This window comes from Scyliorhinus torazame, chromosome 7 (assembly GCF_047496885.1).
Source record: "Scyliorhinus torazame isolate Kashiwa2021f chromosome 7, sScyTor2.1, whole genome shotgun sequence".
Taxonomy (NCBI): Eukaryota; Metazoa; Chordata; class Chondrichthyes; order Carcharhiniformes; family Scyliorhinidae; genus Scyliorhinus; species Scyliorhinus torazame.
Window position 1 is genome coordinate 15,629,655 of NC_092713.1, and position 72,089 is coordinate 15,701,743.

The 72,089-nt window shown below is 48.7% G+C and overlaps 1 long non-coding RNA gene across 1 annotated transcript; it reads left to right on the top strand.

The window, feature by feature from the left end:
* The first annotated feature begins 377 nt into the window (after positions 1–377).
* Positions 378–14,058, top strand: LOC140426054 (uncharacterized). The gene is made up of 3 exons (XR_011948114.1): positions 378–510; positions 6,892–6,995; positions 8,696–14,058. It is a non-coding gene; the product is annotated as an uncharacterized lncRNA (long non-coding RNA).
* The last annotated feature ends 58,031 nt before the right edge of the window (positions 14,059–72,089 follow it).

Genomic DNA, 72,089 nt, shown 5'->3' on the forward strand with positions numbered 1-72,089 from the left:
CCCGGAGCCCAGCCTACTCTAACCACCCCCCCCCCCCCCCCGCTGCACACACACACACACAACCCGAGACACACCTCTCCTCACGCATTCAGACTGCGGCCACGCCATCGCCTGCCCAGAGCCAACCCCCCAGGCCGTCACTCACCTCCACGCTGGTCGGCGTGAGCCTAGAGCACCGGGTCACGCCGATGAAAAGGAGGTTTGATTCACGTCGACGTGAACGGTCATCACGTCGACGGGACTTCGGCCCATCCGGAAGGGAGAATATCGGCAGGCCGAAAATCGGCTGCCTTGCGCAGACCCGTGACATTCTCCGCGGCAGCGGCGCCATTAACGCCCCGCCGACTTTTCTCCCTTCGGAGACTTCGGCGGGGGCGGGATTCACGGCGGCCAACGGCCATTCTCCGACCCGGCGGGGGGTCGGAGAATGACGCCCCTGTTTGAAAGAGATAGCCCCCAGGGTCAGTAGGCCAAATGGCCTCCTCTGTTGCAACCTCCTATGATTTCCAGGTAAGTTCTTGCTAATTATAACCGGAGTAGCTGTTAGTTCAAATTTCCGGCATCTGCAATATTTTGTTTTTATTATATAACCGGAGTAGTTGTCATGCTATCGGTGTCTGTGCTCAACAACACATCCGTGCCTGAATTACAATATATCATTGGTCTAAATCCATATGCATAAGGCTGAGATGTCGTCTCAAAGGACCTGCACCTGATCCATTTTTTCAAATGTTAACGGACTTGCATTTTCTGCATTCTATTTGTGATTTTCAAAGTCACCTGGGATCTTTCAAACATGCAGTGCGTTCCCGACGCGCAACGATCCAAGTAATAGAACAAGAAAGCTCCTGTGCTTTACCTGCCACAGCCTCATGTTACACATTTCTCAGGGTATCCGGCAAGCAGATGCCTTCCCCCATGCTTAGTTTGAAGAACTTCCTGTTTAATACAAGTGCACATGGTTGAACGTGCGTGAGTATCCGGCTGCAATTTAATCGGAGTGTTTTCTTGTTGTAAACCAACCTTAGGGTGGCTTATAATTCACAGCAGATCCCTGGAATTAAAAGACAACTTCGCTACCACCTAGGATTTTTTTTTATATGCATCACTTAATGTTATACAGGCTTTCAATAAAATGAAATTTGAAGAAGCACTAAATTCACTGGAGACTCACAAAGTTAATATGCCATCATTGCAGCAGACAAGCAATCACTACATATTTTAATGCATTGTAAGATCTGTAACTCGCAGATTAGAGGGCAAAATGATTGATTATTGAGATTTATATGTGGACCCATCAGGCCACAACTCGACAGTCGGGTACTGCAGATACTTGTGGATTGTTGCGTGGAATCTGAAACTAGAAAATCTCGGTCGCTCCTCCAGCACTGTAAGGGGCAATCTGATTGAATCATGGAATTGTTACAGTACAGGAGGAGGCTTTTCGGCCCATTGTCTCTGCACCAGCCCTCCAAATTAGTAATTCATTTAGTGCGCCCCCTGCCGCCCCCCCCCCCCCCGCTTTCTTCCTGTGACCCTGCACATTCTTCCTTTACAAACAATAATCCATTTCCCTCTTAAATGGCTAAATTGACTTCTGCCTCCACCACGCTCTCAGGCCGTGCTTTCCAGACCCCACCCGCTCACTGGGTGAAAAGGAATTCCCACGTGTCCACTTTTGCTTCTTTTGCCAAATACTTTAAATCTGTGCCCTCTTGCTCTCTATCCTCTCCTGACTGCAAACATTTTGTCACTTTCAATCTGTCCAGACCCCTCATGATTTTTAACACCTCCATAAAATCTCCTCTCGGCCTCCAATTTGAATTGCCCCCATCATTGTCGGCTGTTCCTTCAGCTGCTTGGAGCATAAGCTCTGGTATTCCTTCCCTAAACTTATCCGCTCTCTCTCGCTGCCTTCCGCCCTTAAGGTCCTGCGTAAAGCCTTCCTCTTTGACCAATATAATCAGTCACCTCTCCTTATGTGACTCGATGATTCGCATCCTGGGATGTTTTGTTACATTGAAGGCTGCACGGAAAGGCAAATTGCTGCTGTTTAATCCAGTTGAAGACTTCACTGACTGTGTAAAATGCAATGGGAAACCGGTGTGCAATGTGCACCAGTGGATATCCTGCGATATTACTCATTTCAAGTGAGGCAGTGGTGCAGTGATTAGTTGCTGGAATAGTAATCCAGAGACCCAGGGTAATGCTCTGGGGTCCCAGGTTCGAATCCCACCACGGCAGATGGTGAAATGTGGGTTCAGTACAAATGTGGAAAGTAGAAGAGGGCTATTCGGCCCATCGAGTCTGCACCTACCCCCAGAAAGAGCACCCCACCCAATCCACCTAACCAGCACACCTTTGAACGTGGGAGGAAACCGGGGCACCTGGAGGAAACTCCAAGGAGAATGTGCAAACTCCATACAGGTGCAGTGAGGCAACACTGCTGGGAAGACAATGAAATCATTGTCAATTGATGCCCTTTCGGGAAGGAAATCCGCAATCTTCACCCGGTCTGGCCTACATGTGATTCCAGACCCACAGCAATGTGGTTGACTCTTAATTGCCCTGAGGGATGGGCAATAAATGCTGGTCCAGCCAGTGATGCCCCATGAACGAGTAAAAAACAAGGTTACGGGGATTTCCAACAACAACAGCCATATGGCCACTGGTTAACAACTCGAGGTGACCTAACAAGTCAAATTGGAAAAGAGAGAATTTTACAACCTGTTACTTAAACATGTCATGCACAGCACTTTTAACATACCTTTACATCATTCTTTTCAGACCACTGAATCAACAGCTTGTTGTTAGCACAGTGGGCTAAACAGCTGGCTTGTAATGCAGAACAATGCCAGCAGCGTGGGTTCAATTCCTGTCCCGGCCTCCCTGAACAGGCGCCTGAAAGTGGCGACTAGGGGCTTTTCACAGTAACTTCATTGAAGCCGACTTGTGACAATAAGTGATTATTATTATTAGCTTGCTATTTGCAGTTGGTCCACAGACACTGTACGGAATTCTCCCATCCCGCCTATGGCGGGTATGATGACGGGCCGCTTGGTGAAAAGGTTTTTCCTCAAATCCGTTCCAAATATCCTGTCCCTTACCTTAATCTAATGCTCCCTGGTGATTGACCCCTCCACTAAGGGGAAACGTTGCTTCCGACCTATCTGAGGAGTGGAGAATCCAGCAGGAACCGAAATGCTGGGGCTGGATTCTCTGATTCTGGGGATGTGCTTCATGGCGAGTATGCCGTTTTGGAGTGGGGTGGAGCATCGCGAAAGCGGTGCCGCCCCTGATTCTGTCATCAATTTGGATTCACCAGCCGGTCGCCGAACTCGCAGGCATCAAAACAGTTTGAGATTCCTGGGTTAAAGACGGATCCGTTCTCCCATGTTGCCCATGCCGTTGCATTGAACTTTACTGGAGCACACTGGTCTGTGTTATCATAGAATTTACAGTGCAGAAGGAGGCCATTCAGCCCATCGAGTCTGCACCGGCTCTTGGAATGAGCACCCTACCCAAGGTCAACACCTCCACCCTATCCCCATAACCCAGTAACCCCATCCAACACTAAGGGCAATTTTGGACACTAAGGGCAATTTATCACAGCCAATCCACCTAACCTGCACATCTTTGGACTGTGGGAGGAAAGCGGAGCACCCGGAGGAAACCCACGCAGACACGGGGAGAACGTGCAGACTCCGCATAGACAGTGAACCTGGGACGCTGGAGCTGTGAAGCTGGAGTTCTTCAGCTCTGTGCCAAGTTGGTCTATGTGGACAGCACTGTGCTGTGGGACTCACAGACCTTCCTTTGCAATAGATCTAAGTTCAACTGGGGGGGGGAGTGTGGGGTGCAAACTGAGGTGTAGTGTTGATGAAGATAGGGGGGGCAATGTGGAAAGGGGCTGTGCAAGGGCGGCGGGGAGTCTAAGGGTGAGGGGGCACGATGGCAGGCAGAGGTGCATAGACGTGGGTGAGGATGAGGAACAATGGAAGGCAGGAGGAAGATTGAGCGAAGGTAAGCTACACCCTGACAACAGTGCACAAAAACAAAAGAGGTTAAAGGGGCCCGCCTGTGCGCAGACTACAGACGAGCTGGGGAGTGGGTCAAGTGGGGTTTGGGCGCCTTTCAGGTGAAGGGCCCGGGGGGGGGGGGGGGGGGGGGGGGGGGAGGTGGGAATGTCCACCACAATAATAACTGGATCCCGAACGTCTGCAAGGATGTTACTTTTTAAATTCATTTCACGGGATGTGGGCATGACTGGCTGGATCAGGAATTATTTCCCCATCCCTAATTACCCTTGAAAAGCTGGTGATGAGCGGCTTTCTTGAACTGCTGCAGTCCCTGTGGTGTAGAGGGGTCATTTAAACTCGAAACGTTAACTCTGTTTCTCTCTCCTCAGATGCTGCTGGGTTTATCCAGCATTTTCTGGTTTTATTTCAGATTTGCAGCATCCGGCAGTATTTTGATTTAAATTGGATTCTGTCCAGGCCTTGCCGCATTTGGAGATGGACATCTTCGGTATCTGGGGAGCTGCGAATGGTGCTGAATATGGGGTTTTACAGCACAGAAAGGGGTTCTTCAGCCCATCATGCCTGTGCCAGCTTTCAAACACCTATCGGTTCTAGTGCCATTTCCCAGCACTTGGTCCGGTGTCTGCCACTGGCGTTTCAAATGCTCATCTAAATGCTTCTGAAATTTTGTGAGCGATCCCGCCTCTACCACTCTTTCAAGCAGTCAGTCCCAGATTCACAAATCTGTTCAAAATAAAGAACAAAGAAAAGTCCAGGCCCTTCGGCCCTCCAAGCCCGTGCCGACCATGCTGCAGGTCGAAACTAATATCTTCTACACTTCCTGGGTCCGTATCCCTCTATTCCCATCCTATTCATGTATTTGTCAAGATGCCCCTTAAATGTCACTATCGTCCCTGCTTCCACCACCTCCTCCGGCAGCGAGTTCCAAGCACCCACTACTCTGTGTAAAAACCTTGCCTCGTACATTTCCTCTAAACCTTACCCCTCGCACCTTAAACCATTGTCCCCTCGTAATTGACCCCTCTACCCTGGGGAAAAAGCCTCTGACTATCCACTCTGTCTATGCCCCTCATAATTTTGTAGACCTCTATCATGTCGCCCCTCAACCTCCGTCGTTCCAGTGAGAACAAACCGAGTTTATTCAACCGCTCCACATAGCTAATGCCCTCCATACCAGGCAACATGCTGGTAAATCTCTTCTGCACCCTCTCTAAAGCCTCCACATCCTTCTGGTAGTGTGGCGACCAGAATTGAACACTATACCCCAAGTGTGGCCTAACTAAGGTTCTATACAGCTGCAACATGACTTGCCAATTCTTATACTCAATGCCTCGGCCAATGAAGGCAAGCACGCCGTATGCCTTCTTGACTACCTTCTCCACCTGTGTTGCCCCTTTCAGTGATCTGTGGACTGTACACCAAGATCTCTCTGACTGTCAATACTCTTGAGGGTTCTACAATTCACTGTATATTCCCTACCTGTATTAGACCTTTCAAAATGCATGATGTCACAGTTGTCCGGATTAAACTCTATCTGCCATCTCTCCGCCCAAGTCTCCAAACGATCCAAATCCTGCTGTATCCTCTGACAGTCCTCATCGCTATCCACAATTCCACCAACCGAATCGCCTGCCCCTTCCCTTAAATTTATGCCTCCTGCTTATTGACCCCTCTACTAAGGGGAAACATTTTATCCTATCTATCCTATCCATGTCCTTCAGAATTTGTACATCTTCATCAGGTCCCTCCTCTGCCTTCTCTGCTCTAAGGAAAACAACCCCAGCGTAACCAGCCTCTCTCACAGCTGAAACGCCCCAGCCTCGGCACCATCCTGGTGCATCTCCTTGTGCCCTGAGGTTCCAGACATCCTTCATGGTCGACAGTGCAGAGGGAGGCCATTTAACCCATCTCGCCTGCACTGACCCTCCGAAACAGCATCCGACCTGGGTCCAATCCACCCCCGATTCCCGTAACCCCACAGAACCTTTGGACACTAAGAGGCAACTTAGCAAGGCCAGCCTACCTAACTTGCGCATCTTTCTTTGGACTGTGGGAGGAAACCCACGCAGACGCAGGCAGAATGTGCAAACAAGGACAGTCACCCGAGGCCGGAATCGAGCCTTGGATCCCTGGCGCTGTGAGGCAGCAGTGCTAACCACCGTGCCACCGTGCCGAACCTGCCAGCTGATTCGGAGAGATTCTCGCTCATTCATAATATATGAGGCTCCAGGCACGGTATTGGGCCCAAGGCCGCAGCAGTCAGGCCAGCGGGAACGGCGCTGTCAAAACCGCCCGTCAGTGCATTTAGAAACAAAAATGGAGGACTCCACCCTTCATTCATGTTCAGCGGGATAAGTGGCGTCTCGGCAGGAGGAGGCTGCAAAGGTTAAATGTTATTGACCCTTATCTTCCCCCTCTAAAGGCCTAACAAGCTACTCAGTTCAAAGGTAATTAGCGATGGGCAACAAACATCTTCCCAGCGATGCTCACAGACCATGAAAGAGTGAAAAATATGTATGAAATCGAATTAGGATCATGAGGTAAACATCAATGACTACTGATGCCCCTGAATAGCAGGGGTACTCTTTCCTGTCTAATTCATGAATCAAAATGCTTTCACTTTAAGTTAACTGAGTTCCAAAATGCACATCAAAGCCACACATTAGGTAACACATGCCTTGTCGAGCAGCAGGTTTGCATAAATACATTTTGTCGACCAAAGTAGCTGCTGACTTGAGAGAGCAATCGCCTGATTATGCAGGTGTTGCTGTGCCAAGCTAATTACAATTTGATGTTCGTCGAGTTTTAAATTGTGTCTTGCACTGACTGCTATTTTGGGTTCATGGTTTAGATTCAAAGTTGTGGTGCCAAAACGGAGGATGGGTTACAAGATGATTCGCCACGAGTGGGAAAAGAGTGCGTTTTGATTCTACAAACCGAACGCAGGCTCCGCAGGTGGGGAGCCTCATTTTCCTCGCTTTGTGCAGCCCAAAGGCTGACTGTCCACTTTTAACCCAGCTTCTGGATGGAGGAAATACCTGCGGTTTAGCTGATCGGCAAAGCTGCGTGCCATCAGAAGAATGTTTGAAGTGGTAGATTGGAACTCCTTGCAACGTGGAGCCATTAGGTGAATAACGGGGGGAACTTTAAGGGCCAGGTTAGTGAGGCAGATGAGCAAGAAAGGGACAGAAAGATATTCCAATAGGCTGAGATGTAGAGGAGAGGGTACTGGCTTGTGTGGAACAAAAACTCCAACGTGAACAAAGAACAATACAGCTCGGGAACAGGCCCTTCGGCCCTCCAAGCCTGTACCGGTCATGATACCACCTTTGCCAAAACCCTAAAGAATAAAGTACAACACAAAAAACTAAGAGCACTACAAGAGTCGCGCTGAATGTCCTCTGTAAGTCGATTATCACTCCAGTTTTTTTTTACCTTAAAGGAAGGAAAACAAAGAAGAGGATGAGAAAGAGGGGAGAGAAAATCTAGAAATGTGGCATAGTTGTTAATTATTTAGATATCCATACCAGAAATGCAGACTTTTTAAAGTGACGGTTCATGGAATGAGGCACAGCCAATTTACCCATCAACCACTCTCACTTCAGAGGATATAAGCTCAAGGCAAGCAAACAGAAAGTAAATATCTCAGGATGTTAAAGTGTACATCAAATCTCTCCCCCAGTAACCGAGATAGTGGGCAGAATCTTCCCAGAGTTTTCCCAAGTGTCGGAAAGCCGGGGAGAATCCGATCAGTACCGGCTGGAAAACCCGTCGTATATTCAGCCACTTTGACAATTTTATTTTCCCGTGTGATTCAGGGCGTGCTCGTGACAGCTTGTCTATGATTCGCTCACCCCGGGAAAACCGGATCTCTGTAGTTATTGGGGCGTTCATTCTAAACGCCTCCCAAGTGCAGTCGGGGTGGGGGTGGGGAATAGCTGCGAGGGAGACAGCGCCCCACGTTTCACGGAGGGAGCCCCTCATCAAACTCTGGATGGTGTCGAGCAGAGGCATGACATCCTGTACCCGCAATGGGCCTGATGTTCTTCAAGCGAGGTCACCAACCCTGCCTAGGAGGCAGTGGCCACGGCAGTGAGCACCAGCTCACTCCATAAGACGATGGGGCTATAGTGCCGGAAGAAGACGAATGGCCTTCTTTGTGCAGCCAGGGTAAGTCTGCCCGATCATGTCTCCAGTTGCACCCCTTCGCACACCCATCACAGCTCCATGGTGATCTCTCTCCCAGCCACCTCACAGCGTCCCAACACTTAACCTGGCACCCCCCCCCCCCCCCCCCCCACTCCCCATGGTTTTCCCCCACAGTCGATAATCTGCTGCTCGCATCCCTGCTCACTCTCACCCCAGACTTCATCACCATCTGGCCTGGCAGGACTCCCACCTGCACTCTTCCCAGGTTAAACAAGCACCATGGGTGTGAGCGGGCACAGCCTGCCAGAGTCATGGCTGAGCTGACAAACCTAACACTCTTTCAGGGGAGAGCCCTTGAGCTGACCGGCAAGGAGCAGGAGTTCACCTCTGCAGAGGGCAAGGCGGGGGAATACACGCAGCCATAGTGCAAGCCTCACACGAGTTAACGTTCTCCCATTATTAGGCTACCCCTCTGATGCGCTAATGCCATCTCACTTCCCTTGCAGGTCAATCAGTCGGACAGCCCGGACCATCCTTAAACCCACTGGGGACCACAGACCCGAGCAGCTACAAGGGAGCCAACCCGGAGACCAGCATTGAGGAGGCGTCACAGCTGTCACCTGCACCCTCCTCCAGTGCAGACACTCACACCTCGATAGGCAGACTTCTGGGTCACTGACCGGTGAGCATCTTACAGCAGGCAGAGGAAGTGATGTCCCAGGGATCCGACATTCGGAGCGATGCCCAGGACTCTGCCAAACCAAAGCTGGTGATGTGCCCCTGGATACGGTCTTCCAGAGCTGCTGGAGCTACAAAGACAGAGGCATGGCCATGAGGGAGTGATGACAGCATCCCACACTGGATAGTTGCACTAGACGTAGCTCCAGGAGAATTTGCTGAATTCATTTATTCGTTACCATTTGTATCATAGTCCGTTAGTTATCTTTCCATGTGTTCGGTTCGTTAATAAGCTATCCTACCAGTCAAAGAACTAGATGTTCAGTGCGCATCTATACTATGGCCACAGCACAGAACATAACAGATATGATTAGTTAAAAAAAGAGCTTTAATAAAAGTAAATGCCCCTCACTGCACCAAGGACCCGGGTTCAATCCCAGCTCTGGATCATAGTCCATGTGGAGTTTGCACATTCTCCCTGTGTCTGTGTGGGTCTAAATCCACAACCCCAAAGATGTGCAGGGTAGGTGGATTGGCCATGCTAAATTGCCCCTTAATTGGAAAAAAATAATTGGGTACTCTCAATAAAATAAAACAGGAATTCATTAATAACTTTCCATGTTCTTAAACAAAACTCCTTCCGCTGTCGTCCAGTAGAAATGCAATCATCCTTTAAAGTATTGATAGCTAAAACTGCAAGTACTTGGAAAATCTTTATCATTTATAAATAAACAGTGTTGCAATTGACAGAATGGATAAGTGAGCAAGGGCTGTCAATCAAGCAATGTTTTTCCTGGGGCTTAGCTGTTTCAACAGCCTAATGGATACTTGGGCCCTCAGCCATTAATGCAGGTTGAGGCTTGGCTGAGTACCTAATCATTCATTAAAATATTGAAACTGATGCACTCCTGGGAAAACATTACTTGACTGACAGCTCTGGGTCATTGATCTGTTCAATCATTTGTACAATGGTTACTTACATTTTGTTGTGCAATAACGAAAGGAGCATTCTCATGAAGTGAAAAGTTATGAATGAATGATTGTATTTTTTAATTGTTTTTAATACAACCTATTGTCAGTACAGGGTTCATTGGTTTTATACAGAGTGTATAGTGGGTGAATGCGTGTGTTACAATACAGCCATAGCTTGGCATGGAGGTATGAGGAGCCATGGGAGAGTTGTTGAAGGGACATAGCCTGTCAGAGAACATAAGAGCATAAGAACTAGGAGCAGGAGTAGGCCATCTGGCCCCTCGAGCCTGCTCTGCCATTCATTGCTGATCTTTTGTGGACTCAGCTCCACTTTCTGGCCCGAACACCATAACCCTTAATCCCTTTATTCTTCAAAAAACTATCTATCTTTATCTTAAATACATTTAATGAAGGAGCCTCAACTGCTTCACTGGGCAAGAAACTCCATAGATTCACAACCCTTTGGGTGAAGAAGTTCCTCTTAAACTCAATTCTAAATCTACTTCCCATTATTTTGAGGCGATGCCCCCTAGTTCTGCTTCACCCGCCAGTGGAAACAATCTGCCCGCATCTATCCTATCTATTCCCTTCATAATTTTATATGTTTCTACAAGATCCCCCCCGCATCCTTCTAAATTCCAACGAGTACAGTCCCAGTCTACTCAACCTCTCCTCGTAATCCAACCCCTTCAATTCTGGGGTTAACCTCGTGAATCTCCTCTGCATACTCCCCAGCGCAGTACATCCTTTCTCAGGTAAGGAGACCAAAACTGAACACAATACTCCAGGTGTGGCCTCACTAACACCTTATACAATTGCAGCATAACCTCCCTAGTCTAAAACTCCAGCCCTCTAGCAATGGAGGACAAAATTCCATTTGCCTTCTTAATCACCTGTTGCACCTGTAAACCAACTTTTTGCAACTCATGCACTAGCACACCCAGGTCTCTCTGCACAGCAGCATGTTTTAATATTTTATCATTTAAATAATAATTCCTTTTCTGTTATTCCTACCAAAATGGATAACCTCACATTTGTCAACATTGTATTCCACCTGCCAGACCCTAGCCCATTCACTTAACCTATCCAAATCCCTCTGCAGACTTCCAGTATCCTCTGCACTTTTTGCTTTACCACTCATCTTAGTGTCGTCTGCAAACTTGGACACATTGCCCTTGGTCCCCAACTCCAAATTGTGAACAATTGTGGGCCCAACACTGATCCCTGAGGGACACCACTAACTACTGATTGCCAACCAGAGGATCACCCATTAATCACTACTCTTTGCTTTCTATTAATTAACCAATCCTCTATCCATGCTACTACTTTCCCCTTAACGCCATGCATCTTTATCTTATGCAGCAACCTTTTGTGTGGCACCTTGTCAAAGGCTTTCTGGAAATCCAGATATACCACATCCATTGGCTCCTCATTATCTCCCGCACTGGTAATGTCCTCAAAAAATTCTACTAAATTAGTTAGGCACGACCTGCCCTTTATGAACCCATGCTGCGTCTGCCCAATGGGGCAATTTCCATCCAGATGCCTCGCTATTTCTTCCTTGATGATAGATTCCAGCATCTTCCCTACTACCGAAGTTAAGCTCACTGGCCTATAATTACCCGCTTTCTGCCTATCTCCTTTTTTAAACAGTGGTGTCATGTTTGCTAATTTCCAATCCACCGGGACCACCCCAGAGTCTAGTGAATTTTAGTAAATTATCATTAGTGCATTTCCCTAGCCATCTCTTTTAGCACTCTGGGATGCATTCCATCAGGACCAGGAGACTTGTCTACCTTTAGCCCCATTAGCTTGCCCATCACTACCTCCTTGGTGATAACAATCATCTCAAGGTCCTCACCTATCATAGCCTCATTTCCATCAGTCACTGGCATGTTATTTGTGTCTTCCACTGTGAAGACCGACCCAAAAAACCTGCTCAGTTCCTCAACCATTTCCTCATCTCCCATTATTAAATCTCCCTTCTCAGCCTCTAAAGGACCAATATTTACCTTGGCCACTCTTTTTTGTTTTATATATTTGTAGGAACTTTTACTATTTGTTTTTATATTCTGAAAAAGTTTACTTTCATAATCTATCTACTCTTCTTTATAGCTTTTTTAGCAGCTTTCTGTTGCCCCCTAAAGATTTCCCAGTCCTCTTGTCTCCCACTGATCTTTGGCACTTTGTATGCTTTTTCCTTAAATTTGATACTCTCCCTTATTTCCTTAGATATCCACGGTCTATTTTCCCTCTTTCTACCGTCCTTCCTTTTTGTTGGTATAAACCTTTGCTGAGCACTGAAAAAAGTCGCAGAGTCGGGTGGGCAGGGTTAAGACTTTTAGAAGTTAACTTTCAAAAGGTCTCTCATCCAGTTTCAGGGCATCTCTGAGGGTGGTGAATCATGAGTCCTTTAAAAGTGGTCCAACTCCATGGCAACTGTGTAGGATTAAAGGAGTCATATATGGGGCTGGTTTAGCACAGTGGGCTAAACAGCTGACTTGTAATGCAGAAAAAGGCCAGCTCAGTATCTCCAGGACTTTAGTTATTATTTTCACTTTTATCTAGGCTTGTTCTTCGAACCTTCGACCTCTTTCTGAGCCATCAGTCAATTTTTTAAAAGAGGGGGCAGCACGGTGGTGCAGTGGGTTAGCCCTGCTGCCTCACGGCACCGAGGTCCCAGGTTCGATCCCGGCTCAGGGTCACTGTCCGTGTGGAGTTTGCACATTCTCCCCGTGTTTGCGTGGGTCTCGCCCTCACAACCCAAAAGATGTGCAAGTTAGGTGGATTGAACACGCTAAATTGCCCCTTAATTGGAAAAGAAAATGAATTGGGTACTCTGAATTTTTTTTTTAAATAAAAATCTTTTAAAAGAGGTTATCTGATCCACCTTGGCATTGGCCAATGGTACTGCAGATGCGATGTTTAGCTGTTTATGTGGCCTGTCCCTTTAAGGTCACTCATGTCATTCGCCATGGAGAAGCAGCACAAATAGCTCCCAGGGTCAGTTAGAGAATAATTGTCGAGGTTGGAATGTTTTCCAGTTTGCCGGATGCTTACCCTTCTCCTCGAGGAGAGACCAGGCTCGGGGAAAAGCAGCACGATAGCTCGTGTTATTTCACTGTAAGATTGCTCATTTGTGGATGACATCTGGAGTCTGGCACTTGGAAGATGATGAATGCTCTCCAAACCTTCATATAATTGGATTACCCTCTGAGAGGAATACCCTCACTCGTATCTTGTAAATGCTCTGAAGAGCAGACAAGTGCTGTGGAACTCCACTAATTACTACACCGCATAGCCTTTTCCTTTTCATCCTTAACTTCTCTATTCCACTGTGAAGCCAATTTTCAGACAGCTAATTTGCCATTAATTCCATTAGACTGGTTCTTTGTTAAGAGGCGGACATGCAGAACTTTCTCAAACTGTTGGAGATTATATCCTCTAGATGATCCTTGTCTACTAATTCAGTGACATTGTCAAAAGACTCTTGTGGTTTTGTGAGGCGTGACATATTGCTTCTTAAACCAGGCTGCCTAATCCTTATAGCTTCTATACACTTTAGATCAAAATTGATTACACCTTGTAAAATGGTCTCAAGCATTTCCTGCTCGATCAATGTTAAACTAACCGCTCTATAATTCCACAATTTATGGCTGAATCTGTTTTCTTGAATATCGGAATCTCATTCCCAGTCCTCAGTTAAGGCTCCTGGAATTTAAGTAGTTGCACAAAATACCAAGCAGGGCTTTCGTACTTTTCCAGGTTATGCTGAATGACCAATCCCTGTTCAGAGATATCCCATGGAAAACAGGCAGTTAAAGATTCTGAGATCAGTGAGGGACCAATAGGTCTCGTCGTGGCTATTGGGAGCTTCTGGTTGAGGAGATACCCAATTATTTGATTTAAATTGGTTTAAGACAGCCACTTGTCTGAGATCTCGGGGCTCCTGCATCCAATTGGTTCGATCGTGAACTTCTACAGTTTTCAATTTTGAATGCTAACACGGGAAAATCATCTCTCGGTTTTGCTAAATTGTTACCGACCCTGTTTCACTTTTCTGTTCTTTAATACATCAACTATATCTTATTTGGATAATAAATTCTTGTGACTCCTGCTGCTGTTGCCCACAATCAGTTGTTCTATTGTTTAACACGATCATTATTATCTTCAACAGCAACTTATAAGCAAGCTATAAATATGATGCAATTATATTAAACTTTGTTTAAAGTTTCAGAATCAAGACGTCGCTTGATTGGGAGGCCAATGTAGGCCAGTGATGGGGGAAATGAGACTTGGTGAGAGTTAAGACGCGGGCAGCAGAGTTACGGATGACCTTAAGTTTATGGAAGATAGAATGTGGGCGACCAACCTAGAGTATATTGGAATGTTCAAGTGTAAATCTAACAAAGGCATGAATTCCTGTTTCATCAGCGCAGGTGCAAAGTGGGGCAATTGTATGAAATAGATTTTTTTTAAATTTAATGTGTTCACGGGATGTGGATGTCCCTGGCTAGCAGAATACTTACTGCCCATCCCTATTTGCCTTTGACAAGGTGATGGAGAACCACTTTCTTGGACGACTGCAGTTCATGATGGTGCGAATAGATGATTGGAAACCCTTCTTGGGGTCAAATGTGACATGGGATGAGATGGTGCCTTTTCCTGTTGGAGATTGTTACTGTCTGACACTTCATGTGGTCGATCACTTGTTAACTGGCACTTGTCAACTCAAGTCGAGATATTATCCAAATCCACATGTAGACTGGCATGTGGGAGTCGTGAATGCGGTTGGGGACCATGGAATGGTCATGGAATAGCCACACTCATGACCAATTGGTATGCATCTGCTGCAGAATCCTGCTTCATATGTTCTGTCAAGCTGAACAATGGTGAGACAAGAGACATCAGTGATCTGGGGTCAGATCCAACCCAGGAATATTGAGGAAATCCCCCCTTTGATTATGAATAGACTTTAAACAACAGAAAATCCAGCTCCTAATGTCAACGCACCCAGATCACAAAATGGCTCTGACATTAAACACACAGTTGACAGTCACGAGTAGAGAAGCCACAAGGTACCAGATACAGATAATATATGTGCATATAACCTGCGCATTTTTGGACTGTGGGAGGAAACCGGGCACACGGAGGAAACCCACACAGACACAGGGGGAACGTGCAAACTCCATATGGACAGTCACCCATGTTGTGTTTGGTCCTTTACACCTTTGAAGGAATCTGCCAAACACTTCAACTTGTCCAAACCAGAATCTTTTATTGAGTCTTGTGTGGTAAGATTGCAATCTGATAGGGAGCACATCATCATGGAGTCTGCTAACTGGTCTTCTGGAATCGGCACCGAGCACTGACCATTCATTTGTACATCTTATTACCCTCTCAAATTTCTTCTGAAGATGGCTGAAGATGTCCCTCCCCCCCCCCCTTATATGGAAGTCACTGGTCACATGACCTTGGTCTAGAGACGGCATGGTGTGTCTGCACCTCCACCTGCTGGTTGGAGGTCGCACACCATCCATCTATGATATAGCCCATAGGCATATCACCACAACCCAAGGCCGGAATCAAACCCACACCTCTGGCGCTGTGAGGCAGCTGTGCTACCCACTGTGCCACCATTCCACCCTGGATTCCACGGACTAACGATCCCCTAGGAGGAAAAACTCCCCTCATCCCCACCTTAGAAGGGAAACCTTTTTTTCTCAAACTGTATGCCCTAGTTCTGGTCTCCCCCAAACTCTACCTGAAACAATGGGTTGGATTCTATGGTGGCGGCAGAGTTTCTTTGTCAGGACCAACGGTTGGGGTGGGGGAGGGGCTTTGGTGGCAAGGATGAATCCTCTTCAGTAGTCACCACAGAAACTTTGGCAGCACAGTGGGCTAAACAGTTGGCTTGTAATGCAGAACAACGCCAGCAGCGTGGGTTGAATCCCTGTACCGGCCTCCCCGAACAGGCGCCGGAGTGTGGTGACTAGGGGCTTTTCACAGTAACTTCATTGAAGCCTACTTGTGACAATAAGTGATTATTATTATATTGTCAGACAGCACCTTCCATGAGCTAAAGAGTTCCTAAAAGGGAGCTCACACTCACCAGAAATATCATAGTCAATCATGACTAACAGGTCAGAATTCCTGATAAGGCCTCTTGCTTCATCAGCTTACAGTCCACTTATTCACTTGAACTAAAGATCAACAGAGGTTCTTTACTATTACCTTCCTTTCTTTATCACAAGAATTTACCTATATTCACTTCTTTGCAACTGGTGGCAAGAGAAAAGGGGAAGTCTCATAGAGGTCTTTGAAATTATGAAGTGGTTCGATAGGATTCAACTACCAAAGATATTTCCACTTGTGCGTATGTGTACAAAATCTAGAGGGATCATATTCTGATAGTCACTAATAGATACAGTGGGGAGTTGAGGAGAAACATGCTCAATGGAGTTCAGAAAAATGAGAGATGATCCTTTTGAAACATATACAGTTCTGACAGGATCTAACAGGATAGGGACTGAGAGGAGCTTTGCCCTCGTGGGGCAATGTCGAACCAGGGGCACAGTGTAAAATTTTTTACATTGAATTGGAAATGCTGAAATTTGAGACTGAAATAAAAAGGAATTCTCTTTAACAGAGGGAAGTGGAGATTGGATAATTTAATATGTTCAAGGTGAAGTTAGATTTCTGATCCAGAGGAGAATCAAGGGCTGTTGGGAAATGGGGGGTTTGGAAACATCTCGATCAGATCCGATCAGCCATGATCTTATTGAATGGTGGTGCCGACCCAAGTGGCTTGAATATCCTACGCTCCTAATTCTTATCCTTATGAGGAACCTCTTCACCCAAGGAATAGAGAGAAATGTGGAACTTGCCACCACATGGACAGGTCAAGGCCATTGAACGGAAACTACTTGAGGGAGAAATGTATTGATAAAAACAAGGATGGGGGTAGGATAAAGTACAGTATGGAGGCTTGTGTGTAACAAAAGCACCAGATGGGCTGAATGGGCTATTTCTGTGCTGTTCATTCAGTCTAATTCTATGCAATTCCAAGAGGAAAGTTAGATGGGCATCTTATCCCATTCTATCCTGAATAAATCTATTGCCCATTCACCTCCCCTCCCCGCCTCGCCCTTCCCCCATTTCCACGTTAATTATTGTGTGAAAACTCCGCATCTAATTTGGTCTTTTACTTTGCTCGTGCTGCCTTTTCCTAGTCTGTTCCAGTGCACGCTTGTTAGATGATTTTTCGATCATTCTGCGCCAATTGTGCCTGTCCATCTCAGTTTTATTAGATCTTTTCTTCCAAATCACTCAACCCATTCGTAGCCACGTTTCTTACCTCCCGAGTCCATAATTCCTTTGATACAGTTCTTTAATGCTGTCAAATAAATAGTCTACAAACACAGATTACAAAGTATTAATAAATCATACATTGCTCAGACACAGCCTATAAAAATTTCAGCATTTGCAGTTCAATGTAAACTCTGATATTATGCATTTGGGTTATTAATTTTATATCATGCACAAAGAGGTATGATACTAAATGCAATCTTGATACATAAAGGACATTCATTAATTTAGACGTAACAAATGATACGTATAACACTTTGCATAGAAGTGGAAAATAAATAGCAGGAACCCTAAAACAAATCTGTGAAATAGCATAATTGAAAAGATTTAAATCCGTTGAGTTTTACTCCAATTTATCTTCTGCATGCTGTTTAAATCCAGTTGGTTCTTTAGGTGCCTCATGCTCTTTTAATTAAAGTGGTTCATTTACCACCCCATTCGTCACAGATTTTGGCGCCTTGGAAAATTCCAATTTCACAGAAACATTTTGTGCTCACCCAATGAGAAGTACATTATTATGCCTCGAAGCTAGGCAGCGATTCTGCGCTCATCCAAGATTAGAAATGTTGATGCTGATTGCATAAGTCCCAACCAACGCAACTGAAGCAGGCCTAAGGTACACTGCAGGCCTGATCACAGTAATTTATGCTAGTTCGTGGCGCCTTGCTGAAAAAATAAGTTTTTCTTCTTGCACCCGGCAGGACACTCTGCAAGAACACCCAGTGTCAGAGGAAAAACAACAACTTATGCTGTGTGAATGCTGATTGGTTGGCAAGTAGACTCTGATTGGCAGAGTTATTGCCATGGAAAATGCGCCAGTTGATGGCGACTGACAGAAGGAGGTCATTTGGTCTATCAAGCTTGCACCTCCGAAAGAGCACCAACTTCTCTGCCCTAACCCTCTAACCCGGTAACCCCAGCTAACCGGTGGACACTAAAGGGCAATTTAGCATGGCCAATCCACCTAACCTGCACATCTTTAGACACTGAGGGGTAATTTATTATGGCCAATCCATCTAACCTGCAGCTTTGGACTGTGGGAGCAAACCCACGCAGACCCATGGAGGACGTGCAAACTCCACGCAGTCATCTAAAGTTGGAATTGAAACTGGGTCCCTGGTGCTGTGAGGCAGCAGTGCTAACCACTGTGCCACCATGCCACCCATGATATTTCCTTTATTTTGCCTTTGTAATTTTCCACTGAAATTACCCTTCAGATATATGCCCAAGGGGAGACAGTGGCGTAGTGGTATCGTCACTTGACTAGTAATCCAGAGACCCAGAGTCATGCTCTGGGGACCTGAGTTCGAATCCCGCCAAGGCAGATGGTGAAATTTGAATTCAATAAAAATCTGGAATTAAAAATCTAAAAAAGGTGACCATGAACTCATTGTTGATTGTTGTGAAAACAGATCTGGTTCATTAATATCCTTTAGGGAAGGAAATCTGTCGTCCTTACCTGGTCTGGCCTACATGTGACTCCACATCCGTAGCAATGCCCTCGACAAATGGTGGCCCAAGCAGCGATGCCCACACCCATGGACGAATAAAAGAAGACTCTCTGTCGGAGCTCTGATGAAGAGTCTTCCAGGCTGTAAGATATGATTCAGTGCCGAAGACCAAGTCAGACTGTTGCTTGACTAGTCTGTGGAATAGCTACCCCAATTGCGGCACGAGTGTGCAGATGCTCGTGAGGAGGGTCTTTGTGGGGTCCTCTGGGCGTGGTGTGATTTTGTTGCTTTAGGTGTCGAAATCAATGCCTGATGGTCCATCCAATTCTCTTATTTGAATTTTCTGAAGTAGTTTTATCTGACTGTGTGGCATGCCAGGACATTTACGAGGGCAGTGAAGAGTCAACCACATTGCTGTGGGCCTGAAGGCACATCTAGGCCAGGTAAGAAGGGCAGATTTAATTCCTGAAAGGCTACAGTGAACCAGATGGGATTTAACCTGGTAGTTTCATGCTCAACTTAGACTAGCTCTTTATTCCAGACGTATTAATTAATTGAATTTAAATCATCAATCCCATCATCTCATGTCTGCACCAGTCATCTTTTCTGCCACGCCATTGCATACTCTCTGCCTGTGGAGACATTTGCTCGCTGTCTAACCATTCTCAAAGAAACCACTCTGTGGGGTTGTAATTTCTCATGCCTAGAGCAAAGATAGCTGTGCACGACAACCTGCATTTCTACTAACTGACCATTAACTGCATCCCCTGTAATTCTCTCAAGCATTTCCCCGCATTGAAGTCAAGCTTATTGACATTGCTGGCAAGGTCAAGCTTTGGGCTTTATTAAAAATAAATTATTCACCTTCAGGCATTGATACCTAACACGCCAAACACCACTGACAAGCCCAAATGAGGGGGGGGGGGGGGGGGGGGGGGGGACTGGAATGCCAGAAAACAATTCCCTGATCCTCCCGTCTGGGGTTGTGGAGGAGTGTCTCCCAGGTGGCTCGAGGTGGAATTTTTAACCCAAGGCAAATTTAAGTTCAGAAAGAAACATTAACTTGAAGAAATAACAAGTGCAGAATATGTGGTTTTAGTGAAGGATTTATCAGTATTTTGAAGAATATTCATAGAATCATATAATTTACAGTGCAGAAGGAGGCCATTCAGCCCATTGAGTCTGCACCGACCCACTTAAGCCCTCACTTCCACCCTATCCCCCTAACCCAATAACACCTCCAAACCTCTTTGGTCACTAAGTGCAATTTATCACGGCCAATCCGCCTAACCTGCACGTCTTTGGACTGTGGGAGGAAACCGGAGCACCCGGAGGAAACCCACGCAGACACGGGGAGAACGTGCAGACTCCGCACAGACAGTGACCCAGCGGGCAATCGAACCTGGGACCCTGGCGCTGTGAAGCCACAGTGCTATCCACTTGTGCTACTGTGCTGCCCTTTAACACTGCAATGAAGTTACTGTGAAAATCCCTTAGTCGCCACATTCCGGCGCCTGTTCGGGTACACAGAGGGAGAATTCAGAATTCTGTGGCTCTGTTGCACCTGACACCTTCCTATGTATATAGTTTAGCCTCATGTACATGTTGTAAATATTGCACACACATACTCAGATGCACTCAGTACACACCAATATTTATTACCATGTAGGCACATATCCTTGTGAAAAGGGGGGATGTCATGATATCCACATTAACATATCATGATGCAAACACCCACACACACTGATGGACAGGTAGTTGGGCCAACCAACACACACACAACATCGCAGCCAATCACCAGTGAGAGCACACGCACTATAAAACAGGGAACACCATAGTTCCCGCTCATTCCACCAGGAAATAGCTCAGAGCACAGAGCTCACAGCGTGCCACTCAGACATACACCATGTGCTGAGTGCCTCACTAAGATAGTGCTAGGGCCGGGTCCACAGGTTAGCTGGTAAAGTACGAACCACAGCCAGAAGTTAATAGTTATTATTGTACAGAATAATAAAACAGAGTTGTACCATCTACAACCGTGTTGGTTCGTTTGTGTATCGGAACACCCAACACGACACGGTTCACCCCACTCCAGCTGCTGGTCCTGTCGTGAACTGGGAGCCGAGGGATCCGCGCATGCGCAGTGGCTCCCTTCAATGCGTCGGCCCCAACGCAACATGGCGCCGGGTACAGGGGCCGGCGTGGAAGAAAGGAGGCCCCCAGCCAGAGGGGCCAGCCCGCCGATCGGTGGGCACCGATCGCGGGCCAGGCCATATCGGAGGCACCCCCCGGGGTGGGACCCCCAGGAGGCCCCCCCCAGAGGCCCCACCCTGGGGTGGGAGGCCCCCTCCCCCCCTCCCACCTTCATCCCCCCACAGGCCACCCCCGGACCCTTCAACGCCGAGGTCCCGCCAGCTGAGAACAGGTGTAAACGGCATCGATGGGACTCGGGTTTTTTACGACGGCCGCTCGGCCCATCCCGACCGACGCCATGCCAACCGCGCCGGCGGCAATTGCGGAGAATCGAGTCCCAGCGTCGGGGCGGGGTGGCGCGATTTGCACCGGTCGCGGGGATTCTCCGGCCCAGCCCTGGGCTGGGTGAATCCCGCCCCTTATCTTCTTCAGCTCCAGTCTGATCTCCAGTGCAAATTATAGTATTGACCCTTAGCTCCCTCTAGTGGCTCGGCTTAACATAACATTAACTCTTCACATGCTGTACATTTATATAATGTCACCGGGGCCTATGCCATAGGCTGGATGATTGATGTGCTGTGCCACCTGTTGGTGCTGGTGCTAGTCCGGTACCTGTAGGAGGTGACAGTGATGTCGTACTTAGTGGGCATCATCTGAAGCTACCACATAACTGCTCAGTTTCAGGACATGGCAGTGTTGCACCTCTAACTGGTTATGGCCATATGCACACTGAATCCTGACCATTTGACCAAGTGTTAGACCATAGACCATAAGACAGAGCAGCAGAAGTAGGCCATTCGGCCCATCGAGTCTGCTCCGCCATTCAATGAGATCATGACTGATCCGATGTGACAATTCTCAACTCCACTTTTCCACCCGATCCCCATAACCTTTGGCTCCCTTACAGATTAAAAATCTGTCTGTCTCAGCCTTGAACATGCTTATTGATCCAAGCTCTAGAACCCTCTGTGGCAAGGAATTCCACAGATTTACTACCCACTGATAGAAGAAATACCTCCTCATCTCTGTCTTAAATGGGCGACTCCTTACTTTGAGATTATGCCCTCTGGTCCTAGACTCCCATGATAGGAAACAACCTCTCAGCATCGACCCTGCCAAGCCCCCTGAGAATCTTATACATCTTAATAAGGTCACCTCTCATTTTTCTAAACTCCAATGAGTACAGGCCCAATCTACTCAACCTCGCCTCATAAGAAAATTCTCCCATACCCAGGGTCAACCTAGTGGACCTTCTCTGGACTGCCTCCAATGCCAGTATATCTTTCCTTTGATAAGGAGACAAACACGGTCCTGTTAAAGAACCGGGGTCTGTGGGCACTTCAATCATAGCGTGTTTTGTTTCCCAATCTGCCTTGCAGGAGGGAATCATCCATGGTGTTTTCAGGTTCGGGATGCAGCAGCGCCTTAGCAATAGGAATCTGGTCCCGGTAAACCTGGAAAAGAGTCGTCGTGCTGATGAGGGCAGGCCCTGTCGTGGTAGATTTAGCTGGCTGAGGAATGCAGCACAGTAATCCGAATGATTCCCGGCACATTTGTCCAGAAGGTGATAGGTTGATCAAACTGCCTGTTCAATCAAAACCGTTTCAGTGTGGATTTAGGGGGCTGGTTGTGATCTGCTCAGAGTCCCAACTGTGCGCAAAGTTGCTGAATTGATTGGAGACGAATTGGCGAGCGTTGTCAGTGATGAATCTCTGAGGATTCCGTGTGTGGCGAAGCGTCTGTTGAGCTTGATGATGACTGTGTTCCTCGTCATGTGTGGCAGGTTGTCAAGGTCAAACCACCCGTAATACTAATCAACTGAGACTAAGGGCGGAATTTACCAGCTGTTTGCGCCAGCGGGAAATTCTGGTCCCGGCGACGAGGGATGCACTCAATGGAAAATCCCCTTGACAAAGGCTGGATTATGAAGATCCTGCTGGTGAAGAAAACGCAGCGGGTTCCACAGAAAATCCCATCCTAAATGTTGTTGACCAATCCATTCAAAGCTACCAGCTGCTGTGAGTGGCCATGAAGGTTCGGCATTTCATGTAAATGCAATGATTCTTTTGATGGGTGTAGCTTGAGTGCATTACATGGCACACATCTGGAAACGTCCCTTTCCATGATGCTGTAGGTGGAGGGCCAGGACAGGGATTCCTTGGCTTTTTGTCTGGTTGCTGCCATTGTGTGTCCCTGGTGAAGTTGATGGGTGCAGTACCTCTGAAGGGCAGTAGGGGTAATGAATCACTGGCCATGCTGTATCAGTCCTTCCTGTGCGGTTAGGCCATCTTTGATGCTGAAGTATGTGTAGACCCTGGGGAAGCTCACTTGAGGACTCTGGCCAGCCCCTTGTGATGACCTAGTCTACATATCTGCCTGTAAGGCATCTTTGAGCTCCTGAATTAGACGGGAGGACAGCATCTCTATTGTCATGGTGTCTTTGTCTTCCTCACAACCTGCCTGGTCTGTGGTGAGTAGGAAAACTCTCGAAAGGGCATCAGCCAAGTACAGCTCCTTACCACGTCTGTAGACGATGCTGCGATTGTTGCAGCTTCAGCATCAGGTGCTGCAGTCGTGCAGACGCGGTGTGGAGAGGCTCCTTTAAGATAGTTATGAGTGGCTGATGATCCGCTTTAACAGTTGCAAGATGACCCTATGTGAAGTGACGCGAAGGCGAGGAGTTCCTTTTCGATTTGTGCATAGTGAGTTTCAGTGTCAGTGAGGGCCCTTGAAGCAAAGTCTACCGGCCTGCTACCCTGGATGCGGAATGCGCCAAACCCTCAATGGGAGGCGCGGCTGATACGAGTACGGATGCTCAAACGTCAAAACATTGCAACATCAGTGGGGCTGCAAGTGATTGCTTGAGTCTGTTGAAGATCATTGTGTGGTGCTCTTGCCAGCACCATTCAATGTTCTGGTGAAGAAGTTGACAAAGAGACCCACGGTCCTCACTATAACACGGAATGAGGTTAGCAAGATAATTGTCATGCCAAGAATGCCCTGTAGAGTGTGCTTGCCCACAGGAATGACCATCAGTCATATAGCCATTGTCTTGTCTGGATCAGGCTTCACACCCATTGACTCTAAGTAAGTGACCCATGTCGCGAACCCGGTTGATCTTGAATCTGCATTTCACACTGTTGGCGGTACTGAATTATCCAGTCTCGTGTGGTGTACGGCTGGTAGCTTAACAATGATGCCGCCCTTGAAGGGGTCTCGCCTCTGGGGTTTGGTGTAAAGCATGCACTTCTGGGCCAAGTTAAACGGGCCGCAATGTAATGCTGTCCCAAAGGCCTAATAGTGGCCTTACATTCTGGTCAACTCTGTGAAAGTTGAAACTGCTCTGTGTACAGTGGAGAGTAGCTGCAGCTTTGGTGCAGATGGTTTGTCCGCCACAAACCATGAGGTCCGCCTGGGTGCGGGGGTCTGGTGCTACATAGGGGTCCAGTTCGTGGGGCATTCAGCTGGACAATATGTTACACTTTGCTCCGGTGTCAATCTTTACCTTCAGTCTTGCCTTGCTGGAAATCATGTTGAGGACGGTAAAGGTCTCACCCTTTTCTGTGACACTCCCGTAATTTTTATGGAAGCTCTGTAGCTTCACTGCTTTGGCTGAGCTCCAGTACATTCACCTTGACTGGCTCTCCTACCTGTGATGGACTGACCAGCTGCCATGTTGCTGATGGCAGAGGAAAGCTGCTGTGGTTCGAACTGCAACACTGAGCAAAGTGATTCCATTCCCCACACTTGTTGCGTCTTTTACCAAATGCAAAACATAACGGGTGGGATTCTCCGACCCACCACCAGGTCGGAGAATCCCTTGGGGGGGGGGGGGGGCGCGAATTCCGCCCCGCCGCCGGCTGCCATATTCTCCGGCGCCGTTTCTTGGGCAGGGGCGGGATACACGCCGCGCCGGTCGGGGGCCGTTGACAGTGGCCCCTCCGGCAATTCTCCGGGCCCCGATGGGCCGAGCGACCATCCGATTTTGGCCAGCCCCGCCGCGTGGGTTACACATGGTCCCACATGGCGGGACCTGGCAGGTAATTCGGCGGGGGCGGTCCTCTGGGGGGGGGCGCGGGGGGATCCAACCCCAGGAGGGTCCCCCACGGAGGCCTGGCCCGTGATCGGGGCCCACCGATCTGCGAGCGGGCCTGTTCCGTGGGGGCACTTCTTCCTTCTGCGTCAGCCCCTGTAGGACTCCGCCATGGCCAGCGCGGAGAAGAGAACCCCCCGCGCATACACCAAAATACGCCGGCCGGTCTGCGCATGCGCGGAATCACGGCGGCGGTTCCGCATATGCACGAGATCACGCCGGCCCTTCGGCGCATGCGCAAACTCGCGCAGTCCCTTCGGTGCTGGCTGGAGCGGCGCCAACCCCTCCGGCGTCCACCTAGCCCCCGAAAGTGCGGAAAAGTCAGCACCTTTGGGGGCTGTTGACGCCAGAGTGGTTGTCGCTGGTTCTCTTGCCGAGTGGGGACTTAGTCCCCCAAAAGGGAGAATCCGCTGAATGTTTTGTTCTGAGGATTCTGACCACTGCAGTTGGAGCAGTGTGCATGGTGCATTGAGAATACTTCTATTTCCCACCAAAAAATCTCTGTTTTATTTTCTGATTGTTTGTTTAACATATGGATACCAATGGCTGTTTGTAACAATCGTTCGTTCACTCGCAGCAACTGCTCTCAGACTAAATCACTATGAATCCCACAAACTATTCGATCTCTGATTAGTTCATCAGTGAGAGTCCCAAACGCCCACTCATTTGCCAATATTTTCAGGGTGACCGTGTAAGATTGTATTCATTCATTTGCTCTTTGGTTTGTCGAATTAAATGCATTTCAGTCGAGGATTGTATCTTTTTACAGGAAGACAGATACTCTCAAACTATTTTAGAATGATTTCAGGGTCCTCGTTTTCCTCCTCCATCTGGAAAACAAATGATTCAAAATCTTTGATGGCCTCAGGTGCCGCTAAGTTTAGTAATGTATACGCCTGTACATTTTTTGAATTGTCGTGTAATGCAGTGCCGCAGTCAATATGCCATTTCTTCTCAAGCTTTTCCCAACAGTCTGCAATGTTTTTATCCTAACCCCGTGTAAATGTGTTGGGTTCTTGAATTACAAACAACAAGGACAAATAATGAAGAATTGTTTGTTCATGAGCTCAGAGCCAGTTTGTGCTTGTACTCTGCCCATGCTCCCTTATGTAGGGTCATCACGTGATCACTAGGTCTGCAATGTCTATGACCCCATTTACCCTATTGAATTTCTCCCTAATTTTAAAGACCTCTATTACATCTCCCCACAGCCCATAGGGTAATTTACAGTACAGAAGGAGGCCATTCGACCTGCAGAGTCAATGCTAGCTCACTAAGGAGTAATTCCGCCAGTCCCATTGCCCCGCTCGATCCCTTTAGCCCTGCAAGTAATAATAATCTTTATTAGTGTCACCAGTAGGCTTACATTAACACTGCAATGAAGTTACTCTGAAAAGCCCCGAGTCGCCAAATTCCGGCGAGAATTCAGAATGTCCAATTCACCTAACAAGCATGTCTTTCGGAACTTGTGGGAGGAAACCGGAGCACCCGGAGGAAACCCACGCAGACACGGGGAGAACGTGCAGACTCCGCACTGACAGTGACCCTAGCGGGAATTGAACCTTGGACCCTGGCGCTGTGAAGCAACAGTGCTAACCACTGTGCTACCCTGCCGCCCAAGTTTACTCCCTTCAAGTGCACTTCCAATTTCCTTTGGAAATCATTTACTCTCTCCCCTTCCACCGCCCCTGTGGCAACAAGCTCCAGGCCACTACCACTCACTGCCTTGTGGCCCTCCTGCATCTTTTGCCCAAAACCTTGTCCTGTGCAATCGACTAATGGGAGCAGTTGCCCAAGGATGTCATAGGATCCTGATAACATATAATTCATGTGCCAGATTGGGTCTAGCTGTTCTGGCAGACTCCTGATGAAGTCACAGTGTGAGCAAACCAGAACAACAAACAGCCCATATCAAAGTTTGAACAAACTGCTGAGCACCAAGTAACGGAATGAGACGGTGGGTTAGACGCCGACCCTTTCTTTCATGACTGTTTTTTGGGGGATCTTGCTGTTCACAAATTGATTTTTGTGTTTCCAACTTTCTAATTGTGACTGTACTTCAGATTGTTGTACAGAGATCGGAATGTCCTGAGATGATGCTATATAAATACAATGGGGTGAATTCTCTTCCTCCCCAGCCGCGAGTTCCTCAGTGGCCCGCTGTCGCCGGCAGCGGGATTCTCCATTCCCGCCGTCAACCAATGGGATTTCCCATTGTGGCCACCCCAAACTGCTGGGAAACCCGTGGATGATGGGTTTGCAGCTGGTGAAACGGAGAATCCCACCAGCGGAGAATTCACCCCAATGTCTTTCATCGACGTGCGTTATTCCTGAATCACCAACAGCCGAGGCCAGTTGATCAGAAATGGTGGCTTTGTGGTAATGTCGGTGGACTAGAAACCCAGAGGCCCGGGCACATGGCTGGGCGAAGAGAGTTCGAATCCCAGCCTGGCAGCTGGTGGAGAATTTCAATTCAATTAATAAACCTGGAATATAAAGCCGGTCTCAGTAATCGTGACCGTGAGACTATCCTGGAGTCCTGTGCAACAAAAAAAAAAACACCTGCTTCACTGATGTCCTTCAGGGAAGGAAATCTGTCGTCCTTACCTGGTCTGGCCTACACGCAGCTCCAGAGCTGCAGAAATGACCTGGCCAGTTTCTCGGTTCAAGGGTAGCAAATACTGATCCTGCCAGCGAAACCTGCATCCCAGAAAACAGTGGAAAAGAAATACAGGTGCGTTCAAGTGGAGGATATTCCAATCCTGTTACCTTGATGAGCATAAAATGTGCAATTAAGACAAGGGTTCAGAAAGCAACTGCTGAGCGATAAAATAGGAGCCTTATAGCTCCGAGCGATAATCTCCCAGTAATGGCTCCCCAAGAAAAAGCAATCAGCGCTGATTCACTATCCCAGTGGTGCAAGATCACTAACAAGGAGGCCATGAAATTGCTTCTCGCAGCTGTTCCAGTCTCAGAGATCCGCACCTGTGTTGCCTTTTTTCCAAACTTGTGCGCAGAATAGCTGCAAGTAAGATTATAACTGCACCTCCCGTGAATTCCGGGCAAACATTTTCTTGCGGGCACTTCCTCACATCTTTCCCATTACATTTTCAGTTGTCCTGCATAGGGTTCCTGTTGGTCTGCATAATCAATCGCCTACAGCATTGCACTTGGTGAGCTGTTTAGTGTGGGAGATTATCACTGAGCGTTTATGGGACTTGGGGCTTTCATTCTTGGCAGTTTCATTTGCAATTTCTTTATTTCATCTGTGGGTGTTTTGATGCACGGTGGAGCTGGCTTTTCCAACTGTTTTAATGTCTTTTCTTTTGTTCATTCATGGAATGTGAGCGTCACTATGAAGGCCCTTATTTGTCCCTGAGAAGGTGGTGGTGAGGTGGTCACTTAAACACTGTATGTGTTCCATGTGGTGTCAGTACATCTACGGTCATGTTAGGGAGTTTGTTAACCAGCGGCAGTGAAGGAACGGTGCTATTTATTCCAATTTAGGAGGGTACGTGACTTCAAGGGGATGATGTTCCCATGTGTCTTCTGCCCTTGTCCTTCTAGGTGGACTTGTGAGGTTCTGTTGGTGAGTTGCTCCCTTGTACCTTGTAGATGATGCCCATGAATTCTGGAATTGGTGAATGGGGTACCAATCAAGCTGACTGCTATTTCTTGAATGATATTGAGTTTCTTGTGCACTAAGGTTGGACTCATTCATGCCAAGCTGGGGGAATGCCATCACATTCTTGACGTGTATCTTGTAGATAGTAGGCAGCTTTTGTGGAGTCAGGAGAGGAGTTCATCACAGCTGAATATCCAGCCTCTGGCTTGCCCTCACAGCCAAAGTAATTACGTGGCTGCCCCAGGTAAGCTTCTGGTCAATGGTAATGTCCAGGATGTTGATTGTGGGGATACAGCAATAGAAATTGCATTGAATGTTATGGGGAGATGGGTTGTTGCCTGGCACTTGTGTGGTGCGAATACTACTGTTAGGCTTGCTGCCTCTTTAAGGCTTCGGCTTAGGGAACTCAGTGAGAGAACGTGAGCTAAATAAAGCTTATCATTTCACTAGACTGGCAGCTATATCATTCCACTCCTAGTTATTTCAAAATTCCCTCCAGAATATTTGAAGATTACATACAAGAGTAGAAATTTACTATGCTGGGTTCGTTTCTATGTATTTCTTCAAAATATTGCTGAAGTGTGGTTTGTCAGAGTAAAGTGTAAGATCTGAAGTATACGCCTGACTCCAAAATGCTTTTCATAAATAATTTATTTTAAGTTTCCTTGTGATCCAGCATCCAAAGACTTTGAATTGATGCATATGCCAGATAACAAAGTCCACCTTGCAGATTGACTTGTCTCACCATTTTTCAAAGGCATCATTTGGTCCCGAATCAACCCGCTTCTCTGAACAACTCTTCCACAATGGGGGAAACAAGTTTTATTCTATTCTAAACTGGGAATGTTGTCCTCTCAGCTCGGCCGGTCCCTTGTGCTCGGCTGCCAAGGAAAACCCTGGTGTTGTTGAGTTTGGTGGTCACAAATGCAGAAGAGGCGACCTGATGGAAGTCTACAAGATTATGAGAGGCATGGATAGAGTGGGTGGGCAGGCACTCTTTCCCAGAGTGGAGGGGTCGGTCACTAGGAGGCATAGGTTTAAGGTCCGTGGGGCAAAGTTTAGAGGAGGTGTGCGAGGCAGGTTTTTTACACAAAGGGTGGTGAGTGCCTGGAATGCGTTGCCAGGGGAGGTTGTGGAAGCAGATACATTAATGGCGTTCAAAAGGCATCTTGACAAATACATGGATAGGATGAGGATAGCGGGATATGGCACTAGGAAGTGCTGAGGGTTTTGGCCAAGGGTGGTTACATGACCGGTACAGGCTTGGAGGGCCGAAGGGCCTGTTCCTGTGCTGTATTGTTCTTTGTTCTTTGTACTTAAGGGCAGGAGTAGGTCATTTGGTCCCTCACACCAGCTCCACTTTGATAAGCTTATGGTTGCTCAGATTATGGTATCAACTCTATTCCCCCCCCCCCCCGCTCCCCCCCCCCCCCGCTCCCCCCCCCCCCCCCCCCCCCCCCCACCATAATCATTGACTCCTTTGTTTATCACAAATCTATCTTGCTCAGCCTTGAATAAATTTAATGATGGGTGGAATGGTAGCACAGTGGTTAGCACTGTTGCTGCACAGCGCCAGGGACCCCGGGTTTGATTCCCAGCTTGGGTCGCTGTCTGTGCGGAGTCTGCACGTTCGCCCCGTGTCTGCGTGGGTTTCCTCCGGGTTCTCCGGTAATTTAGACATTCTGAATTCTCCCTCAGTGTACCCGAACAGGCACCCGAGTGTGACGGCGAGAGGATTTTCACAGTAACTTCATTGCAGTGTTAATGTAAGCCTACTTGTGACACTAATAAAGATTATTATTATGGCCCAGTCTCCTGAGACAGCGGTAATGGAGGTTAATTAAGCCAGCGTTCCCATATCAGGAACTGATTCTAGTGTTTGGCTGGGGGATGTTAAGACTGGATATTCAAACAGAAAGACAATGGAGAGGATTTTTCTTTTAGCACACCTTTACAACTTTTGTTTGTCATTTGAGGTGGGGATGTGTTTGCAGGATTCCATGTTGAGTATCAGCTCTTTGAACTATTTCACGTTACACCTTCCATGTCTCTTCGCAGCCTTCAACACATCATCGATGAAGATGAACATCTTGCCAAGGTCATCCCCACACCCCCATTACTTGCCTTCAAACAACCGCGCAACCTCAAACAAACCATTGTTTGCAGCAAACTACCCAACCTTCAGAACAGTGACCACGACACCACACAACCCTGCCATGGCAATCTCTGCAAGACGTGCCAGATCATTGACATGGGACCACCATTACACGTGAGAATACCACCCACCAGATACGTGGTATATACTCGTGCAACTCGGCCAATGTTGACTACCTCATACGCTGCAGGAAAGGATGTCCCGAAGCGTGGTACATTGGTGAGACCATGGAGATGCTGCGACAACGGATGAACGGACATCGCGTGACAATCGCCAGGCAGGAATGTTCCCTTCCAGTCAGGGAACACTTCAGCAGTCAAGGGCATTCAGCCTTTGATTTTCGGGTAAGCGTTCTCCAAGGCGGCCTTCAGGACGTGTGACAACGCAGAATCGCCGAGCAGAAACCTATAGCCAAGTTCTGCACATACAGGATCTTGGATTCATGTAGCATTACATTCACCCCACACCATCTGTCCTGGGCTTGTGAAATCCTACCAACTGTCCTGGCTTGAGACAATTCACACCTCTTTCACCTGTGATTATCCCTCTCTCCAGTTACTCCGTCTGGACCTGTAAAGACTTAATTACCTGCAAAGACTCGCATTCAAAGTATCGTCTTGCATCTTTGACTTTGTCTATATATATGTTTCTGGAACCCACCTCTTAATTCACCTGATGAAGGAGCTGTGCTCCGAAAGATCGTGATTCGAAACAAACCTGTTGGACTTTAACCTGGTGTTGTAAGACTTCTTACTGTATCTTATCAAGCATTGCATCCCACTTAACTATTATCTGCCTTTGTTACAAAGGATTAGTAAAGAATTACCAAATAATGACAGCACAGAATGAGGCTATTTGGCCCAACAGTTGGCCTGATGTTGGAATGTATGTTCATTCTGAGCATTTATTGACATGTATTCGTCATACCTTTATATCTGCCAGATCATGGCACACCTGGAACCGTGGGGGTATGGGGGAGAAAACACACTCCCGGTGGCTTTCAAAGTGACGGTTGCCCTGAACGTTTATGCCACGGGGTCCTTCCAAGCGCAGAGTGGGGACCTGTCCGGAATCCCACAGACCTCGGTGCACAGGTGCATCCACGGTGTCACGTAGGCTTTGTACACCCACTTGGCACAATTTATCAAATTCAATGTGGACCGAGCCTACCAGGATGCCCGGGCAGCGGGGTTCGCCGTCATCGCCGGGTTGCTCCAGATCCAGGCGCCGATCGACGGGACGCATGTCCCCCTATGAGTACTGGTGCATGAGAGGCCGGTCTTCACAAACCGAAAGGTGCTCTACTCGATGAACGCAGAGCTAGTGTGCGACCACGAGATGCACATCGTGCATGCCTGCATCTGATACCCAGGCAGTATGCACAATGCCTTCATTCTGGCATATTCGACGGTTCGCCGCCACCTTCTAGGGCACCCAAGGGTGAGGGGTTGGCTCCTGGGCAACAGGGGTTATCTGCTGCGGTCCACAGATGTTCCATCTCGGTCATCCAGCATTTTCCACCGTCCACCAGATAATCTTTGCCTGTGAGCTGGTCATTCCATCACACAGGTCCCAACAAACCCTTGGGGGTAGTGGAGGTGCAAGGAGCAGGGGGCCGCATTGAGGTGGAGAGGGATGGGGTGGAGATGGGTACTGGGGCCCGTACCAATGTCCAATGTCTGCCCATCACCCTTCCCCATGCCAACCCCCCTATCCCACCCCCAACGTCCCCTCTGCAGCCAGCCCAGCCAAGCCCAGCCCTCACATCCTTCTGACAGAACACTGAGGAAGATTGAAATGTTTGTGCACAGGTGTTTATTGTAAAAAGGTGAACATTTTTGTACAAGCATTTGCTCTACCCCTAACTGGTGTCTAACTTTCTGGCTTTACGGGTGGCAATTGCCTCACCAGTGGCAATCCGGACCCGAGCAAATTGGATACCGTTTGTCAGATCCGTGCAGAAGGGTGCGGGGATCAGGGGGAATGGGGAGAAGGCGGGAGAATGGGGATTTGAAAAATATCAGCCATGATTGAATGGCGGAGCAAACTCGATAGGGCCGAGTGGCCTAATTCTGCTCCGATGTCTTATGGTCTTATAGCACAGTGGGTGGGCAGCTGGTGGCCTTTATGACAGGGCAGCCGGCCATGGCGGACAGTATGGGTCATGGCATGTGGTGCAAGGTGGGGTGGGAGCAGCCAGCCAGCGGGTGGGGTTCGGTCGCCCTCCGGGTTGGGGGGGGGGGGCAGGGTTATGGGTGTGTGGGACGGGGATTGGTGCCTACTCGCCCTGGCCACCCTGAGAAGGTCGTGCAGCTTCTTGCGACACTGCTGACCCGTCCTGGCGGTGGGGCCCACAGCGCCCATGACCTCTGTCACCTGCGCCCAAGGCCCGGTGTACGGCGGCGGGTGGCAGCCTCTTTCTTACCCCGGAAAACAGGGTGGGCCGCCTCTCCTCCACGGCGTCTCCAGCTCCGCGCCTGCGAACTGGGGTGCTGATCTTTGTGCTGCCATCTTGTTGGCTGAGGTGAACATGTGTGGGGAAATGGAGCGCGCATTTGCGACTGAAGCTTGTCAGCCTCTCTAGTGGCAAACCCGACCCTGGCGAATCGGACACCATTTGTCAATGAAATCGATCGTGTTCCACAAGACGCCGGTGCCAGCCCGTTAACAGATCCTGAATTGCTCGGGACCTGCACTGATTCCGTGGTTGTAGAAGTCCATCGAATCAGTCCCCGCGTCAACAATGAAACGGAGAATCCGTACCAAGGATCAGAGGAGGCATACGGCCGTTCTCACAGACCTGGGGCGATATTCTCCGGTATCGGCGCGGTGTCCGCCGACCGGCGCCCAAAACGGCGCAAATCAGTCGGGCATCGCGCCGCCCCAAAGGTGCGTAATCCTCCGCATCTTGGGGGGCCGAGCCCCAACCTTAAGGGGCTAGGCCCGTGCCGGACTAATTTCCGCCCCGCCAGCTGGCGGAAAAGGCCTTTGATACCCCGCCAGCTGGCACGGAAATTACATCTCTGGGCGGCGCATGCGTGGGAGTGGTAGCGGCCGCTCACGGCATCCCCGCGCATGCGCTGTGGGGGGAGTCTCTTCCACCTCCACCATGGTGGAGACCGTGGCGAAGGTGGAAGGAAAAGAGTGCCTCCGCGGCACTGACCCGCCCGCGGATCGGCGGGCCCCGAACGCGAGCCAGGCCACCTTGGGGGCAACCCCCGGGGCCAGATCGCCCAGCCCCCCCCCCCCCCCCCACCCCAGGACCCCGGAGCCCGCCCGCGCCGCCTTGTCCCACCGGTAAGGTAGGTGGTTTAATCTACGCCGGGACAGGTATTCTAGCAGCGGGACTTCGGCCCATCCGGGCCGGAGAATCGCGGTGGGGGGGCCGCCAACCGGCGCGGCGCGATTCCCGCCCCCGCCAAATATCCGGTGCCGGAGAATTCGGCAACCGGCGGGGGGGGGGAATCTCGCCCACGTTCTGACGGAAATGGAGCAGCTCTCGACTGAATTTCTCATTTCTGGCATGAAAACAATAATGAGAAATTGCAGAGGTACAAAGGAACAGGAAAGGTAGACAGTCAGCTTCAATTTCTCTGGGCTTGAAGCAACATATCTTCAATGTTACAATCCAAGCCTTTTTGCCAATTGTTTTGTACAGCTGCATATACTTTGCAGATGCAGCACAGCACAAATTGAGACAAATCATTAACAGCTTGCAACAGATATATTTCCAAAAACAATCACAATGCTTCTTATTGATGTGAACGGGCTGCCTCCCTCGGAGGAAGCATCATTAAGCTGAAACGCAACGGCTGACGGATTTTTTGCTTGACTCCTCGTCCGAGGAGAATTCACCGGCTTTAGTAGTCTCAGTAATGGTGACCATGAACCTACCGTCGAAGTTGTCTCAAAAAACTCACCTGGTTCATTGTAATAATAATAATCTTTATTGTCACAAGTAGGCTTACAGTAACACTGCAATGAAGTTACTGTGAAAATCCCCTCGTCGCCACATTCCGGCGCCTGTTCAGAATGTCCAAATGACCTCACAGCAGGTCTTTCAGGACTGTGGGAGGAAACCCGAGCTCCCGGAGGAAGCCCACGCATACACGGGGAGAACGTGCAGACTCCGCACAGACAGTGACCCAAGCCAGGAATCGAACCTGGGACCCTGGAACTGTGAAGCACCAGTGCTAGCCACTGTGCTACTGTGCCGCCCTAATGTCCTTCAGGGAAGTAGATTTGCCATCCTTATCCGGTCTGGCCTACATGTGACTCCAGACCCACAGCAACCTCGTTGACCTTAAACTGGCCCTCTGAAACGACCTGGTAAGCCACTCAATTCAAGGGCAATTGGGAGCAGGCAACAAATAAATGGCCTTAATTACCAGTGACACCCACATCCCACGAAATAATAACATCAATGCAAGTCATTCTTGTGAAGACAAGATGGGTGGTGGAAGCAGCAGTAAATTGCCAAAATAGCTGCGGACCTCTTGTAAATAAAATGATTTTTGCTCCTGCGGCCAGAACTGCCCCACCAATTTGTTAAAGTCGCTGTTTAATTGGTGTTTTTGGCTTGCCGATGCAGCACCTCTAGATTTTCAGGTGCGTCACACACAAACGCACATCTATTTTTGACAAGCGACCATAAAAAAGGGATGAGGCGCACTTTTTACTCTGTTTACTCACTTACTCCACCAAGTCCAGTGGTAGCACTTTGATTTCTGTGGAGAATAAGCTCATTGATACAGCTGGATAGTTAGACCTCATAAAATAATCATGTTTGCCTTCAGCCAAACCACATCAGCGCCTATAAAATATGCAGCCGTTCTTGTAAGTGAGCACCTGGGAAGCCAGCAATACTGTTATTTTTTTTTTTAGAGAATGTTTCCACCAACATTTTTAATTACCAGCTTGCCGAAATCTCAGACTGCATTGACGTGGAGCTTTTATTTTAAACATTCTTACAAAGGGATCTGATTTTTAGTTTTTAAAGCCTTTAAACTTGAAAGCTGTCACATTAAAGCCTGATTGGTTTGAATCATATAGAACGGAAGGAGGCCGTTCTGTTCTTCGGAACCTGTGCTGGCTCTTTGGAGGAAGAATCATCCATTTTGGTCGGAGAAATGGGAAGGCCACTTATTATCTCAATGGGGAGAGACTTTAGGGTGCTCTGAGGCAGAGGGATCTGGGTGTCCTCTTGCGTGAGTCAAATAAAGCTAGCATGCAGGTAGAGCAGGTAATAAAGAAAGGGGTTGAAATGTTTGTAGCGCACAAAGACTCCGTGAGACGAATACAGTGAAGTCGATGAGGCTTTATTAAGCGTGTCTGTTCCCCCGCAGCTCAATAGTAGACTGGCCTGCGGGGGAGGACTCCGGCTTCTTATACTCCGCCTTCAGGGCGGAGCTAGAGGTCAACGGCCAACCAGGACCCGGGATCTGTCAGCCAATGACATTAGGGCTTCCAGTCCCACATGACCCCCAATACATACTACCACATTCACCCCTTGTCAAAAATGAACCCGGCGGGGTGATGCTTCGTATGGTGGTAAGGGTTTACAGGGCTGGTCCTGGGAGGAGAAAAAAACATTCACATGGCAATACAGTATTGAACAATTTTGTCCTGTTTCAACTATTTACAGAGGGTATAGGGAGAAAAGCAAAATGTTCTTGTGAAAAAGTCCATATTTTGATTTACATCGACGCCACGAGTCGGTCGGGCGGTCTGGTTGTCCGTGTCGATCGCCTCGGCCCCGGTGGTGGTGGTGGTGCTTGTACCGGTGTTGTCGTCTCCGGGAGCCTTACGGTTTCAGCTTGGGCTTTAATCTTGGTCGGGCCTGAGGGGAGGGGAACCGATCCTCCTGTGAAGGGGGCGGTCGCGGGATGCGGCGGTGGCAGGAAGGGTGAATGGTGTCGGGGGGGTGTGTGTGTTGCCGGCGGGCGCCAGATCCCGCAGGGAGACCGTGTCCTGTCGGCCGTCGGGGTACTCTACGTAAGCGTACTGCGGGTTCGCGTGGAGGAGGTGAACCCTTTCGACCAACGGGTCCGCCTTATGTGCCCGCACATGCTTTCGGAGCAAGGTGGGTCCTGGGGCCGCCAGCCAGGTCGGCAGCGACGTTCCAGAGGAGGACCTCCTAGGGAAGTACATAATAACGACCGGATGGAGTGGAGAGCGTCCGGGAGTACCTCCTGCCACCGTGAAACTGGGAGGTCCCTGGACCGTAGGGCCAGTAGGACGGCCTTCCAGACCGTGCCGTTCTCCCTCTCTACTTGCCCGTTCCCCCGGGGGTTGTAGCTGGTCGTCCTGCTTGAGGCTATGCCCTTACTGAGCAGGAACTGGCGCAGCTCGTCACTCATGAAAGAGGACCCCCTGTCGCTGTGGACGTATGCGGGGTTACCGAACAGTGTGAAGATGCTGTTCAGGGCTTTAATGACTGTGGCCGCGGTCATGTCAGAGCAGGGAATGGCAAAAGGGAAGCGGGAGTATTCGTCCACCACATTAAGAAAATATGCGTTGCGGTCGGTGGAGGGGAGGGGCCCTTTGAAATCGAGACTGAGGCGTTCAAATCAGGTGCGCTCCATCCGGCCTGAAAAAATGCGGTTTGCATTCCGCGCAGATGTGGCAGTCCCTTGTGACTGTACGGACCTCCTCTAAAGAGTATGGGAGATTGCGGGACTTGATGAAGTGGAAAAACCGAGTGACCCCCGGGTGGCAGAGGTCCTCGTGGAGGGTTTGGAGGCGTTTAATTTGTGCGTTGGCACATGTGCCGCGGGATAGGGCATCGGACGGCTCGTTCAGCTTTCCGGGACGATACAAAATCTCATAGTTGAAGGTGGAGAGCTCGATCTTGTCGTTTTTGATTTTACCCCGCTGTGCATTATCGAACATGAAGGCTACCGACCGTTGGTCCGTGAGGAGAGTGAATCTCCTGCCGGCCAGGTAATGCGTCCAATGTAGCACAGCTTCCACTATGGCTTGGGCTTCCTTTTCCACTGATGAGTGGCGGATTTCTGAGGCGTGGAGGGTCCGGGAGAAAAAGGCCACGGGTCTGCCTGCTTGGTTAAGGGTGGCCGCTAGAGCTACGTCGGAGGCGTCGCTCTCGACCTGGAAGGGGAGGGACTCGTCGATGGCGCGCATCGTGGCCTTTGCGATATCCGCTTTGATGCGGCTGAAGGCCTGGCAAGCCTCTGTCGACAGAGGGAAGGTCGTGGTCTGTATTAGGGGGCGGGCCTTGTCTGCGTACTGGGGGACCCACTGGGCGTAGTATGAAAAGAACCCCAGGCAGCGTTTCAGGGCTTTTGGGCAGTGCGGGAGGGGAAATTCCATGAGGGCGCGCATACGTTCGGGGTCGGGGCCTATTATCCCATTGCGCACTACATAGCCCAGAATGGCTAGCCGATTGGTGCTAAAAACGCACTTGTCCTCGTTGTACGTGAGGTTCAAGGCTTTGGCGGTCTGGAGGAATTTTTGGAGGTTGGCGTCGTGGTCCTGCTGGTCGTGGCCACAGATGGTTACATTGTCGAGATACGGGAACGTGGCCCACAACCCATGTTGATCAACCATTCGGTCCATCTCCCGGTGGAAGACCGAGACCCCGTTTGTGACGCCAAAAGGGACCCTTAGGAAATGGTATAATCGCCCGTCTGCCTCGAAGGCTGTGTACTTGCGGTCACTTGGGCGGATGGGGAGCTGATGGTAGGCGGACTTGAGGTCCACGGTGGAGAAGACTTTATATTGGGCAATCCGATTGACCATGTCGGATATGCGGGGGAGAGGGTACGCGCCTAGATGTGTGTACCTGTTGATGGTCTGGCTATAGTCTATGACCATCCTTTGTTTCTCCCCTGTCTTCACTACTACCACCTGCGCTCTCCAGGGACTATTGCTGGCCTGGATTATGCCCTCCTTTAGTAGCCGCTGGACTTCAGACCGAATGAAGGTCCGGTCCTGGGCGCTGTACCGTCTGCTCCTAGTGGCGACGGGTTTGCAATCCGGGGTGAGGTTCGCAAACAAGGACGGGGGTTGCACCTTGAGGGTTGCGAGGCCGCAGATAGTGAGTGGGGGTATTGGGCCGCCGAATTTGAACGTAAGGCTCTGTAGATTGCATTGGAAATCTAATCCCAGCAAGGTGGGGGTACAGAGTTGGGGAAGGACGTTTAGTTTGTAGTTTTTGAACTCCCTCCCCTGCACCGTTAGGGTAACTATGCAGAATCCTTGGATCTGTACGGAGTGGGATCCTGCAGCTAGGGAAATCTTTTGTGCGCTGGGATAGGTGGTCAAGGAACAGCGTCTTACCGTGTCGGGGTGGATAAAGCTCTCCGTGCTCCCGGAGTCGACTAGGCATGGCGTCTCGTGGCCGTTTATTAGCACCGTTGTCGTCGTCGTCTGGAGTGTCCGGGGCCGAGCGTAATTGAAGCGAGACGTGGTTGTAGTAGTGGGGTGGGGTCCGTTGTTGCCGTCCAAGATGGCGTCGGGGATGGACAAAATGGCCGCCCCCTTACATCGCACGTGGCTGGGGGGGTCACAAGATGGCGGCGGGGTGGACAAAATGGCCGCCCCCACGCGTCGTACAGGTCTGGGGCGGTCCAAGATGGCGGCGCCCTTCCTCCCCTCGTGGTGGCCGGGACCCAAAATGGCGGCGTCTGCGGGTCGCACATGGGGAGCTGGGGGGGCTGGGGAGCGCTAGGACCGCGCGGAGCTCCCTCACCGGGGACAGCGGTGGTCAGGACCCAAGTTGGTGGCGCCGGCGGGTCAGACGTGGGGCGCGGGGTGGGGGTTAGGGGGGCGTTAGGGACGCGCAAAACTCCCTCTTCTCCGTGGAGAGTGGTGGCCGGGACCCAAAGCAGTAGCGCCGGCGGGTCGTACATGGCGTGCTGGGGGGGTTGGGGCGCGTAAACGCCTTTCAGGGCTCCCTGTTCTCCCGGGACAGCGGCGACCTCGCGGGACCGGCAGCGCAATGGCCCTTTTTCCCGCAGCTCTTGCAGATAGCTGCGCGGGCCGGGCAGCGCTGCCGAGGGTGTTTCGTCTGGCCGCAGAAATAACAGCGGGCGCCCCCGGTGCGACTCGGCGTTTGGACCGCGCAAGCCTATGGGGTGTCCGGGGGGGGGGGGGGGGTTTGTCGCGACGGGTACGTACGGAGCCCAATGGGCTGCCGCGCGGTCGGGGCCGTAGGCGCGGGTATTACGCGCGGCCACGTCTAGGGAGGCTGCTAGGGCCCGGGCCTCTGAGAGTCCTAGCGACTCTCTTTCTAGAAGTCTTTGGCGGATTTGGGAGGAATTCATACCTGCCACAAAAGCATCGCGCATTAACATGTCCGTGTGTTCATTTGCGTTCACCGAAGGGCAGCTGCAGGCTCGTCCCAAAAACAGCAGCGCGGTGTAGAATTCGTCCATCGATTATCCGGGACCTTGCCGTCTCGTCGCGAGCAGGTAGCGAGCGTAGATTTGGTTAACTGGGCGGACATAGAGACTTTTCAGTGCTGCGAACGCCGTCTGGAAATCGTCCGAGTCTTCGATGAGGGAGAAGATTTCCGTGCTCACCCTCGAGTGCAGGACCTGTAGTTTTTGGTCTTCTGTGACCCGGCCGGTGGTCGTTCTGAGGTAGGCCTCGAAGCAAGTCTGCCAGTGCTTGAAGGCTGCTGCCGCGTTCACTGCGTGGGGGCTGATCCTCAGGCATTCCGGAATGATCCTGAGCTCCATAGTCCTTTTTAGGCACGCTTAATAAATTGTAGCGCACAAAGACTCCGTGAGACGAATAGAGTGAAGTCGATGAGGCTTTATTAAGCGTGTCTGTTCCCCCGCAGCTCAATAGTAGAATGGCCTGCGGGGGAGGACTCCGGCTTCTTATACTCCGCCTTCAGGGCGGAGCTAGAGGTCAACGGCCAACCAGGACCCGGGATCTGTCAGCCAATGACATTAGGGCTTCCAGTCCCACATGACCCCCAATACATACTACCACAATGTTGACATTTATCGCTAAAGGAATAGAGTATAAAGGTAAGGAAATGTTGTTGCAACTGTACAAGACATTGGTGAGGCCGCACCTGGAGAATTGTGCACAGTTGTGGTCCCCTTATTTGAGGAAAGATGTAGTGGCATTGGAGGCAGTTCAGAGGAGGCTCACTAGGATTCCAGAAATGAGGCAGTCATCTTATGAAGAGAGATTGAACAGTTTAGGTCTTTACTCTCTAGATATTAGAAGAATGAGTGAGATCTAATCAAGGTGCACAAGATGCTAAAAGATAGGGATTAAGTAGACGTGGGGCAGATGCTTCCTCTTGGGGGGTGTTCTAGAATGAGAGGTCATAATCTGACAATAAGAGGTACAAAGAACAAAGAAAAGTACAGCACAGGAACAGGCCCTTCGACCCTCCAAGCCCGTGCCGACCATGCTGCCCGTCTAAATTAAAATCTTCTACACTTCCGGGGTCCGTATCCCTCTATTCCCATCCTATTCATGTATTTGTCAAAATGCCCCTTAAATGTCACTATTGTCCCTGCTTCCACCACCTCCTCCGGTAGCGAGTTCCAGGCACCCACTATCCTCTGTGTAAAAAACTTGCCTCGCACATCTCCTCTAAACCTTGCCCCTCGCACCTTAAACCCATGCCCCCTGGTAATTGACCCCTCTACCCTGGGAAAAAGCCTCTGACTATCCATTCTGTCTATGCCCCTCATAATTTTGTAGTTTAGGTCGCCCCTCAACCTCCGTCATTCCAATGAGGACAAACCGAGTTTATTCAACCGCTCCTCCTAGCTAATGCCCTCCAAACCGGGCAACATCCTGGTAAATCTCTTCTGCACCCTCTCTAAAGCCTCCACATCCTTCTGGTAGTGTGGCGACCAGAATTGAACATTATACTCCAAGTGTGGCCTAACTAAGGTTCTATACAGCTGCAACATGACTTGTCAATTCTTATACTCAATGCCTCGGCCAATGAAGGCAAGCATGCCGTATGCCTTCTTGACTACCTTCTCCACCTGTGTTGCCCCTTTCAGTAACCTGTGGACCTGTACACCTAGATCTCTCTGACTTTCAATACTCTTGAGGGTTCTACCATTCACTGTATATTCCCTACCTGCATTAGAACTTCCAAAATGCATTACTTCACATTTGTCCGGAACAAACTCCATCTGCCATCTCTCCGCCCAAGTCTCCAAATGATCTAAATCCTGCTGTATCCTCTGACAGTCATCATCGCTATCCGCAATTCCACCAACCTTTGTGTTGTCTGCAAACTTACTAATCAGACCAGTTACATTTTCCTCCAAATCATTTATATATACTACAAACAGCAAAGGTCCCAGCACTGATCCCTGCGGAACACCACTAGTCACAGCCCTCCAATTAGAAAAGCACTCTTCCATTGCTACTCTCTGCTTTCTATGACCTAGCCAGTTTTGTTTCCATCTTGCCGGCTCACCCCTGATCCTGTGTGACTTCACCTTTTGTACCAGTCTACCATGAGGGACCTTGTCAAAGGCCTGACTGAAGTCCATAAAGACAACATCCACTGCCCTACCTGCATCAATCATCTTTGTGACCTCTTCAAAAAACTCTATCACGTTAGTGAGACACGACCTCCCCTTCACAAAACCATGCTGCCTCTCGCTAATACGTCCGTTTGCTTCCAAATGGGAGTAGATCCTGTCTCGAAGAATTCTCTCCAGTAATTTCCCTACCACTGAAGTAAGGCTCACCAGCCTGTAGTTCCCTGGATTATCCTTGCTACCCTTCTTAAACAAAGGAACAACATTGGCTATTCTCCAGTCCTCCGGGACATCACCTGAAGACAGTGAGGATCCAAAGATTTCCGTCAAGGCCTCAGCAATTTCCTCTCTAGCCTCCTTCAGTATTCTGGGGTAGATCCCATCAGGTCCTTGGGTCTTATCTACCTTAATATTTTTCAAGACGCCCAACACCTCGTCTTTTTGGATCTCAATGTGACCCAGGCTATCTACACACCCTTCTCCAGACTCAACATCCACCAATTCCTTCTCTTTGGTGAGGACTGATGCAAAGTATTCATTTAGTACCTCACCCATTTCCTCTGGCTCCACACATAGATTCCCTTGCCTATCCTTCAGTGGGCCAACCCTTTCCCTGGCTACCCTCTTGCTTTTTATGTACGTGTAGAAAGCCTTGGGATTTTCCTTAACCCTATTTGCCAATTACTTTTTGTGACCCCTTCTAGCCCTCCTGACTCCTTGCTTAAGTTTCTTCCTACTTTCCTTATATTCCACACAGGCTTCGTCTGTTCCCACCTTCTAGCCCTGACAAGTGCCTCCTTTTTCTTTTTGACGAGGCCTACAATATCTCTCGTTATCCAAAGTTCCTGAAATTTGCCGTATTTATCCTTCTTCCTCACAGGAACATGCCGGTCCTGAATTCCTTTCAACTGGCATCTGAAAGCCTCCCACATGTCAGATGTTGATTTGCCCTCAAACATCTGCCCCCAATCTAGGTTTTTCAGATGCCAACATTGTTATGATTAGCCTTCTCCCAATTTAGCACATTCGCCCTAGGATCACTCTTATCCTTGTCCACCAGCACTTTAAAACTTACTGAATTGTGGTCACTGTTCCTGAAATGCTCCCCTACTGAAACTTCTACCACCTGGCCGGGCTCATTCCCCAATACCAGGTCCAGTACAACCCTTCCCTAGTTGGACTGTCTACATATTGTTTTATGAAGCCCTCCTGGATGCACCTTACAAACTCTGCCCCGTCTAAGCCCCTGGCACTAAATGAGTCCCAGTCAACATTGGGGAAGTTGAAGTCTCCCATCACCACAACCCTGTTGTTTTTACTCTTTTCCAAAATCTGTCTACCTATCTGCTCCTCTATCTCCCGCTGGCTGTTGGGAGGCCTGTAGTAAACCCCCAACATTGTGACTGCACCCTTTTTATTCCTGATCTCTACCCATATAGCTTCGCTGCCCTCTGAGGTGTCCTCCCGTGGTACAGCTGTGATATCCTCCCTAACCAGTAGCGCAACTCCTCCACCCCTTTTACCGCCCCCTCTATCCTGCCTGAAACATCTAAATCCTGGAACGTTTCACTGCCAATCCTGTCCTTCCCTCAACCAGGTCTCTGTAATGGCAACAACATCATAGTTCCAAATACTAATCCAAGCTCTAAGTTCATCTGCCTTACCCGTAATACTTCTTGCATTAAAACATATGCAAATTTAAAATAGATTTGAGGAGAAACTACTTCTCCCAAAGGGTTGTGAATCCCTGGAATTCGCTACCCAGAGCGCAGAGGATGCTGGGACAGTGAGTAAATTTAAGGAGGAGTCATAATTCTTCTCCAATAAACTTAGAATTCTTTTTTTTTTCTAACTAAGAGGCAATTTAGCGTGGCCAACCCACCTAGCCTGCACATATACAAGGGCAGCACGGTAGCACAAGTGATTAGCACTGTGGCTTCACAGCGCCAGGGTCCCAGGTTCGATTCCCTGCTGGGTCACTGTCTGTGCGGAGCCTGCACGTTCTCCCCGTGTCTGCGTGGGTTTCCTCCAGGTGCTCCGGTTTCCTCCCACAGTCCAAAGACGTGCAGGTTAGGTGGATTGGCCAGGATAAATTGCCCTTAGTGACCAAAATGGGTTCGGAGGGGTTACTGGGTTCTGGGGGTAGATGGAAGTGAGGGCATAAGTGGGTCGGTGCAGACTTGATGGGTCGAAAGGCCTCCTTCGGCACTGTATGTTCTATGTCTATGTCTATGTCCATCTTTGGGTTGTGGGGGTGAGACCCACACAGACACGGGGAGAATATGAAAACTCCACATGGACTGTGGGCTGGGATTGAACCGGGTGATGACATCAGCCATGATTGTATTGAGCAGTGGAGCATGTTCGAGAGACTAAATTGCCAACTCTTGCTCCTAGTTCTTGTGTTCTAAGAAAGAACTATTCTATCTAATTCCACCTTCCGCCTCTTGGCCTGTAGCCTTGTGGATGACAGCACCTCAAACACAAATCTGGTGCTCATGAGTTTGTTTTATTCATTCACGGCCAGCATTTATTGCCCATCCCTAATTGCCCTTGCGGGGGCAGTTCAGAGTCAACCACATTGCTGTGGGTCTGGAGTCACATGTAGACCAGACCAGGTAAGGACGGCAGATTTCCTTCCCTAAAGGACATTGGTGAAACCAGATGGGTTTTTACGACAATCAGCAATGGTTTCACGGTCATCATTAGACTTTTAATTGAAAGATTTCTAATTGAATTCAAATTTCACCATCTGCAGTGGCGGGATTTGAACCCATGTTCCCAACACATTACCCGGGGGGTTCTGGTTTACTAGCCCAGTGACAATACCACGATGCCACCCACCGCACTCCTGAGTAATAAGGGGATCAGGGGTTATGGGGAAAATGCAGGAGAGTGGGGATGAGGAATTTATTCGTCGTGATCGAATGGCGGAGTGGACACGATGGGCTGAATGGCCTAATTCTACTCCTATTCCTTATGGATAACCAACTAGTCCCACTCTCCCATTCCATCTCCATCTTTCTGCAATATGGTTTGTTCCCATTTGCTTGTTCAACCAAGTCCTTTTTGCAGGTTAATATTGAATCTGTTACTAGCCTTCCTTCAGATGGCATGTTCCAGACCATAACAGCTTGCTGCATGAAATACACCCTCCTCATCTCACCGCCACAGGATGTTTTGCCAATTATCTTCTCTGCTCCAAGCAGAACAATCCGAGTTTCTCTAATCTGTCCGTTGAAACTCTAAGATGACAGCAATGACAACTGCAGCATGTGGTAGTCACCATTGTTGTATTGTACATACCGCATACGAGGGGTATTACGGTAAGGCCCCTGTACTACAGGTACGGGGGTAGATCCCTGCCTGCTGGCTCCGCCCACTAGGCGGAGTATAAATGTGTGGGCTCTCCGAGCTGCAGCCATTTCGGTAGCAGCTGCAGGAGGCTACACATCTCTGCGTAATAAAGCCTTGATTACGCTCTACTCTCGTCTCGTCGTAATTAATAGTGCATCACAGCAGCAGTAAAATTGTACTTCCATAGCGGGCAGGATTTTACGCTCCCCGCCCCCCCCCCCCGCGGAATGATTTGCGTCGGCGCCATTGGCCGGCTGCGAAACCCTCCGGTCCTGCCACTGTCAAGGGAGTTTGCCATTGTTTGCACCCTTCACCACCCAGGAGCCCGTGGTGGAGGGGGGGGGGGGTCACCAATGGCGGGACTGGAAGTTACCACTGGCAGGAATGGCCAGGAAATTTCAGCCAGCGCCTCCAATGTGGCAAAATGCCCGGAGGAGCTGCAGGACAACGTTACCCGACACATATGCGACTGAACCAGGCAAGAAACTTGGTCAAAAAGGGAGTTTTAAGGAGTATTTCGAGACAGAAGCAGACAGGTGCAAGGGAGGTTTTTCCAGAGTTTAGGGCCCAGGCCGCTGGAGGATTGGGATTGAGCGTTTAAACCCAGGGATGCACGCAAGAGGCTTAATCGAAGGGACGCGGAGATCTAGGAGGACGGCAGGTCTGGCAGAGGTTACAGATGAACAACGTTGAAATATATATACGTAGACTCACCTGATGAAGGAGCAGCGCTCCGAAAGCTCGTGATTCGAAACAGACCTGTTCGACTTTAACCTGGTGTTGTAAGAGGTTACAGAGATAGGGACGCTCGTCGGGAACAGAGAGACTCTGGGTGGGATGTTTCTGGCCAGTCCCACCGAAGGGGCCTTCGGCCCCGCTGATGGCAACTCCCTCACCGCAGTTTCCCCGGCGATGTAGGGTGCGAACAACGGAAAACAACGTTGACAGTGGCAGGACTGGAAAGTCCTGCCAGCAGCCGATAGCGGGGGAGGGGTCGGAAAACCCCGTCCTTTGTCATTTGAACATTTTCCAGAGATATTGGCACAACATTTTACTCTGCTTAATGTTGTGTTCTATTACTTCCTTGATGATGAAGGTACACATAGAACACAAAGAAGTAGTTGCTGCAAGTATTTATTCTGAATGGTAAGCATATTCCTATGAACAAATGGTTTTGTCTCCCTTACTGATGCCTGTCGTCTTGCCCGTCCTGCTCCCAATCTCTGGGTCCCGTCCACCCTCTGCGGCACGGTAGAACATTGGTTAGCACTGTTGCTTCACGGCGCCAGGCTCCCAGGTTCGATTCCCGGCTTGGGTCACTTCTGTGCGAAGTCTGAACGTTCTCCCTGTGTCTGCGTGGGTTTCCTCCAGGTGCTCCAGTTTCCTCCCACAAGTCCCAAAAGGCGTGCTTGTTAGGTAATTTGGACATTCTGAATTCTCCCTCTGTGTACCCGAACAGGCGCCGGAATATGGCGACCAGGGGCTTTTCACAGTAACGTCATTGCAGTGTTGATATAAGCCTACTTGTGACAATAAAGATCATTATATACATCTGTCCAGTCTGGTTCCACCTGCTGGCGGGAGGTTATAGCTGTCCCTACATGTGTTTGGCATTGTCTGTACGCAGTGGCACCATTATATATAAATATATACACTAATACACTATGTACAATTATATAGATATACCTGTACGCATATCACAACATTTAACTCCTCAATTCTAATGCCTCCAAACCATTACAAAGGAAGAGTATTGGGTTCTAATTGTATTGGAATTGTTCCAATTTATGGATGAGATGTTTTCCATCACTGATATTAACAAACACAAAGCCTTACATCTTTCAATGTCTGCCATTTAAAATATTATTATAAATATAATTAAAGTAATGATATAATGAGCGTAGGAAGCTGCAGAATGCAATTGTCTGCATGCTCGCTGCCAAAGACACATTGTGGCATTTAAATGCACTCTAATAACAATGTCTTCTCGTTCAGTCCAATTTGGTGGGAAAGGTGCAATGCAGATGATAAATGCTCTCGCTGGGTCGGCATTTTGTTGAGAATCTCATTACTTAGCACCAGTTGGTGAGCGAATAAAGGGGGACTTAATGTAGCAGACGGGAAGATATCTCTCCTTTCGACAGCGAGAACAGCACAACTCCTTTCAAAACAAAAATATAGCTGGTGGTGGAGTAATTAGCGCTGACTGCCAAATGGAAAGAAAAGAAAAAAAGAAAAGGTTGTTTCAAAAGGACTTAAAATGACAAGGAGCGGACAGACCAGGCTTCCCCCCCCCCCCCCCCCCTTAAATCTAGGCCTCTCTCTTGTGTCATTGTTTGCTTTGTTCCCTTGAATGGTTATCTGAAAGGGCTGGAGCGAAATGTCAAGGACGTGTCATATTTGGTCAGTCGCTCAGTTTGTCTGAAGAGAATTTTTTTGAAATGTTGTGCGAAATACAACGGTAAATCATTGACATGTTTGTTGCTTCTAGCTGACAAGCAGAGAGAGAGCATCTGTCTGTAAAATTGAGCTTTTTTTTAGTTGACATCTCCAGGGACAGTATAACTACATTTTACTACCTCAATCTGTCAGATACAAATTGGAGATACTTTAATACGAAATAGATCTCTCTATACATTATCTTTATATATAAAGATCAGATGAGGTTTTGAATTTCCGCGATTCGCTGGTGTGATTATTTTGTACTTCAGATTGTCAGCAAGCAGGACAATTTTAAATAACAAAGATTTGGCTCCAAGTAAACGCAACAGGATCCAAATCACGTAATTATTGCAAGGGAACAATACAAAGAATGTTCTAAAACTCAGTGCAGCGTGCCGTAAATATGCCTCTCACATTTCGCGAAGGCAACATACTGTGGATGTCTGAAATCCGAAATAAAAGAAGACATCGCTGGAGGCTCTCAGCGGGTCTGACAGCATCTGAGGCAGAAGGCAGCAGAATTGACGTTTCAGGTCTGCCGCCGTGTTTTGAAGGCAATGCTCAAAACGGACAACTCCACGCTCTGCTTTGAAATCGCAGAATCACCCTTCAGCCCATCGAGTCTGCACTGACATGTGAAAAACACCTGTGTGCCCATTTAACCATCCCGTCTGTAAATTGCTGTAACCCCAAGACACTCAACCTCACTGTTAACCACCCAGCCAATTTTTGTGTCATCTGCAAATGTACTGATCCTACTCCCCACATAGTCACCTATGTTATTTATATGAATGACAAACAATAGGGGGCCCAGCACAGATACCTGTGGTACCCCACTTGACACTGGCTTCTAGTCGCTAAAGCAGCTGTCTGTCATCACCCTCTGTCTCCTACCGCTCAGCCAATTTTGAATCCACCTTATCAAGTTACCCTTTATCCCATGCACATTTGCCTTCTTTATAAGTCTCCCACTTGGAACCTTTTCAAAGGCTTTGCTGAAATCGATATAAAGGGGAGGCATAGTGGTATGGTCACTGGACGAGTAAATCAGAGACCCAGAGTACTGTTCTGGGGATCCAGATTCGAATCCCGCTCCTGCAGATGGTGACATTTGAATTCAATAAAAATCAGGAATTAAAAGTCCATCACCATGGAACCATTGTCGATTGTCATAAAGACCCATCTGGTTCACTAATGTCCTTTAGGGAAGGAAATCTGCCATCCTTTACCTGGTTTGGCCTACATGTGACTCCAGACCCTCAGCAATGTGATTGACTCTTAACTGCCCCCTCAACGTCAATTGGGGATGGGCAATAAATGCGGGCACAGTCTGCGACGCCCACATCCCATGGACAAATTTTTTAAAACTACATCAACTACACTACCCTCATCAACACGCCTGGTTACCTCCACAAAAAATTCAATTGAATTTATAGAACATAGAACATAGAACGATACAGCGCAGTACAGGCCCTTCGGCCCACGATGTTGCACCGAAACAAAAGCCATCTAACCTACACTATGCCATTATCATCCATATGTTTATCCAATAAACTTTTAAATGCCCTCAATGTTGGCGAGTTCACTACTGTAGCAGGTAGGGCATTCCACGGCCTCACTACTCTTTGCGTAAAGAACCTATCTCTGACCTCTGTCCTATATCTATTACCCCTCAGTTTAAAGCTATGTCCCCTCGTGCCAGCCATTTCCATCCGCGGGAGAAGGCTCTCACTGTCCACCCTATCCAACCCCCTGATCATTTTGTATGCCTCTATTAAGTCTCCTCTTAACCTTCTTCTCTCCAACGAAAACAACCTCAAGTCCATCAGCCTTTCCTCATAAGATTTTCCCTCCATACCAGGCAACATCCTGGTAAATCTCTTCTGCACCCGCTCCAAAGCCTCCACGTCCTTCCTATAATGCGGTGACCAGAACTGTAGGCAATACTCCAAATGCGGCCATACCAGAGTTCTGTACAGCTGCAACATGACCTCCTGACTCCGGAACTCAATCCCTCTACCAATAAAGGCCAACACTCCATAGGCCTTCTTCACAACCCTATCAATCTGGGTGGCAACTTTCAGGGATTTATGTACATGGACACCTAGATCCTTCTGCTCATCCACACTTCCAAAAACTTTACCATTAGCCAAATATTCCACATTCCTGTTATTCCTTCCAAAGTGAATCACCTCACACTTCTCTACATTAAACTCCATTTGCCACCTCTCAGCCCAGCTCTGCAGATTATCTATATCCCTCTGTAACCTGCTACACCATTCCACACTATCGACAACACCACCGACTTTAATATCGTCTGCAAATTTACTCACCCACCCTTCTGCACCTTCCTCTAGGTCATTGATAAAAATGACAAACAGCAACGGCCCCAGAACAGATCCTTGTGGTACTCCACTTGTAACTGAACTCCATTCTGAACATTTCCCATCAACCACCACCCTCTGTCTTCTTGCAGCTAGCCAATTTCTGATCCACATCTCTAAATCACCCTCAATCCCCAGCCTCCGTATTTTCTGCAATAGCCTACCGTGGGGAACCTTATCAAACGCTTTGCTGAAATCCATATACACCACATCAACTGCTCTACCCTCGTCTACCTGTTCAGTCACCTTCTCAAAGAACTCGATAAGGTTTGTGAGGCATGACCTACCCTTCACAAAGCCATGCTGACTATCCTTGATCATATTATTCCTATCTAGATGATTATAAATCTTGTCTCTTATAATCACCTCCAAGAACATAGAACTCCTCTGGCACGGAGTCTGTCCCTGTTGCTCAGAAGGGAAGGGGGGAGAGGAGCAGAGCATTAGTAATTGGGGACTCTATAGTCAGGGGCACAGATAGGAGATTTTGTGGGAGCGTGAGAGACTCACGTATGGTATGTTGCCTCCCAGGTGCAAGGGTACGTGATGTCTCGGATCGTGTTTTCCGGGTCCTTAGGGGGGAGGGGGAGCAGCCCCAAGTCGTGGTCCACATTGGCACTAACGACAAAGGTAGGAAAGGGGACAAGGATGTCAGGCAGGCTTTCAGGGAGCTAGGATGGAAGCTCAGAACTAGAACAAACAGAGTTGTTATCTCTGGGTTGTTGCCCGTGCCACGTGATAGTGAGATGAGGAATAGGGAGAGAGAGCATTTAAACACGTGGCTACAGGGATGGTGCAGGCGGGAGGGATTCAGATTTCTGGATAACTGGAGCTCTTTCTGGGGAAGGTTGGACCTCTACAGACAGGATGGTCTACATCTGAACCTGAGGGGCACAAATATCCTGGGGGGGAGATTTGTTAGTGCTCTTTGGGGGGGTTTAAACTAATGCAGCAGGGGCATGGGAACCTGGATTGTAGTTTTAGGGTAAGGAGAATGAGAGTATAGAGGTCAGGAGCACAGATTTGACGTCGCAGGAGGGGGCCAGTGTTCAGGTAGGTGGTTTGACGTGTGTCTACTTCAATGCCAGGAGTATACGAAACAAGGTAGGGGAACTGGCAGCATGGGTTGGTACCTGGGACTTCGATGTTGTGGCCATTTCGGAGACATGGATAGAGCAGGGACAGGAATGGATGTTGCAGGTTCCGGGGTTTAGTTGTTTTAGTAAGCTCAGAGAAGGAGGCAAAAGAGGGGGAGGTGTGGCGCTGCTAGTCAAGAGCAGTATTACGGTGGCGGAGAGGATGCTAGATGGGGACTCTTCTTCCGAGGTAGTATGGGCTGAAGTTAGAAACAGGAAAGGAGAGGTCACCCTGTTGGGAGTTTTTTATAGGCCTCCTAATAGTTCTAGGGATGTAGAGGAAAGGATGGCGAAGATGATTCTGGATAAGAGCGAAAGTAACAGGGTAGTTATTATGGGAGACTTTAACTTTCCAAATATTGACTGGAAAAGATATAGTTCGAGTACAATAGATGGGTCGTTTTTTGTACAGTGTGCGCAGGAGGGTTTCCTGAAACAATATGTTGACAGGCCAACAAGGGGCGAGGCCAAGTTGGATTTGGTTTTGGGTAATGAACCAGGCCAGGTGTTGGATTTGGAGGTAGGAGAGCACTTTGGGGACAATTCGGTGACGTTTACGTTAATGATGGAAAGGGATAAGTATACAGCGCAGGGCAAGAGTTATAGCTGGGGGAAGGGCAATTATGATGCCATTAGACGTGACTTGGGGGGGATAAGGTGGAGAAGTAGGCTGCAAGTGTTGGGCACACTGGATAAGTGGCGCTTGTTCAAGGATCAGCTACTGCGTGTTCTTGATAAGTATGTACCGGTCAGACAGGGAGGAAGGCGTCGAGCGAGGTAACCGTGGTTTACCAAGGAAGTGGAATCTCTTGTTAAGAGGAAGAAGGAGGCCTATGTGAAGATGAGGTGTGAAGTTTCGGTTGGGGCGATGGATAGTTACAAGGTAGCGAGGAAGGATCTAAAGAGAGAGCTAAGACGAGCAAGGAGGGGACATGAGAAGTATTTGGCAGGAAGGATCAAGGAAAACCCAAAAGCTTTCTATAGGTATGTCAGGAATAAGCGAATGACTAGGGAAAGAGTAGGACCAGTCAAGGACAGGGATGGGAAATTGTGTGTGGAGTCTGAAGAGATAGGCGAGATACTAAATGAATATTTTTCGTCAGTATTCACTCAGAAAAAGATAATGTTGTGGAGGAGAATGCTGAGCCCCAGGCTAATAGAATAGATGGCATTGAGGTACGTAGGGAAGAGGTGCTGGCAATTCTGGACAGGCTGAAAATAGATAAGTCCCCGGGACCTGATGGGATTTATCCTAGGATTCTCTGGGAGGCCAGGGAAGAGATTGCTGGACCTTTGGCTTTGATTTTTATGTGATCATTGGCTACAGGAATAGTGCCAGAGGACTGGAGGACAGCAAATGTGGTCCCTTTGTTCAAAAAGGGGAGCAGAGACAACCCTGGCAACTATAGACCGGTGAGCCTCACGTCTGTAGTGGGTATAGTCTTGGAGGGGATTATAAGAGACAAGATTTATAATCATCTAGATAGGAATAATATGATCAGGGATAGTCAGCATGGCTTTGTGAAGGGTAGGTCATGCCTCACAAACCTTATTGAGTTCTTTGAGAAGGTGACTGAACAGGTAGACGAGGGTAGAGCAGTTGATGTGGTGTATATGGATTTCAGCAAAGCGTTTGATAAGGTTCCCCACGGTAGGCTATTGCAAAAAATACGGAGGCTGGGGATTGAGGGTGATTTAGAGATGTGGATCAGAAATTGGCTAGCTGAAAGAAGACAGAGGGTGGTGGTTGATGGGAAATGTTCAGAATGGAGTACAGTCACAAGTGGAGTACCACAAGGATCTGTTCTGGGGCCGTTGCTGTTTGTCATTTTTATCAATGACCTAGAGGAAGGCGCAGAAGGGTGGGTGAGTAAATTTGCAGACGATACTAAAGTCGGTGGTGTTGTCGATAGTGTGGAAGGATGTAGCAGGTTACAGAGGGATATAGATAAGCTGCAGAGCTGGGCTGAGAGGTGGCAAGTGGAGTTTAATGTAGAGAAGTGTGAGGTGATTCACTTTGGAAGGAATAACAGGAATGCGGAATATTTGGCTAATGGTAAAGTTCTTGAAAGTGTGGATGAGCAGAGGGATCTAGGTGTCCATGTACATAAATCCCTGAAAGTTGCCACCCAGATTGATAGGGTTGTGAAGAAGGCCTATGGAGTGTTGGCCTTTATTGGTAGAGGGATTGAGTTCCGGAGTCAGGAGGTCATGTTGCAGCTGTACAGAACTCTGGTACGGCCGCATTTGGAGTATTGCCTACAGTTCTGGTCACCGCATTATAGGAAGGACGTGGAGGCTTTGGAGCGGGTGCAGAGGAGATTTACCAGGATGTTGCCTGGTATGGAGGGAAAATCGTATGAGGAAAGGCTGATGGACTTGAGGTTGTTTTCGTTGGAGAGAAGAAGGTTAAGAGGAGACTTAATAGAGGCATAGAAAATGATCAGGGGGTTGGATAGGGTGGACAGTGAGAGCCTTCTCCCGCGGATGGATATGGCTGGCACGAGGGGACATAACTTTAAACTGAGGGGTAATAGATATAGGACAGAGGTCAGAGGTAGGTTCTTTACGCAAAGAGTAGTGAGGCCGTGGAATGCCCTACCTGCTACAGTAGTGAACTCGCCAACATTGACGGCATTTAAAAGTTTATTGGATAAACATATGGATGATAATGGCATAGTGTAGGTTAGATGGCTTTTGTTTCGGTGCAACATCGTGGGCCGAAGGGCCTGTACTGCGCTGTATTGTTCTATGTTCTAAGACTTTACCCACTACAGACATGAGGCTCACCGGTCTATAGTTGCCGGGGTTGCCTCTGCTCCCCTTTTTGAACAAAGGGACCACATTTGCTATCCTCCAGTCCTCTGGCACTATTCCTGTAGCCAATGATGACATAAAAATCAAAGCCAAAGGTCCAGCAATCTCTTTCCTGGCCTCCCAGAGAATCCTAGGATAAATCCCATCAGGACCCGGGGACTTATCTATTTCAGCCTGTCCAGAATTGCCAACACCTCTTCCCTACGTACCTCAATGCCATCTATTCTATTAGCCTGGGGCTCAGCATTCTCCTCCACAACATTATCTTTTTCCTGACTGAATACTGACGAAAAATATTCATTTAGTATCTCGCCTATCTCTTCAGACTCCACACACAACTTCCCATCCCTGTCCTTGACTGGTCCTACTCTTTCCCTAGTCATTCGCTTATTCCTGACATACCTATAGAAAGCTTTTGGGTTTTCCTTGATCCTACCTGCCAAATACTTCTCATGTCCCCTCCTTGCTCGTCTTAGCTCTCTCTTTAGATCCTTCCTCGCTACCTTGTAACTATCCATCGCCCCAACTGAAACTTCACACCTCATCTCCACATAGGCCTCCTTCTTCCTCTTAAAAAGAGATTCCACTTCTTTGGTAAACCACGGTTCCCTCGCTCGACGCCTTCCTCCCTGCCTGACCGGTACATACTTATCAAGAACACGCAGTAGCTGATCCTTGAACAAGCTCCACTTATCCAGTGTGCCCAACACTTGCAGCCTACTTCTCCACCTTATCCCCCCCAAGTCATGCCTAATGGCATTATAATTGCCCTTCCCCCAGCTATAACTCTTGCCCTGCGGTGTATACTTATCCCTTTCCATCATTAACGTAAACGTCACCGAATTGTGGTCACTGTCCCCAAAGTGCTCTCCTACCTCCAAATCCAACACCTGGCCTGGTTCATTACCCAAAACCAAATCCAACGTGGCCTCGCCTCTTGTTGGCCTGTCAACATATTGTGTCAGGAAACCCTCCTGCACCCACTGTACAAAAAACGACCCATCTAATGTACTCGAACTATATCTTTTCCAGTCAATATTTGGAAAGTTAAAGTCTCCCATAATAACTACCCTGTTACTTTCGCTCTTATCCAGGATCATCCTCGCCATCCTTTCCTCTACATCCCTAGAAATTACCTCCCAGAAATTTGTTAGGCATGTCCTCCCTCTGACAAAGCCATGCTGACTATTCCTGATCAAACCTTGCCTTTCCAAGTGGAGATAGATTCTCTCCTTCAGAATCTTCTCCAGTCGTTTCCCAACCACTGACGTGAGACTCACTGGTCTGTAGTTCCCTGGCTTACCTCTCCAGTCTTCTTAAATAGTGGAACCACATCAGCTGTTCTCCAGTCCTCTGGCACCTCCCCGTGGCCAGAGGGGAATTAAAAATTGGGTCAAAGGCCCTACAATTTCCTCCCTCACCTCCCGGAGCAACCTGGCACACAATTCGTCCAGACCTGGAGATTTGTCCACTTCTAACCCTGTAAACACCCCCAATATCTTGATACACACTATATCAATTTGCTCAAAAATTTTGCAGTCTCCCTCCCTGAGTTGCATACCTAAATCCTCAATCTCCTGGGTGAAGATGGATGTGACGTATTCGTTCAACGCCCTATCAATGTCCTCTGGGTCCACCCACAGATTTCCCCCTTTCAATCATAGGATTTCTACAGTGCAGAAGGAGGCCATTTGACCCGTGAGTCTACACTGACACTCTGAAAGAGCACCCGACCTAGGCCCTGCCCCCACGATATCCCCATAACCCAGTAACCCCACCTAACCATTTGGACACGAAGGGGAAATTTAGCATGGCCAATCCACCTAACCTGCACATCTTTGGACTGTGAGAAGAAACCAGAGAACCCAGAGGAAACCCATGCAAACATGGGCAAACGACCGCACAGATTTACCAGCATGTTGCCTCGGTTGACGCTGTTAGTTATGAAGAGAGATTGGATAGACTTGGATTGTTTTCCTTGAAGCAGAGGAGACGGAGATGTATAAAATTATGAGGGGCTTAGATAGAGTAGAGAGGAACAAGCCTTTTCTAATGGTGGAGGGATCAATAACCGGGGGCATATATTTAAGGTGAGGGACAGGAGATTAACAGGGGATGTGAGGAAAAACATATTTAACCATAGGGTGGTGGGAGTTTGGAATTCGCTGCCTGAAAGGTTGGTGGAGGCAGAGAACTTCATGACATTTAACAAGTATTTAGATGTGCACTTATGATCCCTGGGCATACAAGACTTTGGGTCAAGTGCTGTAAAATGGGATGAGGATAGGTGGTTGTTTTTGAATGGTGCAGATGTGGTGGGCTGTATGATTCTGTTTGTGACCCAAGACTGGAATCGAACCTGGGTCCCTGGCGCTGTGAGGCCGCAGTGCTAACCACTGTGCTGCCATGCTGCCCCCAAAAGCCCTTGGCCCTTGGTCCCTCATGTGGCCTATTCTCTCCCTGGTTATCCTGTAGAATATCTTGGGATTTCCACTACTTTTACCAGCCGGAGCTTTCTCATATCCCCTCTTTGCTCTCCCAGTTGCTTTCTTAAGCTCCACCCTGCACTTCCTGTACTCCACTAATGCCTCCACTGATTTGCTCCCCTTGTACCTGCTCAAAGCCTCTCTTTTCCTTCTCATCCTATAGAAGAATGAACAATAGGCGAGACTGGTCAATAAATTAAAAGTTCTTTGGGAGCGATCCAAAGAAAAGAAGTTGGATCAAAAATTGGCTTCGCAACATGCAGGAAGCAAAGGGTAAAGGTTGATGGGTGTTTTTGTGATTGGGAGGTCGTCTCCAGTTGTGTTTCACATGAGTCAGTAATGGATCGCTTGTTATGTGTGGCATAGGCCATTGAGTTAAACTTAAATGTTGGGGGTTTGATTAAGAGGTTTTCAGATTATGTGCAATATTAGTGAGCAGACTGCAGGAAAGTATCAATGGACTGGGTGGGCGGGCAAAAAGATAAATGGAATTCAGTCCGGTGAAGCGTAAGGAAGAGCATTTCCGAATGCAACATGGACGGGGAAGGCAAACAAGGCAATGGAATACACATTAATTGGTCGGTACTGCGTAGCATAGAGGAACAAAAGGACCTTGGGTTGGATGTTCCATGAAGATATCAGGACAGGTAAATAGGATAGTTTCTTAAATTCAATGGATAGCACTGTTGTCTCTGAGCCAGAGGTTCTTTCGTTCAAATCTCTCTCTTACTCTCTCGCTGTCTCTCTCTCTCTCTCTCGAATGAGAGAGAGAGAGAGAGAGAGAGAGAGACAGAGAAAGAGACAGAGAGAGACAGAGAGAGAGACAGAGAGAGACAGAGAGACTTGAGTTAACGCACCCACTGTTGTGTGGGGTGTTCTGATGTACAAACGATCCAACACGGCTGGAGATGGTGTAACTCAATTTTATTAACTACTCAACTGTAACAGCACACTGCTAACTTGGGTGCGTGCATTACCAGCTAATCTGTGGACCCTGTCCTATCACTATCTGGGTGAGGCATTCAGCACATGGTGAAGGTCTGAGTGGCAGGCTCTGAGCTCGGTGCTTTGAGCTGGCTGCTGCTGGAATGAGGGGGAACTGTAGTGTCCCCTGTTTTTATAGTGCGTGTGCTCTCACTGGTGATTGGCTGCGATGTTGTGTGTGTGTTGGTTGGTCCTACTGCATGTCCATCAGTGTGTGTGTGATTGCACCATGATATGCTGATCGAAATATCATGACACCCACTACAGCATTGAGAGTGGGAATTCTATTTGCTCCCTCAGATGAACGTAAGAGATCCCATATGACTATGAAAACACCGATAAGGGTCATGGCCCGATCTTCCCAAAAGGGAACAATGTCCCCGAGCAAGCGCATTTAAACGCGTGTTTCACAGCACCCGCAGTGCCGAGAAACACAAGGCTATTCAACGCGACTCGCTTTGAGTATGGGGCCTAAACAGTGTACGGGCGGCAGAGGCTGCACATAGCCCCGTTTGTTTTACAATGGGGAGCTCCGCTCGCTGGAACTCCCCATTGTAGCGAGAGACTGGGACGCCATTTTAAAATGGCGTTCTGATCTCCGAGGATTCCCAAACTCCCCGCAGCCCGAACGCAATGTGGATCGGTCCCCTGGCCCACCCCCACACCCTCCCCCCCCCCCTCCCCCCCAACACCACAGCGGGTAACCCCGACCCAATCGTGCACGTGCAAATAATGTCAGCTTGGCAGTGCCAACCTCATACTCTGGCAGTGCCCACGCCAGCTGGCAGTACCACCTGGGAACCTTTGCACTGCCATGTTGGCACCCACATTGCACTGCCAGGGTGCCCAGGTGGCACCAACATTGCGGGGGCACCACCCTACCCAAATGCAACGGGGTTTTTTGTCTCTACCACACTTTTAGGCAGTGAGTTCCAGACACATCTTTTGTCTCTCTTGGTCAATTAAATGGTGGGCATATCATCAGGAGGGGACCCTGCTACCTTTCTGTCTTCACCCCCATTACGTCTGAGGCAAGAAAGCCCATGGACAGCCTGCTATCCCGTCGCCAACTGAGGCCCTTAAATGGGCAACGGATGCCTGCTTGAGGACCTCGCCATGCTGTTGCTGGTATTAACCCACGGCACGCCATTCATTCATTTCATTTCATGCAGGGGGCTCTCTGCCCCAGAGCCATTTATCTGACCTGTTCATCGTCTGCGTGGCACAAGGTCCAGTGGGCAAGAACTGCGTCGCCTCCGCAAGCCTCATCCATAGAGTCACAGTGGGCACTGCCAACCGCATCAATCCAATCCTCAGTAGAGCTGGGAATAATGGCACAGCATTAAGCAACCCTGCAAAGGGTTATCACTGTGGAGGTATCAGACATTCAGAATGAAGTGGAGGGCTCAGCCAAAGGCTTGTTGCGTTTGTCCAGCACTAAGCTGCCTCTTTGACCTGGAAGGCCAACTGAACGTTTACCACGCTAATGTTGCTCTATAAATGCAACTTATTATTATTGTTGGTATTCTGGATAAATCCTTCAATACTGTAAACCTTTCTGTGTTCCGGCTCCTGACTCTTCAAGGTTTTACGTAAAGTTACTTCAGGGATAATTTCCTGGCGCTGTGTTGGCCGTTGTGGTGTCGGGGTGGCGGTATTGGAGATTTGGACACCCTCTTGCCATGATTTACCGAATGAGTTCTTCCTGGGACCACAGGAGATGGTAATGGTTCTATTGTTGGGATTAGTAACTCCTCTGGGACCCACTTTTGTTCCCTGTCCCACTGCTACCCTCTCTTTGCATCGTCCGAAATAAATCATTCCCAGCTCCCCGAAACATTCTCTTTCATTCTTCCCCATATCGCCGGCTCTGTGGTTCCTTACCAACTGTTAGATCTCTCACTTCCTCCAGTTCTGTAGAAAGGTTGATCTGAACCATCTGAGCTGAATTTTCCGCCGGTGAGATCTGTCAGTCCCGCCGATGGCGACACCTTGCGATGTGTTCCCAGCGGCAGAGGATATGAGCCAAGCAAAATACTGTGTATCCTGCCGGGGGTTGCGGTGCGGGGTTGGGGTGCGGGATTGGGGGCAAGAAATCTCGCTCATTAACTCTGCTTCACTCTTCACTGTCACTGAGCGTTTCTGTTTTGATTTGTAATTCGTATCCTTGTCTTAAATACTGCCTGCTGAGAGCTGGAGGATTAACAGCATTGGTCACCATTGCTGTTCAGTAAGGGTTGATTCTCCATCAATAATAGTCCTGCTAATGTCCCCTGATATACCAATCTGCTGAAAATCGTCATAAAGCCTTCAGGGGAGTTTTATTGTTTGAGTTAACGTTCCTGGTAGGGTTGTTAGTCATGCCTATAGAGACTGATTGCAGCCATTCTAATTTAGCAACTGCGCATGGTGTTGTTTTAAATGTTCATTAACAATTTAAAGTCGGGAAACAAATGGTTAATTCCAGAGGCCCAGCAAGAAAGCTGCATGCTCAGGGAAGCTGGATTAAGGGTGTTGAACTCGCTGCAGTTGTGGGGCGACGGAATCAGCTGATTCAACCTCCAACCCAGCAATAGCAAACACACGCACACACCGACACAGAGAGATACTGATACACACACCGACACAGAGAGATAGTGATACACACACCGACACAGAGAGATACTGACACACACACCGACACAGAGAGATACTGATACACACACCGACACAGAGAGATACTGATACACACACCGACACAGAGAGATACTGATACACACACCGACACAGAGAGATACTGATACACACACCGACACAGAGAGATACTGATACACACACCGACACAGAGAGATACTGATACACACACCGACACAGAGAGATACTGATACACACACCGACACAGAAAGATACTGACACACACACCGACACAGAAAGATACTGATACACACACCCACACAGAGAGATACTGATACACACCGACACAGAAAGATACTGATACACACACCGACACAGAGAGATACTGACACACACATCGACACAGAGAGATACTGACGCACACACCGACACAGAGAGATACTGATACACACATCGACACAGAGAGATACTGATACACACACCGACACAGAGAGATACTGACACAGAGAGATACTGACTCACACACCTGTCATGATATTCAAACACACACATCATGATAGACACACCAACAGACAAATCAGAACACACAACACCACACCCAATGACAGAAAGATATAAAAGCACAGACACGACCCCCGGTGGTCAGTATTAGCTGCAGAGGAGGACCAGGACAGATCTGTTACCAAACACACTCAGGGAGACAGCACGTGCAGAGTATCCAGAACGAACTGTATTATAAGAGTTAAAATAAAATAGAGTTGTACCACATACAACTGTGTTGGCTCATCTGTGCACCAGAGCACCCAACACCACATGGTACAGGAGTGGATCGATACCTGCCGGCATACCTCAGTGTACACAGACAACCAGCAGTGCCCAGGCAAAATGATAGAGCTCCCGGTTCCGCAGCCGCTCCAATGCTACGGCGATCTCCGCGAAAACTGGCGGCGATTCCGGCAATGGTTCGAATTGTTCCTGGTGGCAGCTGAACTCCAAGACCTGGATGATAGCGAAAAAATTGAATTTCTCCTCACCATCGCCGGTGCAAGTGCAAGAGAAATATTCACAAGGTTCAGGTTCTTCAGGAGGCAGCAAAGGTACGATTACCAGGCAGTCCTGGACAAATTCTCCAAGTACTGTGAAGAAAACGCAATCCAATCGGCAAGTAAAGGTAAGAAAAGCTGCAGTACTCACCTCGTGGCTGGGATCCCGGAGCCCGAATTCCCAGAGGCCGAAATCCCGGGCCTGAGAGGGGGCTGGGTCGAGGTCGGCGGCCATCTTGCTAAAGGTATCACGCTAGCACAGTTGCGCGAGCAGTGCGCAGAACCGGAAGTTTTGTTTGCGCATGCGCGAGATGCTGCGCATGCGCAGTCAAGAAAACGGCCATCGGTAAAGGAACAGCGATCTGAGCATGCGCAGTCGCTTCCTACGTGCTACATACCGAGCGTCAGGATGTCAGAGGCCCCAGACTGCACCAATTTAAAGGGGAAATGTCCCAAATCCAATTTAAAAGGGAAACGTCCCAAATCAAAAAAACAAAAATCTGTTAAAGCTGTAAAACAACCTTCCCTCACCTGGAATGACAGCACATTGCCGCAAATTGACCCAGGAGATGAATTTGACCTCCGAAGAACCCTCCGACAAGCAGTTACCTACGCACAAGCCGATGATTCCGACCTCGAATACTTCGATGACGATCTTTACAGTGTTTCCGGACCTCGCGAGCCCAATGATAGCTCTGTGGTCCTATACGACTATGACTCGGACGAACCTTTCGTGTTGCACATTGGCGGCCCCCACATTGAATCCGACGCAGATGCGGATTCATTTTTCGGATTTGAGGATCTTCAATCCAGCAGATATGACGTTCCAACTTATCAGTACCGGATGATGCTGCAGCCTGACATTAACAGACAGGGAGCGGTGCAAGCACACGGAGAGCGCCCTGCTGCCACACAGAGCGTGGTCCACGTCCCGCTCAACGTTCCCGACTCTATGAAAGAAGACATGCAAGACTCCAGAGTGCAGTCCTCGCATGAACCAGAAGTGACTCCAGTGTCACAAGCTTCCACAGCAAGCTCGTGGACAGACTCCACAATTGCAGAAATGCAAGACTCCAGAGCGCAGTCCTTGCACGGACAAGAAGTGACTCCAGTGTCACAAGCCTCCACAGAGAGCTCGTGGACAGCCTCCACGATAGAAGCAACGCAAGACTCCAGAGCGCAGTCCTTGCACGAACAAGAAGTGACTCCAGTGTCACAAGCCTCCACAGAGAGCTCGTGGACAGCCTCCACGATAGAAGCAACGCAAGACTCCAGAGCGCAGTCCTTGCACGAACAAGAAGTGACTCCAGTGTCACAAGCCTCCACAGAGAGCTCGTGGACAGCCTCCACGATAGAAGCAACGCAAGACTCCAATGTGCAGTCCTTGCAGGAACAAGACCATGAGGGTCTAGAAACCTCTCCTGACCAACCAGCGGCAGACGATGCAAGTCTGCCATGCTCACGTGAACAGCAAGAAGGCTATAACAGCCTACCATGCTCCACTACACAGCAGCATGACCATGACGGTCTCTCATGCTACAATGAAGGGCACAGCGCTGAAGACTGTTCAAGCCCAACTGAAGACAAGCCAAAGGAATCGCCTCGTCCAAGCCCGAAGAAAAAAGGTTTATGCGCTGACCTTCAGGATCATTATAGCCGAACAGAGATTAATAATGCTGCACGGCCACAGAAGGATGCTGAGGATTTGCTAACGAAATTTATTGAATGTTTAACTTGCAAGGAGCAGACTGAGAATTGCCAGTGTTTTAGTACGGATCGAAAAAATGGACAAGACATTGATCCTCAGGTAATGGAAATAACACAACCTGAATCATATCTACAGCAGGGACGAATGTCTCCCTTCAACACAACGCCGCAAAATCCCAACTTCGGAGACCAGCAGTTAGTCAGTAATGACTCTTCAAACCTTGAGGGGAACATTAATTGCATTGAACCTATACACACTCCACTGATTATTGAGCAGAACATTGGAGCAAGAATCCTGAGGACACCGACATCGAGTAGCCAGATAACGAATTTAAAACCCACAGCAGTTTCAAGTGAACCAAGTGTGCTTTCCACTAATGGTGAAGATGCAGATAAGGTCGACCCAATTATCCATTGTACCACACTAACCCCAGTGATTAAGCAGTTATGTATGGGGAGTATAATGTGGGCAATTGAGAACAGTAAAAGAGAGACTGTGACCATGCCAGTCCCAGCAAAATCAGACCCAGAGACCATGAAGGCATGTACATTAGACAAAGATACATATGAGGTACCTGAGAAGAAAAGTGAAACGGAATGTTCTTTGGAAAATAGTACAATGTCGATAGAAACATTGGATCCTATATTCGAAACCATACATATGGGAGAATTTGGGGGTAATAAACAAGGTTCTGCAATGTCTGGGGGAAGATTTAAAATTCCAAAGAAGAAAAGCCCAAATGAAGGACAACGGCAAGACAATGACAGTCCACCGACATGGTGTGCACCACCAGATGAAAACTCTGACAATTTACCCAACCCTAGTGAACAGCAAGCTGCTAATGAGGATCTATCCACGGGATGTGAGACGAGTGACGACAGCATCCCACTTCCCATGCAAAAGGTGCAAGGTGACAGACCTCGCCTAGTGCGTACCGAGGCACTCGACGATCACGGTGGGACCACTGACGACTGCGGTGGCGGCGCACCGCTTCCACCCTCGATGGCTCGAGCCTCTCCACTGGTTGGTGCATTCCTGCATGTTCCGACTCCAGAAGTGCAGCTTCAGGGAATCTCGGCTGCCTCCAGTGAACCTGTTGGGACTCCGGACGGGGGGCATCGACGGAAGGCAGACCGGACTCCAGATGGGGAGCAGCCAAGCGCCGACTCTGATTTGCGCACGCCAGACCTTGCTCCGGACGGGCGGTGTCGCGGCCTCGGTGATGGCACGCTCAGGGTGACGGCGGATGCCACGGCGACAGGGAATGGATCGCGTGGCAGTCCCACTGGGTCGGCAGTGGCAACCAGCACCGGCGGTCCAAGATGGACACACCAATTCGCGCCATCGCCAGACGTTGATGCGAGCAACAATTCTCTCTCCAAGGCGACATGCTTCGACGTTTCTCTGCGGAGTCGCCCTTCCGGCACAGCAGGTGGCCGGAACCAGCGTGCACGGTCTCGGCCAACTTCCACATCTGGCACAGTCATCGCCTTGCATGATATTAGTGATGGTGCTACTTCGATGGCAACGACCCATCGGCTACAAGATGCCGTCCACCACAAACATAAAAAGAAAAAGACTCCACCTTGTTCCTGGCATGCAGGGCGGATGGATTGGTGCGTAGGCGCAATCAGCGAGCTTTGCGCCGCCTTCCACGCTCGCAACTGAACCGTACGCACACGCCGGATCCTCCACTGGTTCCCAAGGATGACTTCGTGGAGATGCCACGGATCATGCCCCTTCCATCGCCACCAGAACCAAACCACAGCCAAGGCACCACTAACAAAGATGTTGAATGTTATATTTGCACAAATGAAAAAACCAAGCACTGCACGAAGTACAACAAATGGTAAAGTAGAGACTTCGGCAACAGCATCACCTCCAACAGTCCAAGGTGAACCAGTGTGACCCCAAATCTCCACAGCTGAACCGGCTTGAGGACCAGCCCATTCTTGAGGCGGTCACCCATTAGACTGGACTTATAACGCTGTTCATACGTTCAAAAAGTCAAACACTTCTGTATTATAACCTGTTGTTGTTTATTGTTCCAGATATCGTCTGACCAGACCAATGTTCAAGTTTTTTTTTCTCTCGCATCCAAGTTTTGTTATGGTACAACCTTGTTAGTGTGACGCACCCGACATCGCCCCATGTAAATAGTTACGTCATATACACACGCTGTACACAACACACACACACACTCTTAGATGCACTCACGACACAATTATATTTATAACCACGTAGGCACATATCTTTGTAAAAAGGGGGGATGTCATGATATTCAAACACACACATCATGATAGACACACCAACAGACAAATCAGAACACACAACACCACAACCAATGACAGAAAGATATAAAAGCACAGACACGACCCCCGGTGGTCAGTATTAGCTGCAGAGGAGGACCAGGACAGATCTGTTACCAAACACACTCAGGGAGACAGCACGTGCAGAGTATCCAGAACGAACTGTATTATAAGAGTTAAAATAAAATAGAGTTGTACCACATACAACTGTGTTGGCTCATCTGTGCACCAGAGCACCCAACACCACAACACCGACACAGAGAGATACTGACAGACACACACACACCGACGCAGTGAGATACTGACACACACACACACACTGACACAGAGAGATACTGACACACACACCGACACAGAGAGATACTGACAGACACACACACACACACACCGACACAGAGAGATACTGGAAGTCACACACACCGACACAGAGATACTGACAGACACACACACACACACCGACACAGAGAGATACTGACAGACACACACACACCGACACAGTGAGATACTGACACACACACACACCGACACAGAGAGATACTGACTCACACACCGACACAGAGAGATACTGACACACACACTGACACAGAATGATACTGACAGACACGCACACACACACACAGACACAGAGAGATACTGACACACACACCGACACAGAGAGATACTGACAGACACACACACACACACACTGACACAGAGAGATACTGACACACACACCGACACAGAGAGATACTGACAGACACACACACACACACACCGACATAGAGAGATACTGACATATACACCGACACAGAGAGATACTGACAGACACACACACACCGACACAGTGAGATACTGACACACACACACACACCGACACAGAGAGATACTGACTCACACACCGACACAGAGAGATACTGACACACACACCGACACAGAATGATACTGACAGACACGCACACACACACACAGACACAGAGAGATACTGACACACACACCGACACAGAGAGATACTGACACACACACACACACACACACTGACACAGAGAGATACTGACACACACACCGACACAGAGAGATACTGACAGACACACACACACACACCGACATAGAGAGATACTGACACACACACCGACACAGAGAGATACTGACAGACACACACACACCGACACAGTGAGATACTGACACACACACACACACCGACACAGAGAGATACTGACTCACACACCGACACAGAGAGATACTGACACACACACCGACACAGAATGATACTGACAGACACGCACACACACACACACAGACACAGAGAGATACTGACACACACACCGACACAGAGAGATACTGACAGACACACACACACACACTGACACAGAGAGATACTGACACACACACCGACACAGAGAGATACTGACAGACACACACACACACACCGACATAGAGAGATACTGACACACACACCGACACAGAGAGATACTGACACACACACACCGACACAGAGAGATACTGACACACACACCGACACAGAGAGATACTGACACACACACCGACACAGAGAGATACTGACAGACACACACACACACCGACACAGAGAGATACTGACACACACACCGACACAGAGAGATACTGACACACACACACACCGACACAGAGAGATACTGACACACACACTCACACCGACACAGAGAGATACTGACACACACACCGACAGAGAGATACTGATACACACACTCACACCGACACAGAGAGATACTGATACACACACCGACACAGAGAGATACTGACACACACACCGACACAGAATGATACTGATACACACACACCGACACAGAGAGATACTGATACACACACACACCGACACAGAGAGATACTGATACACACACCGACACAGAGAGATACTGACACACACACTGACACAGAGAGATACTGACGCACACACCGACACAGAATGATACTGATACACACACACCGACACAGAAAGATACTGATACACGCACCGACACAGAGAGATACTGACACACACCGACACAGAGAGTTACTGACACACACACACACCAACACAGAGAGATACTGACACACACACACACACTGACACAGAGAGATACTGACACACACCGACACAGAGAGTTACTGACACACACACACACCAACACAGAGAGATACTGACACACACACACACACTGACACAGAGAGATACTGACACACACACTGACACAGAGAGATACTGACGCACACACCGACACAGAATGATACTGATACACACACACCGACACAGAAAGATACTGATACACGCACCGACACAGGAGAAACTGACACACACCGACACAGAGAGTTACTGACACACACACACACCAACACAGAGAGATACTGACACACACACACACACTGACACAGAGAGATACTGACACACACACCGACACAGAGAGATACTGACACACACACCGACACAGAATGATACTGATACACACACACCGACACAGAAAGATACTGATACACGCACCGACACAGAGAGATACTGACACACACCGACACAGAGAGTTACTGACACACACACACATCGACACAGAGAGACACTGATACACACACCGACACAGAGAGTTACTGACACACACACCGACACAGAGAGATACTGACACACACACACATACACACACCGACACAGAGAGATACTGACAGACACACACATACACCGACACAGAGAGATACTGACAGACGCACCCACACACACACACCATCACAGAGAGATACTGACACACACACACACACACACAGATACTGACACACACACACACACACCGACACAGAGAGATACTGACACACACACACACCGACACAGAGATACTGACACACACGCGCACACACACACATACACACACACCGACACAGAGAGATACTGACAGACACACACCCACGCACACCGACACAGAGAAATACTGACACACACACACACAGGCACAGAGAGATACTGACAGACACACACACACACCGACACAGAGAAATACTGACACCACACCGACATAGAGAGATACTGATACACACACCGACACAGAGAGATACTGACACACACACCGACACAGAATGATACTGACAGACACACACACACACCGACACAGAGAAATACTGACACACATGCACAAACACACACCGACACAGAGAGATACTGACAGGCACACGCACACACACACCGACACAGAGAGATACTGACAGACACACACACCGACACAGAGAGATACTTTCAGACGCACACATACCGACACAGAGAGATACTGACAGACACACACACCGACACAGAGAGATACTGACAGACGCACACACACATACACCGACACTGAGAGATACTGACAGACGCGCACACATCGACATAGAGAGATACTGACAGGCACACGCACACACACCGACACAGAGAGATACTGACAGAAACACACACATCGACACAGAGAGATACTGACAGGCAGCCACACACACACACCGACACAGAGAGATACTGACAGACGCACGTACACGCACACACACACCGACACAGAGATATACTGACAGACACACACACACACACAGAGAGATACTGACAGACACACACACACACACACCGACACAGAGAGATACTGACAGACACACACACATCGACACAGAGAGATACTGACAGGCAGACACACACACACACACCGACGCAGAGAGATACTGACAGACGCACGTACACGCACACACACACCGACACAGAGAGATACTGACAGACACACACACCAACACAGAGAGATACTTTCAGACGTACACATACCGACACAGAGTGATACTGACAGACACACACACCGACACAGAGAGATACTGACAGATGCACGTACATGCACACACACACCGACACAGAGAGATACTGACAGACACACACACCGGCACGGAGAGATACTGACAGGCAGACACACACACACACACCGACACAGAGAGATACTGACAGACGCACGTACACGCACATACACACTGACACAGAGAGATACTGACAGACACACACGCAGACGCACACCGACACAAAGAGATACTGACACACACGCCCACGCACACACGCAGACACAGAGAGATACTGACAGACACACATGCACACACACACCGACACAGAGAGATACTGACAGACATACATGTACACACACCGACACAGAGATACTGACAGACATGCACGCACACACGCACGCACACACACACACACACACACCGACACAGAGAGATACTGACAGACATACACATACACCCACGCACACACACTGTGGTGAATGTATTTTGCCAATAATCCACCATTGTATTTATATCTATGCTGTTGCCTTTGTATTTGTATCTGTGCTGTGCTGTTGCCCTTGTGGGCTTTTCCTATGGGCCATTGTATGGCATTATCCATATGGGGAACATGTTGGGGCCTGTATGGGCTCCGCTCTGGTTCTTCCCCTTGAAGGGAGGTATAAAGAGCAGTCGACCTGTAGGCGGTTCTCAGTATTGCATCAGTCGCAGGCAGGCACTGTCCTAAGTAGATTAAAGCCACAGTTTACTTCTACTCCCGTCTCGAGTGAATTGATGGTCGCATCACACACACACACCGACACAGAGAGATACTGACAGACACACACACACACACATGCACACACACATACAAACAGACACTGACACACACACACACACATCGACACAGAGAGATACTGACAGACACGCACACACACACACCGACACAGAGAGATACTGACAGACACACACACATGCACACATGCACACACACATACAAACAGACACTGACACACACACACACAGAGCGACACAGAGAGATACTGACAGACACACACACACACACACATGCACACACACATACAAACAGACACTGACACACACACACACAGAGCGACACAGAGAGATACTGACAGACACACACACACACATGCACACACACATACAAACAGACACTGACACACACACACACACATCGACACAGAGAGAGATACTGACAGACACACACATACTGACACAGACACTCACAGATACTGACACACACACATACTGACACAGTCACACACATACACAGATACTGACACACACAGATACGCACACAAATACTGACACAGACACACAGAGAGATATTGACACAGACACACACAAACACATGCGTGCCACTAGCGATCCAGAGACCCAGAGTCACACTCTGGGGACGCAGGTTCGAATCCCGCCATGACAGGTAGTGAAATTTGAATTCAATAAAAATCTGGAATTGAAAGTCTAACGCTGACCATGAAACCATTGTCGATTATCATAAAAAACCATTTGCTTCACTAATGTCCTTCAGGGAAGGAAATCTGCCTTCCTTACCTGGTCTGACCTACATGTAACTCTAGACCCACAGCAATGTGGTTGACTCTTAAAGGCCATCAGGGATGGGCAATAAGTCCTGACCCAGCCAGCGATGCCCACATCCCATGAATGAATAAATAAAAGATACTGACACACGCTCACACACAGAAACATTGACACACACACATGCACACAGACACACACAGCACGCCACCAAGAAACATGCAACTGGGGGGGGCGGAGAATCTAGCCCATAATGTTTTGGCCTCAACTACTTCCTGTGGTAATGAATTCCACAGGCCGACCACTCTCTGGGTGAAGAAATGTTGCCTCATCTCTGTCCTAAATGGCCTACACAGTATCCTCAGGCTGTGACCCCTGGTTCCGCAATCTCCCACCATTGGGAACGTCCTTCCATCATCAACCCTGTCCCGTCCTGCTAGAAGTTTACAGGTTTCTATGAGATCCCCCTCATTCTTCTGAACTCCCGCGAATACAATTCTAACGGATTCTATCTCTCCTCATATGTCAGTCCAAAGATGTGCAGTTTAGGTGGATTGGCCATGATAAATTGCCCTTAGTGTCCAAAATTGCCCTTAGTGTTGGGTGGGGTTACTGGGTTATGGGGATAGGGTGGAGGTGTTGACCTTGGTTACTGTGCTCTTTCCAGGAGCCGGTGCAAACTCGATGGGCCGAATGGCCTCCTTCTGTACTGTAAATTCTATGATAATCTATGATCTATGCCATCCCAGGAATCAGTCTGGTAGACCCTCGTAGCACTCCCTCTATAGATAGAACATCTTTCCTTAGATAAGAGGACTAAAATTGCACACAATACTCCCGGTGTGTCCTCACCAAGGCCCTGTATAATTGCAGCAAAGCACCCCTGTTCCTGTACTCGAATCCTCTCGCAATGAATGTCGACATACCATTTGCCTTCTTTACCACCTGCTGCACCTGCAGGCTTACTTTCAGTGACTGGTGTACGAGGACACCCAGGTTTCATTATACATTCCCCTCTCCTAATTTATGGCCGTGCAGATAAAAATCTTTCTTCACATTTCTGCTACCAAAGTGGATAACCTCACATTTTGATTTGATTTGCTTCGATTTATTGTCACATGTACCGAAGTACAGTGAAAAGTATTTTTCTGTGGCCGAGGGAATGTACACAGTACGTACAAAGCAGACCAAAAGAATAATCAACAGAGAACATTGACAAATGATACATCGACAAACAGAGATTGCTTACAGTGCGGAACAAGGGGCCAAACAAAGCAAATACATAAAAATTTATCCTAACTA